Source organism: Anopheles nili, chromosome 3, assembly GCF_943737925.1.
Source record: "Anopheles nili chromosome 3, idAnoNiliSN_F5_01, whole genome shotgun sequence".
NCBI lineage: Eukaryota > Metazoa > Arthropoda > Insecta > Diptera > Culicidae > Anopheles > Anopheles nili.
This window is the reverse complement of record NC_071292.1, coordinates 42,203,780-42,275,868: the sequence shown is the minus strand read 5'-3', so window position 1 is coordinate 42,275,868 and position 72,089 is coordinate 42,203,780. Positions and strand designations below refer to the sequence as shown.

The following is a 72,089-nucleotide window of genomic DNA, read 5'->3' as shown; positions in this document are numbered from 1 at the left end:
ACTATTATCTCCTGCTATATTGAAATATCCAGATTTTGAGAAACAATTTATAATCACAACTGATGCATCAGACACTGCTTGTGGTGCAGTACTATCACAACTAACCGATGGCAATGACTTTCCAATCGCATTTGCCAGTAAAAGCTTCACTCCAGGAGAAAAGAATAAGCCAATAATTGAAAAGGAATTAACTGCAATTCACTATTTCAAACCCTACGTATACGGTCGAAAATTTAAAATCCCTACTACCACTAGTATACCTCTTTGGAATGAAGAATCCTAAGCCTAAGTTAACAAGAATAAGACTAGATCTAGAAGAATTCGACTTTGAAATCGAATTCCTAGCAGGAAAAGCAAACGTAGCAGAAGATGCATTATCTAGAGTGAGGATAAACTCAAACGAATTAAAGGCGATAATACCAACGGAAAAAGAAAACACTAAAACAGTGCTAAGAGTAAACACAAGAGCAATGACAAAAAAAAGAATTAATTCAAACATAGTACCAACTTCGCCAGCAGAAAAGGAGAGGAATGATCAACCCTCCATCTGGCAGGCAAATAACACATCAGAAGTTAAAAAACTACTAAAAATACAAACTGAGGAATCTGGAAAAATTTTAAACCTCACAGTGTACAATCACACTTATAAGAAAGCGCTAGGGAAAACTATGATACCCAAAAACACTAAGGCAACGTCAAATGGAAGTCAAGCGCTAGAGCTTGCTCTTCTGGAACTAGGCCAAATCGCGAAAAAGTTTAATGGAGAAAAGCTAGCATTGTCAGTAAACGACAATTTATTCAAATATTATTCCCTGCAAACCATAAAAGAAATAGGTAATAAAGCCATTTCAGGTTTTGAAATAATCTTGTATATACCACCCAGGTGGATATCAGAGCAGGAAGAGAGGCTGAGTATAATACACAATTATCACGTGACCCCTTCGGGAGGACATGTAGGCCAGTACAGATTATTATTGAAGATAAAAGAGAAATATATATGGAAGAATATGAAAAATGATATCAAAAAGTACGTACAAAACTGTAAAGCATGCAAGACTAACAAAACACTTAGACATACCCGACAAGAAGCTGTTGTGACGACAACACCTTCTAAACCTTTTGACGTAATAGAAATTGACACCATAGGACCTATGACGAAAACTAACAATAATAACAGATACGCTATAACAATTCAATGTGAACTAACGAAATATATTGTAATAATACCAATTCCTAACAAAGAAGCAACCTCCATAGCTAAAGCACTTGTAGAACAATTTATATTAACTTACGGAAGTTTTATGGAAATGAAATCAGATCAAGGTTTAGAATACAACAATGAAGCAGTAAAACAGATATCAGAAATTCTCAAAATCAAACAAACATTTGAAACAGCCTATCACCCTCAAACAATAGGTTCAGTGGAACGAAATCATAGATGTTCAAATGAGTACCTATGTACATATACTAATGAACACCACGGCGATTGGGATGAATGGACTAAATTTTATTCATTTGTCTACAACACCACACCACACTCAGATACTAAATTTTCACCGTATGAACTTGTCTTTGGAAGAAAAGCTAATTTACCTCAAGACATAATCAAAAACAAAATAGAACCAGTTTACAGCATAGATGAGTATTACAATGAAATGAAATATAAACTACAAAATTCAAACGCAATAGCAAAGGAAAATTTAATTAATCAAAAACAAAAAAGACAAATCTCTGCCAATAGATCAGCAAATCCAATAAATTCGAAATGACACAATAAAAAAATCTCAATAGTACACAAGAACAGGCTTATTAAATATACATCAGAATAACTTCATGCCATTGCGTTATTCTCTTAAAGGGGGGAGGTGTAGCATGCCTGCAAAACACCCTACTCTAATGAAGACTGATACACTACTGAAGCACATTAAGCTTGAACCAACTCGCGAACACACCGTTTCCCACATTCAAGCAAAGAATGCAAAAATAGATGATCAATGCACAAATGTAAAACGACATCATATATCCGCAAAAAAACCAAAGTAGCCACCCAAACCAGGCAGCCAAATAAGCATTTATTTGCGCCAAAGCAAAGGTCGGTCATCGCGCCCGTCACGGAACCATCGAATCAAAACATTTATAGTATTTTTGATACAGAGTTGACTAAGCTAAAAAATAAGCTGGATATATCAAAACATCTAACCATCAACATAAAACATTTGTATCAAACAATTCGGATATAGCAAAACTGTAATTGAGTATAAATAAAGAGAAATCTTAAGAGTGGAAAGAGACACAGTTCGATAAGCAAACCTAACGCTTCGTGTTTCTATTCAAGAGCTTTGAGTGTCCCCCTACCCAAGGTAAGGCCTCAAAGTCTCCAACACTCCAGTATGTAGGAAAACTCTTCTAGATTTCCAAAGATCGCCTGGACGATCATATCCGTGAAAGCTCCACCGATTGTAATATTACACTTACACAATACATTGAAATACCATAATGACAGAAGATATAAGAATTATAACAATAACTACACACTTACAAATCTGGGATTACAACTCCAGAGCATTTAATAGATTTGGCACCACAACTCAAAGACAACAATATCGACCTTCAAACATAAACACGAGATACATAAACAATAGACAACTCCGAGATTATGGAAGATACAATAATTAAACATCAGTCTTCTTAGCTACTCAAAATGAATTACACTTTTTAGAAGAAATGCCGACAAAGGCAATTTGCAATTCTCTCAATAAATTTGTCGGCCAACAATTTCAATGAATTAAACATATTTATTGCTAAAAATACCGTCAGCATAATGATTGTAGACACAGAAACAGACATATCACTCTTCAAAGTAGAGAATCACCACAAAAACTATACACACAAACCAGCATCAAACTAACAGGAATCACTAACCAGTCGATTCAAACTTTAGGCTACACGTTTCCAGATATGCATTTTCGAAAACAACATAGTTAACCTTAAATTTCACTTACTCCCAAAAATATAGATATTCAAGCAGATGGAATACTAGGAAGAGCAAAGTCTTGCTTTGCAGATTTTTGCGACAGTCTCGTAACTGATCGTTCAATTTCCACGATAGCACTGGAATTGATCTCAATGGCTGATCCGCAACCACATTTTCTGAATTACGCTCGGTATTTACCCATACGAAACGGCCTCGTAGAGCAAATACTCTTTCGCCCAACAAGCGCACTTGTTTTTTGTAACACACTACCGATCACAGTTTCCACTTGCATAGGAGCTGTACTGCATGCGATCAATTGGTATTTTTTTAATTCTACTAATACTTACCTCTATACCTACCACAGATTTGGCTATCCTGAGTGTTATGGCGAAGTATCGCTATCACCAGATGAAATGTCGTCAGCCCTGTTCAAGAGGGAGATTGCTCGTTAAAAAACTACGGTAGGTGATGCAGTTGTAGTTATGCTCACTTCACTTTATATTATTCAACTGCCCCATACCAACTGATTGTAGGCATGTGATCGAGGTTCCCTCAATGCCTGCTTGCTACGAGACACATGCCAACGATCTACGTTGCGGTTCCGATGCACAAAAATTATGTTTACGTTGCGATGTGACCGCCTCACATGTCTCGGCCAACACTGCCTACGTACGGTATGCATACGCTCACACAAATGCTTACTGGAAATGCATTCCATCGACAGTGCGCTGGATCATTAGGGTGCAAACGCTAGTACGCTGACGACAAAAATATGCAGCGTTTGCTGTACGCATCCTGCAGGTCGGGTAGGGTAAAGCTGTAGCTGTAATTTAAAACGCCGAGTGTTTATTTCTTCCACCTAAACTCGAATTGCTCCATCCATTCAGCCATGAACCAACATGCTCAAATTTAAACGAGAAACTGCACTCCAATAAGTGCCGCTGTCGCGGCGCACCGAATTTTGCTGACTACACATGAATTATGCTAACACATCTATTCAACTTCAAGTGGTTCTCGCAGATAGGCCTACAAAAACATAGCTCTTGCCAATAGAATCTTGGTTTTTAGTTAAATGATTAAACTGTGCGTTTTAATTTGTGCCGATCTGTAGAACTTTCAAACGAACTTTTGGTAAATGGCAATCGCAGTACACTTAATTTAAAAACAAATAATAATTGCGCTCTAGCGTTAAAATCAGACACAGTACTCCCTTGCAGAGAAGCTTCGACTCTTTGTCGTTGGTGGCGAAGCATCCGTGTTCTATATGTGAGTACCATGCGCAGAAAACCAGTCACTTAGAAACCAATTCGCAAGCGAATGTGATACGAATAGTCAAGAAAAAAAAGCAAATTTAAAGTTCTGTAAGGTTATATGCTAGTGAGTGATCGTAAGAGATATGAATAGCAGAAATATAAGTAAATGAAAAATATAATATGCAGCTATACGAAAACAGTTGGTGAAACAAGACCACAATGGCTGTGACGACCTACTGCCACTCAGCCTTCATGAAGGACCAATAAATGGCATATAATTTATTTATATACTAATGTCTGTGTACAACTTTGGTGATGACATCCCTAAAACGTGATGACATCATCTAATCTAGGTTCCTACTCTGATTCCTGAGTATCTACGCTAGGTGTGGCTACTGAGCCTTATAATTTTTCAATCCTGTCTAGTCATTGGTACTGAGCCTTATAATTTTTCAATCCTGTCTAGTCATTGGTACCGGCCCTAAGCTGTTCTGCCTAAAACTTTCCCTACCTGGCTAGATAAATCTCAGCACGCATGGCTGGAAGTTGATGGCACGCAAGGCCATCTATCGGGGACGGACCCCATTCTTCCTTAAAAATAAATCTAACTACCTTAAAACTAGATAAAAACCTACACCTATCTACACACTACTTAAAAAATTCACCTAAAAAGGTCCCGGATCAAAGCATACGGCCACTCAGCCTTCGGGAAGCGTACGAATAAATGTCGCAAGTGAAGTGAACAAGTGTTTTTATGTTGTCACCGCACTCTTCTCGGACAACTCCCTCTTCTCCACCAGGCCTGACGACGCTCCTGGCCAGACGCTGCTTCTACACGAAGGACGACAACCAGCAGAACTGATGATGATAGATAGTGAATGATAATAAATAGTGAAATAGATGATAGATAGTGAAATAAGAGAAACTGGAAACCATCATTTAAAATTACATCTATCCTAGTATATAATACTAGTATATAATACTAGTATATCCTAGTATATAGATCGAATAAAATTATATTTTTAAACAGAAATGTGAAAACTTTTGATATAGAAAAAGTATCGCCATTATCACAAACATACATTAGAACAGTATCAAATTTGGGAAACTTGATGAACTCAGCAAAACTTTTCAAAAAACTCAACTAAGGAGTCAAAAACAATATATAGTTCGAATAGTTTAGCAATAATTAGCGTTGAGAGTTTACTGAACGATTAGATGACAGGAAATAATTACGCCGACTAGTGAATTGATCACACTTGAATCGATTCATGCAAGAGCAACAAAGGCGTTATTTGACGAAATAAAACGTTTGACCGAAATATTGAAAGGCATCTACGTAGACTAGCAAAAATCCGAAAAAAAGCCAACGACATGATAAAAAATTGGTACGCTAATGGACGAAATTTACAACTAAGAAATGATAAGTTTTTGAAAAACTCAACAAATTTCAACAGCCTTATTACCCTGTGAGAAATTTCTGGGAAAAAACTCATTTGAACAAAGAGCAAAATAAAGCCCCACTAACAAATATATGTTGAGGTAACAGAGTAAAAATATAACATTAAAAGGTGCAGAAAACCCTGACACAAACTATTATATACAGTACGGTTTGATGAAATATTACTTTCGTCAATAAAATTTTAATAATTAGTCTAACTATTAAATTATGCGTTTAAATTTGGCTGATTCGAAGAACATCCACGGGAATGTTTGCTACACACCTTTAGCTTTAGCACTGAAAGAAAGGTATATCAACGAGTTGATTTAATTGAGTATTGTCTTTTTTTTCTTTATATAATTAAAAAGTTCCAGTTCCAGCGCATTCCTTACTAACCTAAAACAAGCTCTTTATCAATACGACCTGACCGTCCCTAAATAAATAATAATAAAACTACCCAGTCGACCAGTGCTCCAAAACACATGTCTCTTTTACAATTTCATTTTATTTTTATTTATTTTTTTAAGTGAGCAGAATAGTAAAAACTTATTTTAATTGTCGTTACTTTCATTGACAATTTGAAATGTTCTTTTGATAACAATTGATGGATGACAATTAGCACTCACGCGATTGTAAAAGAGTATGAAGTAAAATTTCTTCTTTCAATGAACTGTCAAAGTGACATAATAACAAATATTATACAATTTCGTGCTTTAAAAGTTGCAGTAGGCCGGCTAAAACAGAAAATTGTCCAAGGAATACCAATCTGAACTCAGCGCAGAAACATGTTTTCCTTGCGAATAAGCCTGCCGCGGCTTGTACGTGCAGTACCAAAATATAGAGTTGAACGAGCCATTTTTCAAGTGCTTGCAGAAGAACATTGTTGTTCATTGAAACCGCAGCGTGATGGATCTATCATCGTACGCTCTCTGTGCTCGAAGGCATCGGGTTCAAGCAACAATGCGAACGCCATTTCAAATTCTCAGGATTTAGATGCCACTAACAGAGTATACTACGGAAGTTTAACACCACAAATACGTGCAGTTAAGGTGTTTTCGCTGGCCACTAGCATAGGCGGCATCGTTGCGCAACCAATCTTGCTCGAACAAGCTAGCAAAGTAGGCGGTATGCCGATGATTGTGGCTGTTTGTGGATTTGCAGGATTTTTCACATTCGTCACTCCGATTTTGCTACATTTGGTAACAAAACGGTATGTCACGGAACTTTACTATGATGCTGCAAAACAGCAGTATACAGCTACAACGATCACATTTTTTCTTCGACGGGAGAAGGTAAGGAGCCGTGAAGATATTAAATATTTTATACTAAATTATATTCTTATTTTAGACTCATTTTAAAATTGAAGATGTTTCTGTCCCAGAAGTGGGTGGATTATTTACGACATTTTTGGTGAAAAACAAAGCCATGTTTGTTGATCCGCAGCTGTTCCCTGACCCCGATCACTATATTAAAATCATGGGATACGACAAACCGATAGATTTTAAATTTGAAGAGGCTCGACAATCTGCAAACAGTGAAAACAAAGCTAAAACAGACCGATAACGCTAAATAAATACCATAGAGAATAATGTTTAATGTTTTAAAATAACACAGTGCTTTTCTACTTGTACACACCATCTAGTCAGCATTGATTTCCTTTAGCACTTTGACTGCCAAACGTTTTTTTAGTGTTTCCTTGCAGGCTCTCTGCGGCTGTTGGAAGGAAATGCCCTTCAGCTCACAAATAATTATTCGAATCTAAATACGGCCAAGCCGTTCTTAAATAAATAACAATAACCAACTAAACCAATAGTATTCTGAGCCATACACAACTCGTTCCAAACACAAATTATTTAAACAAGTAAGTATATATATATATATATATATATATATATATATATATATATATATATATATATATATATATACACATATATATATATATATATATATATATATATATATATATATACATATATATATATATATATATATATATATATATATATATATATATATATATATATTTCCATAGCATTAGTTATAGAAGAATATGAAAAGGATCGGAACAAACTTGAAATAGTCCTTCAAACGAAAATTTAGGCACAGAAGATGGATTAGTATGGAAGTCATATGTTAGCAGGCGCCAACATTTCGAGTTCGTTGGCTAAAAAGGACTGCAAATGGAAATTAGTGGTATCAGCACACTCCTTGATATTTTTCGTTAATAATTGATGATGAAATTTTGACATACATTGCTGACGTAACTAACAAATATGCAATTCAATTGCATTCAATAGTGCATTTCAGGGAAAATTTTGTGAGTCAGCTTTTAAATTTCTCTCCCTATATTCCCGGAACTGGTAAAAACACATCATTTGAGAGACAAAGTAAATGATAATGGTTATATATATATATATATATATATATATATATATATATATATATATATATATATATATATATATATATATATATATATATATATATATATATACATATATATATATATATATATATATATATATATATATATATATATATATATATATATATATATATATATATATATATATATATATATATATATATATATATATATACGGTGGTGGCTATCAAAAAATTATAGCCATTGCAGCCAACATTGTTAAGCAAAATAATATTAGTTTATTTATAAATTTACTACCCACCAGAAATTAGACTACCAAGAAACAGCTGAAAACGCTGCTGTTTGTTAAAAAGAATTAAAATGCCACTTGAGAAACCTGTTCGGTGTCAGATTAACAGACAGCTAAAGTAAATACAAACAATTTCATTTTTATTAACATATGTTTCTTTAGTGTCTTGTTTTCTGATTTCTGTCCTGTTCAATTTGCAGCCCATTTGCTCCAGTATGTGTCCGTAGCTGCAATAGAATGGCTTTTCGTAATTTCATATTTTAATGTCCGTTCTTTGAATCTGAAGGTTTGCTTTCTTATTTCAATAGACAGTTGTTTTTTTTTAATTAATGACTTTTGCAGTGGATTTGTGTTGTCAATGGTTATCTACCACAGTTAATGCCTGTTAGGTGATCGATGCACACATGTTTAACAGGAATAGTTCGGCTAGTTGTCTGTTCTGCCCAAGGTTGCCCCTCGTATTATTTTATGAATTTTCTTGTAATACGTTTACTATTTACTTTTGAGTAAAAATAAACAGAGGAAAGTCTTTAAATTTTTTCTTAGCACTGCCTCCATTGTTATCTACTTTTATATCCTCTAACGCACATCTCAATAATGTTAGATCGGGTTTTGTTGACTAGCTTTGCTCATGCAGCAAATAGCTTTGCTATGCTTCTAGTATGTCTTGGCGTTACCACACATCCTACGGAAATCTGTATATTTTTCTCTCCTTTTTCATCATCGGTACGAGTTCTTAGCATCCCCCAACAGAAACATTTATTCTATCAGACACAACGATGGTTTAACCTTTGCTCCATTTTTGTTTACACGCTTGTTTCGTCGTCACACATTTATATTTATGTATATATATATATATATATATAACTATTTTTTTCCTTTATCTATTAATACCTACAATATTCCTTGAATTGTCCCTTATCAATGTCGCTAAGACTCATGGGTTGTATCCTCGTGTTATCATTGTTTCCTCGTGTATGTGCAACTTTGCAGCTGTATGGATTTGATTACAATTAAAAGTTGTTGTATCCAGAGTTCTATGTTATGTTTGAGTTCGTTTCTTTCACCGTGTATAATGAGGGCAGTTAGTTTGTTTTCTGAAGTGTTGCTCTGAGTGCATTTTGCTCCTACATTTCAGATTGCTCCTATGCTTATTTCAACCAACCCTGCTTGCATCGGTTTGTATTATTTGTTTTGTTGAGTAAAAATTTGCTTACAATTTTGATCACCTTTTTTTGTTTGTTTGTTGTTGTATTTCATGTCTTGTTTCTCATCTCTCGCGTTTCCCGTCCGTTCCTTTTTTGCTCCATTACTCTAGACATCACTTCACAAATTGGGCCGAAAAGATATGCCGAAATATTTGCTCTATGGCGTGGACAGCGCAGGGGATGCAGGCAATGCACCGGGCGAAAGTACAGTGTTCTATTGCTATGCTGCATTCATTGATCATTGAAATGCGATGTGTGTTGGGCTAACTAGACACAAACAAGTTGTTCTTTGTTTTTCGTGTTTTTATCATTTCAAAACAAACATGCATCGGTCTGGGGATAATCTGAAATGAAAACCTCAAGTTGTATCGTGACTGAACGAAACCAAAAATGGTGTGGTTTTGATTCAACTGCGTGCGTGCAACACATGCATTGAAATGCGTCGATAGTTCAATGCGAGTTTTTTCGTCTACTACGTAATGCTTGATTGTTGCGGCTCTTTTTTGTATTTTTATCGATTTTCATTTCAACGTATTTTGTTCAGTATTTCCTTGCATTAGGTTTTCCATAACGCGTGTGTGTGTGTGTGTGTGTGGGCGTGCGCTCTATCATTAGTCTGCCTTCAGTATTCATCCATTCCATTCTTTCGGTCTGGTGAGTATTTCTTAGTACCACTTTCATTTGATCCTCACGTGGCCGCTATTCCGGTAGCAGCAGGTTTCACCAGCTCAGTTGGCTCATTGATCACGTTGCTCCATTTTGGCGGTTGGCATTCTCGACTAGCCGCATTCCGATGGGCAAAAACTAACCTTCAATCAACGCCAGATCCTCTTGCATCGCTTGCTAGTGAGCACAATGTCAATGAAAGTATGTGGCATTCGTGTGGGAAATTGTATAATTTCCGTCCTGAGGACCAACGCAATGATATTAGTTGTGTCTTTGTTTTATATGTATATATGCTTTATGCTTATTTGTTTGCTTCTATTTTACGCTACATACTGAATTGCTGTGGATAGGCTTGTGTTTTTTTCTCTTTATTTTGTGTTTTGCTCATCAATAAATTCGTACAGTTCGATGTTTGGCCTTTCTAACGATAATCTACCGGGTGTATGTTTCACTTGTTGGCTATTATTGGAAGTTAAATAATTGTATTCCTAGGTAACGGTACTGTTGTGCATGAGCATTCGTTTCCCTGTGAGTTTATCGGGTTTGTCGTATGGTACAGATATATATATATATATATATATATATATATATATATATATTCCTCTAACCTAGCAATGCACCGCGGTCCGTCACCACTAACCGACACATAAATTCCGTCGACTCTCCAAAATACGTAACACGTAGCTACACGGTATCAAAAAACGCAACTCGACCAAAATGCGATAAAACAACGTGCCGTAGGCGGGTTGCAAAACGCGCACCGCCAGCGCGCCCAACTGATTGATTTGTGTAGCAAAAAAATGGTTAAGAATGCCAATTTGTGGCGGAAGCGGGTACATGATCCGTAAAAATTCAATAGCAAAATCTTACACTGAACGCCGTTGAGCTTCGGGCTCGATCATCGAGCGGATCAGCAGCCCTACGCCCTTATAGTTACAAATGATAGAAAACACGAACAGGTATCGGGTATAACAATGCGGTCTTACACAGTTTGTTTAGTTTCATGGGCTAAACGCGCAGTATCGCCATGGTACGTGTGTTGGGTTTTTAAACTAGTTACCATTGCTATTATATCGAAAGGAAACGTGAATCTTTCCACTACAACTATTGTGAGTACGTAATTTACGACGGCGCGCCGCTACGAACCGATGTGATATTAGCTGTGTATAACCATCGCTTGCATTAAAGGTTCTTCCGGGGTGGGGAGATGTGTACGTAGTCTACGGTACAGTTGTCGGCCGTTATGTAAATTTGATTCTGGTATACACCACTCTGTTACCCGCTCTATCGAACAAATCCTCAGCTGCGCATCCCGTGGCGGAGCTACCGTATGTACTTTGTGCGAAGCATTCGATGCAACATGCAACAATGCCAACCTAATCTGAATACTGGAGGTTTGGTAAAGAGAGAGAGAGAGAGATTAAAGATCTGCTCACCCGGCTGAATAAATGGCAAGGAACGCACGTTCGCACGGAAGCTCGTGCTCGAGTGAGTTTCGCGCATTTTTTGTTTTCCGTACCGTACCGGCTAAACGATCAATACGCGCCCTCGACTAACTGCTTCTTCTAAACGTTAAGAGTGTAGTAAGGAAAATTCAGTCTTTATACACAGATTACAAAATCTTTGCAATAGTAGTATTTTAGTTCACAAACTTTTCACTCGCATCTAATCCTGCCCACGGCGTCACTGCTCTTGTCTCTCCGTTTGAACCCCCCCTTCAAACCCAACGGTTGGGGAAAGACACCATAAAAAAAGGAAAGCTACTACGGACAGCAACACAAAATGTCTTCGAGAGCCGCACGCTGAATGCAATAAATTATTCGAGAAACCTTGTTGCCTTTGCCTGTTCGATGCGCCTCGAAAGCTCGAAGGCCAATTGGGTTGAGTGTGTGAGTCGTTGTTTCTAAGTCCAACAGTATGTTAAAGCTTTTCGGCTTAACGATAAAAATACAAAGGCAACCGAATAAGAGCGAAGGAAGAACGATTGGCACACGTTCGTGTTTGTGTTCAATAAATAGTATAGAAATAGGCTAGGATTGAACGACAAGGTGTTCGCGAAACAGGCTGCTTACATCCGTAAATCATGGGATCCTCGTTTTCCAGGAGTTTCTAACACGACACACACGCGATTGGCGCTAATGCTTGAGGGTATTAACTTTGTCCCTGTGCTTGTGTGCGTTCGAGTGCATAAACTTTCCTTACAGTTCGCTGTGAACGCTACTCCTCAGGAAAAAAGGTTCGATCATTCGAATCGATCCTCAGTGCGCTTCGTCCTTAGCAGCCCAACTCGTTTGCCTGACGTCGTCGTTTCGTTCGTCTTTAACGTGTATAAAAAGGTTATCTACTTTTGATTGAGAGCTCCACCTCCACACGCTGGATATCGGTGGTAGCAAACAGGATAGCGCGAAGACGATGATCTTCCAGGACCCCGTACCGGCCGTAGTGTATTTTGTTTGTTTGTTTGTTTGTCAGTGCCCCGGCTCATCCACTGGCTTCCTTTAACTTCCTGGACGATCTTGGGCAGAAATACCTCGCTTGCTGCGATTGCCTAAGCGAGCCTTTTTGGTGGATTTGGTGGATCGCTCCGTGTCCTTTGGGACGATTAAACCGCGATCGAGTAATCGGAAGGATGCCCGCTAGCGTTTCCTCCCCCAGTGCCTACTACATTCGGTCCTACACCTGTACCACCCATAATACTACCCACGAGAGAGCTGTTGTTGTTGTTGTTGTTGTTGTTGCTACCGCTACCGCCATTGTTGCCGTTGTTGTTGTTGATACCGTTGCCATTGTTGTTGGTTGGTCCTCCTGCCGCAGCTCCAATGGCGGCGCTATTGCTTTGGCTCGGGCGTGACCAAAGGGACGAGCGCATGCCAAGCTTAAGCTTCTTGATCGTGTCGATGTCACACTCCGCCTCGGACAGCTCGATGCGATCGGGAGTGGTGCCCTCTATCGGTACCTGGTGGAACAGTGGACCACCACCTGGTGCGCTGCCGTCCGGCAGGTGTAGTGGTGTCAGCAGCGAACGCATCGTGCCCCTCGGCATGTAGATGTGGTGGGTCTGACTTTGACTTTGGATTGCAGACACAAATCGAGGGGAAACAAGCGTCGGTCAGATTTGTTTTTTTTTGTTATTTCAGAGCGTTTTTTTGCGCGTAGGTTTTTGTTTGTTTTATGATTGCAAACGGTTTTGGAGATCGAGTTTTTTTTTTTGGGTGTTGGGTGGGGTTGTTTTCCATCAATGGTTCGAAGAAGCACGATATTTTTTTTTGTACAACATCATACGTGTTCATCGTTCATAGTTTGATGCATGATTTTTTGTATTTTTCGTTTCGTTTCGTTTTGATTCATATCGTTTAACATAGCCATAGCAGTGGTACAAGCATTTTACAATCATTTTCGGTTTTTGGATATTTTTTTTAGGTTTGAAGTTTTTTTGTTTTGTTTGAGAGATGGCGCAACAACAAACGAAGGTGATGAGGGGCAGTAGTAGTAGTAGTGGTAGTAGTAGTAGTAGTAGTAGTAGTAGTAGTAATGGTTGTAGTAGAAGTTGTAGTTGGTATCGAAACCGAGAAGAAGGTAGAGTCGTTTTAGTGATCAATTGCATTTTGCGGAACGATCAAATGTTGGTTTTTGGTTGGTTTGGTGATAGGAAGTGGTGATGGTGAATTCAAGTGAGCATGGTGAAGGATACTTTCTTTTTCGCTTTGATTTTTTTTGCTGCTTTAGATTTGGTTGCTTTATTATTTTGTTTTTGTTTTTGACTTTTAAGCTAGTGACACAGGTGTGTTAGTGACGATAAATGGCGCTGTTCGATCGTTCCCCGGGTTACATCTCCCGAGTCCTATCATTTTGTTCGGCAATTGTACTTTCAATTCAGTGAATTTTTTTACTCATTTTTTTACTCGTTTTTGGTGGTCGAAAAGTTTTGGCAACATAGAGTCGGTATAGGTGCTGCTTCTTTTTTTTTGGTTTTTGGTTTTTGGCTTCCATCTACACTAAACACTGGCCCCGACGATGGGGGGGGCGGGCTTAAAGAGAACTGTGTTTCGTGCCTAATTATCAGTCGACTAGCTGCAGCTGCGTCTGCGATTTAGCGAGTCCCTATCAATCAGCTATGCAAATCGATTGTGATTGGGGTTTTTTTTTCTGCGCTCTAATTTGCAACAACTTCAGCCCCGCACCGGTCCGCTGCTGTCCTGTGGGACAGGCAGCGATCGCACACATGCACACCCATTTCATCAACAGTTGGGAGACAGACGAGAGTTGGTGGAGCCGATTGTTCTACTACTGTGTATGGGACGAAACTGGGACGGCATGCGGGGAAGCTGAATCGGGACGTTATCGTTCTGGCAACTACTACGGGGTGACGCTATTGGTGACTGAGCTTTGGAGGACTTGTGTCGTGGTGTGGTGTTAGTGTTATGAAGGTGAAGATGATGGTACCTTGAACGGCCACGCCGAGGTAACGACTTTTGTTCGGACATCGGCGACAAATCGGACGATGTGCTCGATTGCGTGCCGTGATAAATTAGACCTGGAATAGAACGCATATAGTGGTTCGGGTTATAGCCGTGGTCGCCAGGTCCACCGGCCGCCACGTCCAGATCCTTACTGTGCTTCATCTTCGCGTCCAGCTGGTTGGACGACTCGGTACGGCTCGAGGTCAACTGGTCTTGGTCCGAGTCGGACTCCTCGCTTTCGGGTTCCGTTTTGCGCGAGTGTCTCCGCCGGCCCTTGGACGAGTTCTGCGGTGAAGTACACGAACGGGAAAAGAGCGTCTTGTTAACGATGTTTGCAAGTGATCGTGGAACCGTCAAAATGTGTCACGGTTGTGCAGCGTGCCAAAAACGCGCCCATTCTCCACACCTACACCACTGGCTGTGCCATGCTGAGCGCATAAGCGAAACTCAAGAGAGCTAAACTTAAAGACAAACAAATAATAAAAAAAAACGCCAACTCAATCGGGAAGGAATGCTGGAATGTGGATCGAGTGGAGGATCGAGATCGGGATCACGGGATCTTCTCTGTGGGTGAGAGCACTAGCGCAAACTCACCGCACCCGTTTGTTCATGTGTTTGCTGTAAATTTAGTTTGAAATCTTTTGGTTTTTGCTACATAGTTTTTTGAGTCATTTTTCAACAGGACATTCTATTCATGGGTCAGGAAGGAGAAGGCCGAATTAAATTAACATCGAATGCAAGCTGGCTAAAACTCAGTAAGAAGCCGTTCCAAATCAGCCAATCAGTGTGTGTGTGCGTGTCTGTGTGTGTGTGATTCGTCAAGACAGGATAAGAGAAGTAAAAAACGCACAATATTGTAGTATGGTGATTGATTGTGAAGTCTCAGTACCGCTGCAGGTGGTGGCGAAGCGCATCCCTCGGTCATGGCGCGTTCGTGGTACATGAAGGAATGCAGTAGTGTGTTGGCAGGCCCGCTATGATGAGGCTGCGCAAGTGTGCTGGCTTCCGACAGCTGGAACGTGGCGTACGGGGAGATGTCCTCGGATGTTTCTGAAACACGACAATGACACAGATGCTTAATGGTTGATGAAACAGAAACCTTATCGCACAAATGATATAATGTCGAAAACATGGTTGCTGAGTAAAGAATGGAGCGAAAATAATCAGATGACATTATGCATTAGGAATTGCATGCACTATAGTTAAAACTTAACGATCTATTATCGATATCCTGATTGGTATAGCCTTGAAGACGATTTTTACTAACGTTCTCTCGGCATCACTGCACGAAAGGATTGGAAAGCTGACCGAAGATAGCTTTCGCAATGTAAAGGATAAGCGTTTATAAAATGCTTTCTTGTTCCTCTTTACAATCGATATTTCCATGAAAATTCAAAGAAGTGATTAAAGCACGACTAGTAAAAGTGTTTAATTGCTTCTCCGTCAAGGATAACGATCCCATCGCAACAACGACCAAGAAATGCAAGTCTACTGATAGAAACATAAATGCGATCAAACTGATCTTCATTAACCAAACCAAAAATAAGTGATAAAAGGCATTGTTTTAGCATAACTTTACATACCAGGAATTTTATCGCCTGCCTGCAGTGCAACCTTGTGGATCGTGGCATAATAGCGATCACGTTGAGCGTCGGTGGTTTGTTGGCTTTCCATCGTGTCCTTGCGCTGACGACCTCGCTGACCTGTGGGACGGATGCGATATCGCAGATTAGCTAAAGCTTTCGAGCGCAAGCAAACGGTACCCGAGCACTTACGGTATTTGTAGCAGACCACTGTGAACGCGATGCAGATGATGGTGGCGGTGATCGTGATGATGATCGGTATCAGAAGCTGAATATTGTTATAAAAAATTTGAGAACGGTGTCCTCTTTGTACTAGTTCCGGCGGTGGTGGGTCTGTGAGTGAAAAAAAAAAAAGGAACACAAAAAAAAGCGCTCAGTATCACCGTACGATGTGGTATGGGTGTTCTTCGTTCACCTCCGTCTTTGGTGAGCGTCCAGAACGTGTACTCGGCGTTAGTCGATCCAGCCACGTTGTGTGCCTCCATTTTGAGACGATACATGGTCGAGGGTAGCAACCCAGACAGCGTGAATCGGCGTTGTGGTTTGAGTGCGTTCGACACCAGATGCCAATCGTCATCCAGGCCACTCGAGACGGACCGATACTGTAGCACGAAGTACATGATCGGACAACCATTGTCAGGCCATCCGTTTAAGCGCAGCACAACGGAGCTGGAGTTCGGTGCGATCAACACCGAGTCTGGAGGTACACCCGGTGGTTGGCCTTGCGTTTTCACGTTCAGTGTCGTGCTGGCGGAGGACGAACCGATCTTATTGTGTGCTACCAGGTACACCTGGTACGTGCTGCCACAGAACAGCCCTTTCAGATCGTGGCTAGAGGCGTGCCGGGAGAGTTGCATCTCTTCCAGGTTTCCGTGCACACGGCGGTAGTGTAACGAGAACGCCGTGATCGGAGCGTTCCCTGTCGAACCGATCTTCCAGTGTAGCAGAATGCTGCTAGAGGTCGCACTGGTCACGTACAACACCGGTGGACCTGGTGGAACCTGCACAAGTAGGTTGTGCGTGAGCCGATCCGTCCCAATGCCGTTGTCCACCTGACAGGTGTAGTTGCCGGTGTCACTAGTCTGCAACATCGTGACGATGATCTCGCCCGAATCGAGCAACTGGATGTTGTGTTGTGTGCCGGGTCGTAGCAAAGTGTCCCCTTTAAACCATTCTCGTCTCGGTTGTCCCACAGCCATGCAGTTCAACGAAGCCGACGACTTCCACGGTCGAATGGTGAGTCCTCCGAACGAGACGATCTTGGCTGGGACGCGATTTGACGTCAACTGAGACACAACGCGTGAGCTTTTGCCTTCACCGACTCGCGTCGATGCCGACACCCAGAACTGATACTCCGTGTGGCTTTGCAGCTGTTTCGCCTCGAAGTGATGCTGGTGTGCCTGCAGATTGCGTTTGTCGTTGTTCAGTTCTTCGCGCCCGTTGACAGCACGCATGTACAGGTTGTACTTCGTGATGATGCCGTTCGGGTCGCGTGGAGGCAACCACGACACGTACAGTGACGATGGTGAGCTGATGGCGATCTTGATGTCAGCCGGAGCCTCCGGGGCGTCTTCGTCCGTGTGACAGAACGAGGGCGGCGATATGACACCGTCTCCCATGCGCGTGTACGCCAACACCTGGATGCTGTAGTTGGAGAACTTTCGCAAGTTTGACAGGTGGATCGTAAGCGAGGTGGTCTTGCGCGTCTCCATCTCACCGCTACTGATCGCGTCTTCCGTGGCACACTCGTAGAACACCTTGTAGCCCTGCAGCAACCCATTGGTGTGATGTGCTTGGGGTGGTTGCCACGACACCTGTATCGAGGTCGAACTCTGCGCCATACAGCGGATGTCCTCGGGCGGTTTGCTCGGGACATCCTCCATCGTTTGCGCGGTAACTGGCTCGGAGAGCGGTCCTGGGCCGACTTGATTGAACGCCTGCGCGACGATGGTGTAGCGTGTGTACTTCGCCAGGTTACCGAGCAGTAGCTCACCGGTGCCATCCTCACCGTCACCGGAAATGGACGTAAAGTTGTAGCTGTTGGTGGTGGCGTGCATCGACCGGTAACCGATGTTGTAGCCCTGTATCTCACCATGCCGCAGCTCGTACGATGGCGGCATCCAGCTGATTAGGATCTCCGTCGATGAAATAGGCCGTGCGCCGAGATTGAGCGGTGGTCCAGCCGGCCTCTGGGGATCAGTCTTAATGAACAGCTCCTGACTCGGTGAGCTGCGACCTGCCGGACCCTCGGCGATGATGCGGAACATGTAGTTGGTGGCCGGTTTGAGGTTTTCGATGATCGTCGAGTACGTGGATGGTGTCGAAATGTCGATGTACTGCCACTGCCGATCGATCTCGCGGTACTCGACGATGTACTTCGAGACTTCGGCTGCATCACCACCGCGTGGTTGCCACTTTAGGTTTACCACGCGGCTCGAAACGGTGGCCGCTTCGAGTGAGGACGGTGGTTGCGGTGGTTCTTGTACCTGCAGCTGTACAAGCTGCTGATCGCGACCGTACAGGTTACTGGCTTGGCAGAAGTACGCCCCACTGTCGCTGCTATCCACGTTCGAGATCTGCACTTCGGCCGAGATCCCTTCCGGTGTGGCATCCTGCTTGATCGACACGCGATAGTTCGTGGATGGGTTGAGCTCGTGCTTGCCGTTGCGTAACCACACGACGTTGATCGGTTTGTCACCTTTCACTTCGCACTGCATGATCGCTGTGTCGCCTTTCTTCACGGTTACCATCTTGTTTTGGCCGGCAAAGTACGGCGATGCTGTCGATGGCGATGGGCAAAAAAAGGGTGTGAATAATGTAAGTTTTTACAAGTGAAAACGACAACACGGAGAGAAACGCATGATCAGACGCTTAGCGTGAATATTTTAGGCTGTTTGCAAACTGTGCTTGTAGGATTAACTGCTCACCGGACTGAGGATAGCAGTAACAGAAGTTTCATGAAAGGACAAGTCTTCTAGATGTTATATATTTTTATGTTATATGCACATGATAAATGTAGATTGCAATCATACTAAGTTTAAGTTTATGAATTTTAAACGTTGAAAAAATATGACATGGAACTGCCCATTTGAAATGAATATGCGATATCAGGAAAAGTTACTGATTTGATTCGCTCATAATAAGATCCGATCATGCTCAAACGCTCAGAAAAATAAGCTCTACATCACAGCACGTGTGCGAAAAACAATGTTTAAAAAATCTCTAACATGCCTAGTGCCATACACTGTACAGATAATACTAAAGACAGATGGTTGCCTGTTCATCAGTTTCCCATTGTCGACGCAAGATTAAACGAACCAAACACACATGGATACTCACAGTTCACTTTGAGCTGAATAACTTTTCCAATACCGGTCCCAATGCCGTTGTTTGCCTGGCAGAGGTAGAAACCCTCACGGTCCTCCTTCACGTGCTGCAGCAGTAGCGAGCCGTTGGCCAGCAGTTTGGTGTACGGACGTTCCCGTACCTCCTCGTAGTCACCAGATTTGCTTCCTGTGTGCACCGGATGCGATCGAGATGGTGTAGAATGGTACGAAATAAACACAGTGAACACGGGTGGACGGAAGAGTAAAATTGAGTTATAATGAGTTCCCGGTGTGTTTATTTGCTTGCTTTTGGGGCGATTTTTTTCTCTTCTCTTCATTCCACAATCTGCCAAAAATCTGCTCTCCCTTCGTGTGGCATTTCTTTGCAATTCTTCGAAACGAAAGGGCTGCTGATGGGAGTGATTTACGAGCGACTAAGCAAGCGCCCGGGAATCGCTTTTTTTTGTGCACCCGATAGCACCCTCATTTTGGTGCGTGTTGTGTGCCAACCGTCTAAGGTGGGCGTCAAGTCGGCAAGTCGACAAATCTCGAGCAAGGTAGCGGGAGAGCGCACAAGCTAAAGAAAAAGAATAACACATCCCCTTGATCACCCCCGAAAATCACTCACCTGTTGCTTTCTTCCACAGAATTGTCGGCACGGGGACGCCCTGAGCCTGGCAGTGAAGCATAATGTGCCGGTTCCGTTCGACACTCACGTCGGTCGGTTCGACTACCCAACGGGGTGGAACTGGAAAGCGGGTTGATTTTATCCATCCCATTGAGTTGCGGAGGTTTCGGGAAACCGTTCGAGTGATGTTTGTATTTTTTTTTTGGTTTTGCGTCCCAGAAGAACCCATCCAATCGACCGTTCCAGAACCGGCGCCCGACGGCAAGACGAACGGTCCAAAGAACACAAACCCAACATGCGAGAACGGGACGTAGACCGTACATGGGAGAGAGTGAGAAAGAGAGAGAGAGAGGTGGATCCCATCCGGTAACGGTCGGGGGTGGGGATGGAAAGAAAAGTTTATCGTTAGTGGAAGGAAAGCGAGCCAAAAGTTTTTGCCGTGGCAAAAAGTTTTTCGTGGATTTTCGATCATGTTTCTTTTTTTTTTTTTTGCTCGGTCAAATGGTGCAATTTACGATGAGTGAAAGGGGGAAGAGGGAGAGCGTGGGGAATGGTGATAGCGGGTGTGACAAAGTGCAGGCAGACAGGCTGTGCAGGCTGTGCAGGCAGGCAGGTAGGTAGGTCAGGATCGTCACAATAAGAGGGAACCGAGGATGGTGCTGGAAGCCGTTTGCTTTCACATTTGTTTATTATTGCTTCGAAAAGTGGTAGTGATATATTTCGGCGCAAAAGCGTGTTTTTATTTTCTTTGTAGATTTGCAACATAGCCGTTTGGTTGGTGCACTAATCAGAACGCGCGTGGGGAGATTTGTGCTGGATGCGACGCGAGTGCAATAAGTGGTCTATTTTGCTCCGTTTAGCGGGTTGCATTTGCGGGGAAAAGAGCACGGAACGGAAAAATCTCACTCACACACACAAATAAACACACACACAAACACACACTAAAACATTTGCATGGATGGTGCGGAACATCACGGGAGTAACAGAAATAAGCGAATCAAAACTTTCTCCCGATCAAGCATTATGACGTATTCAAAGCAAACGCGCTACAAGTGTACTTGGTTGTCGGGTTGACATCTGTATCATTTTGTTTTCCGAACGTTTGGCCCCGAAGGTGCTTGTGAAAGTTTCACGGGTGGTGAAAAGTTTTTCATTTTGGGAGTGCTTCATAAATTCGATTGTGAAGAATCGTATCCGCCTTGCGCTGGGCATCACGTCGTGGGGTATGCATGCCTAGGAATGGATGGAGTGGTGGATGATTTTGAAAACCTTTTTTGAAACTTATGTTTTAGATGCATTTTAAGTATTTCAAACGGTACAGTAATCATTGCAACCTTTGATGCAAGATTTCACATGATACTTTGATGCAACATTTCAAAAATTCTTTAAATGCCATTGGAATGCTGGTTAAAAATGTTAAAGTATCCAATTGTCAACAACAACCCTTCTATTTAAACAGCCCACGGTGCGCTTCTAACTTTGACCTCCAATGCTTGGGCACATAAACGGTGCCTGTTCAGCACCTGTTAACGACAAAACATGACGTTCAAAGTAACGCAAGCCTGAACTTGGTCTTGTTGTACTTTGAAATGGATTTGTTCAATGAAGCGTGCGGGTTTGCACAGATGGCTGGCTACAATGCAACGAGCTTACTGCCTTCGATTGAACAACACTAAGTAGCTCATTTCGGTAGCATTGGAGAGCAGTAAAGGAAGCCTTTCTACTGGCTCGATGAGGTGTTTACGAGCTACAGTTACGGTAATTTCCTACGGCAGACACACAGCTGCATGGTACGTTCGGGAGGCTGTAATCTTCCAGCTAGTTGACTTTATCGCCAAGATATTGTCGTGCAACATACTGCTCTACAGCGTAAAGGGAAAATAAATAGTAAACAAAACATTAACAATCCATCTCAATATAAGAGGGTAATTTGAAAAGGACCAGGCGCCTCCATTAAACAAGTGCAGCGTGCCAGTATTGAACTTTAAATCAGACGAAAATAATTTTTAAAGTTACAATGCTTTAAAAATTTTCGTTAATGTTTTTATCGTATAAATTTTTCATGCAAATAAAATTATATTGCGAAAAGCCAACTTAGAACTTAGCGATAGCTAGCTCACTTGGGCGTACGTACTTCGTTGACAGACCTGGAAAGGGCATCTCCGGTCGAACACAACAAGAGAGAAAATATAGTACAGACGAAAACATATGGCAATCCCATTGTAACAACAAAATTCAAGCCTATTTTTTCATGTGAAAAAATTTCAAAAACAACCAGGCGCATCCATTAGATACCAATATTTTAAACTGATAAGATACCAATATCAAAGCTCAAAACTGTACAAAATATCAAGGGTACAATTATGATTAAACAAAATGCATTGTTACAACAAAAATCAAACTGCAAAACATTATTTTAGTATAAATATTGATTATAGAACATTGTAAGAACATTGCATAGAAAAGTGAACTTTTTGCACATGGCCTGTTGTCTCATGGCTAGTTGGTGTATGGTGTTATTATTACACCATTCACACATCAGAAAATAAAATGAATACGACAACAAAAAAAAACGAACGCTGATCAACCGCTAACTGCAAACACAAAAATTTACGCTGTATATTTTCGCGGTTTGGCTGCCTGCTTTTGTCGCGCTGTACCTCGCACATGAGCATCGCGGCCCGTTCATCACGTCCGGTCAAACAAAACGAAACGAATCATGAAAGGAAGTCAAACAAACCACGCAAATGATACACCAGTGCGCTCGAGCGAGCTTGAGCACGAAAAATGAAAACCTGCAATGGTATGAATAAGAAAGTGATGGAGTGGTAGGGGGAAGAGAGAGAGAGAGAGAGAGAGATAAAAAAGAACTCCCTCCCCTCCCGTATCAATACGAAAACGCGCGTTCCCATCTCGATCAGCCGATCGATATCTTTTCATAACGCCCTTTTGTACGCTGCCGCATTCAAGTGCAGCTGGGCTGAAAAGCGACACGAGAGCAGATAACATGCGAACGTGGTTCCCGATACGGGTGTGGTATGGGAAAAAAGCCTGTCAGCTGCCGATTGAACGTTGAGAGTGCATTTTATTCGCAGTGCGTGCTTACGTGCGTGAATTTTCGATCCATTAGGTAGCCGCAATTGAAGTGGGGGGCTGTGAATAAAAAAACCTAGAAAACCCCCATAAGCCCAACCAATACCAGCACTCGCCGAGGGGCCACACGCAGCAGCAGGGATTGGCTGTGGTAATGAGAAATTATGGCAAAAGCAGCCGTAAATTGGCATGCCAGCATGCGAACCGATAGAAACGCCATGAGTTTCCCCCCTTGGGGCGGCGGTTCAGCAAAGAGCGTGAAGTTTGTTTTATTAATTTCTGACTAATAACAGCGATATTAGCCGTGATTATTGATTATTATCGTCAGTTTTTCCGACAGCTTTCCCTACGTTTTGCCGAGGTGCTGGGATTGTATGCGTCCACAAATAGGTTTGCTGGTGTTGGTGATCTGGTGGCAGGAGAACGCGACAATGCTGGCAATGCTGCGGACGTGCATGCTTGGGAAGGTATAAACGATTGGTGTGATTGACTCCACAGGGACCACATGTTCATGCGTGCAACGTTCTGCCCCGGAGGCTTAGTGGGAATTATCTAATGCTGTAATGCGATCAATAAGCCGACCCGCGTGGTCAGGGAAAAGCCATGACCGATGGTATCCCCATGCGGAAAGCGAATCAAGAGTGCGGAAATGAGCCGTGATTTATAAACATGCAATTCTGAAGGAGCCATGGCCGATTGAGGGAAACGGTAAGCGATAATCGATATGACTAGTTGGGTTCGCTATCGAGTGCGCTTCACTCTCGATGGATGATATGATTTTTGTTTGTTTCACTAGTCATTAATTAGCGCTTTCCCGAGTGAATGAATAAAGTAAAAGAACTTCACATTTGAGAGGTGAGACGAATTCACTGAAGTCACATCTCGTATGACGCCCTTTTCGCATGGAAAACATGGATGTAAAAGTGGCTTACGTGAAAACTATCGAAAAATAATGAAGAACCATTTCAAACAGTCAAAACCTTTAAGTTAACCTGCACACCACCAGTATTTTGGTTTATTGCAGCAGCTCGCGTTGCACAAATCTTCCCAGTTCGTTTGATTTTGCGATACGTTGAATAAGCGATAAGATATAGACAAACGGACTGGGGGAAGGATTAAACAGGTAGTAATTTGCTGACATCTTCCAATAGCATCTACCAAAATTGTAGAGGTGTTGAAAACTATGAAAAACATTAAATTTATGTACTACTCTATCTAGGGGTGTGATAAATGAAACGAGAAAAACGGAAGTGCTTCAATGGATTCACTGAAACGTCAATACAAGGATACGGAGGAAGTTGACCTCAAGATAAAACAAGGTAAGTGCCAGGGCGATGGAGACAAGGAAGATGATGGTTAGTCATGTGTGAGGGTTAAGGCAGATGAGTAGCGTAAGCTTTTTGATGATTTCCATTAAATACAGTGAAAGTGCTATAAGAAAAAAACAAATCAAATATATAAAGGATGGGCAGGGGTGCAAAACAGCCAACAGATAACACATTTGGTGTCAAGCTAACAGACAGTGTAGTTTTCAATTAAACTTCAATAAAAGTGCTGTATGTATGATATGACGAGTTCAGTTGAAACACGTTAGCTCAGTAACTTGTTAAAGATTACGAACATTTTATTATCCTGTATTTATGTGAGTATTTTTAAGTTTGAAAACTACACTATCGCCCATAGTACTCAAAGTATGTGAGGAGAGAGAGAGAGAGAGGAAGTCATAAAATAAGAAAAAGGTGTAAATAAATAGTTTAAATGTTATATACGAGCCCATAGCAATAGAAACAGATAGAAAGGGTGTTCGTTTTGAGTACGCATGGCAAAAATAGAGATAGCGATACAAATGCAAGGGATAGCGAGAAAGGGATGAGAAAGGGAAAACCGAAATAATACGATAAAGTGATACTAAAAATATGCGTCTGATCAAAAGCGGTTGCATCGGCTGAAGCGAACGAGTGGTAGCTATTCGGGGCAGTCATGGGATTTTAATTTTATTATTTTTTTTTCTCCCATTACTCAACTATCCACCAACAGCAGCAGCAGCAGGAAAAAAACCTTTCGCCCCTAACGGGGAACGGGATTTATGTCATGGTGTGGTTTTTCGCCTTTTTTATTTCGCTATTAATTTTAGCATGCGATTTTGAGCGAAAAACGAACCCCACCCCCCCGGTGTAACTCATTCGCGGCTAGCAAAACGAAGAAGAAAGCAAAATGCAAAGGAAGAAGAAAAATGCCTCTCCCGGCTTGAAATGGGATAGTATTTCGTCGGCATTTTTCGATTTTAAGCTCCCTCCAGGCACCGTGGCCGTGGGGGACCTTCCAATTTGGTGGAAAGCACGTCAGATGATTAAAAGCCGTCGTCAGTACTTGCTGCGTTGGTGGAATTTCATACTCGTTCATGGCTGGAGCTTAACCAAAAAACAAAAAAAAAAGCGTGTGCTCAACGTGCAGCAAAAACGAGCACGAACGAGTGCGATATGGCAAACTGGCATCCTTTCGTCGCCTTTTTTCCCATCGCAGCAGTGTGCAATTTTTTTTTTGAATTTATGCACCACGTCATCAGCAGGGGCGCGAGCACAGAGAAACACAGTGATTTTGCCGACAGGAAACCGGATAGATTCATTAGAGATTGTGCCGGTATAATGACATCGCCTGCTTTGCTTGCGCCGGCGGAAATAATGGGGCGTACATTTATTCACCGCGAATAGCTAGGTCAACCCAACCACCCGGCAATCATATGAAACGAGGTGAGCTCAACCCTCTATATAGATTTTTTCTTTTCACCTCAGCTCCATAACTCCATGATCCCTGAGAAGGCACACCTCGTTCGCTGAGAGCCGATGCTGGCCACATTCCGAAATCAGAGCGGTGGAACGTAATGCAAGCGACACGCAGTGCAGTTGAAAGCGTCTTGCTAGTTTCGTACTACGGTCTTCGGGAGTGAACACTGGGGCCGGGAATGTTTTCGCCCCCGCGAAAGGATACATCGAACGATTTAGAGCTTCTTTATTTTACATAAGCCCGTGGCTCTTTGTTTTTGGCCGTTAGCGCTGTGTCGTAGTCTTTGCTTTAACTTTGGGGACTGTTGCTTCCGGCTCCTTCTTGGACGAAACTACGTGGGCGAGGGTGCGTCAACACACACTGAGGCGTTTTTGGTGAGGGAAAGCGTGTACAGGACAAAGAGAGAGAGTGCGGGAAGCGGTGCGATGGCTGGAACGGATGCCGAACCTTTTTTTTTTTTGGTTGGAATTCGTATTTGCTGCTACATTTCTTTTTTTTTTGTGTGTGGTTTTATCCTGCAGTGAGTTATCATTTGATTGTAACTAAAACACACTAACACACGGGCGCCCGCAAGCGCATACCCATTCATACACGTACGAGAAAAATGGAAAACTAAATCGTGCGGTTGTGTTGCGGACGGATGGTGAACGTTTGAGACGTTGATAAGAAAAAAAAATATTTTTCGGTTAAAACCTGCATGTTTTCTCAAACATTTGAACAAATCCCAGCCACAACAGAAAATGACACTTACGCACACTTCTACAACATCTCGCTTTCACTCCCGTAACCACTCATACATTCACACGCACACAAACTATGTGAAAAGCTTTTAGCCTACTGCGTCTAATTTTTGTTGACAACAACGCCTGGATGCTGGGGTTGGCTAAGCTTCTTTTGCTTTCGCGCCTTTCGCTCTTACTTGCTCTTTTATAACTCAACCATGTCTCCTGTGATTGTGTGTGCTGTGTGTGTGTGTGTGTGTGTTTTCACTTTGGTGGCCATTTTTAGTAATGGCTAACGGGAGATGAAAAAAAGTGTCGCCGAAAAAGCACAACACAAAAAAAAACAAACCGGAAAACATAAAAGTACCAGCCAGCCGCGCGGCGGTTCGGGTTGTGGTTGGTGGTTTTGCGCAACATTTAATTGTACAAAAAAAAAGGTGAACTAAACAATTCCATAGTAGAAAAAAAATGTTGTTCTTTTTTCGTACGAACAATGTTGGCACATTACGAGTGCCCTTTTTTTTTTTTGCTAAAATGTTGTTGAACTCTAGAAAGCATTCTTTTGAGGCTTCAAATTGCGCTGATGCCGGGTGTGGTGTTTTTTTCGCTTTCGGTGCACAGTGGCGCACACTTGTATTACGAAATACATTGCAGAATCGTTAGACGCACAGGATTCCCACAGGGGAAATATTAGGAAACACCATCCGCGAAATTGGCAGAGAGAGAGAGAGAGCAAGATTTTTTTCTTGCAATCGCACCAAAAGAAACACACTTGAAGTTTGCGTTCCGCCGGCACAGATGGAAGGCTATTGGATTTGAAGAACGTGAACGATCTGGTGCCCCAAGAGAGCGCTCGATAACGAACTTAGCTATACAACGAGAAAACTATAATTACGCAACGTAGAAAAAAAAATGTGTGTGTGTCTTTTGTAAAAGCTGTGTTCTAATACTACGAAATAAGGAGATACTTTCGATGAATTTTTAGTTTGTTTGCTCTTACGACGCGAATGAGTAGCTTCAAATGTTTTGGGCGGTCGATTGATAAGAAAAATGTAGATTATGCATAAATATAGTTAGATCTTAGCTGAATATAAGCAAAATAAATTACGTCACAGTTTGTTGGAAATTTTGATGGATTCAAGTTTGGAAAAAACAAACCCAGACACAGTTGAGTTAAGTGGTTAGGCGTTTAGTTTCGTACTGATAGAATAGATGGTTCCATTGCAGGATACAAATTCCATCCAAGCACCATTTCCAGCCTGCTAGCGGTGGGTGAGCCCGGGATGGGTAACGATCAACACTGGTCGTGAGGTAGAGTAGTAGGTGCAGTAAGGCGTAACACATTGCATTGCAAAAGCTCGGTCACACATCGGTCGAAAAATGAAAACGTTAAGCGAAGTTACACTAGCGTGGTGCAAGGGTTGCATATGGCGCGGTGTTTTTTTGTTTTTTGCTTTTTTTTGCTGGAGGTAACAACAAACGAGTGCCAGGATAATCGTTGCAATGTGGTTAAGCCAATGTACTCAAACTTTATAATTGTGGCAAAGACGCAAACACGAGCGAGGGCAGGTTAGGGCAAACAGTTAGCTTCGGAGGGGTGCTTTTGATAATGCATATAATGGTGATCATCTAATACAGACAAACAGGTGTGTGGTAGTTGCTAGTAACGAAACAGAAAAATAGCTAAAACGATAGCGTTCGTGGGTTTGGGTTTGCGGAGGCCTTCTGTTTTTGTTTATTTTTTACAGCTAAACTAAATTGTGGTGAGGTGAAAGTAAACAATAACAGCAAACAGCAAAGAGATTCAAATTGGATGCATAATAATTTAAGTGCATAATTTGGTAGCCTTGTCCATAAGTGCTAATACATTGCTTTTCTCTGTACTGCCACACACGATATGTTCAACCAAAAGTAATTTTGAGGGATTTTCTATCCCGCTTTAACGAAACGTTATCATTCCTAGGGCAAAAATGGTTCAATTTGCAATATTTATTTTCGTGATTTGTGTTAGAACACAGCTTTTAAGTGTGTGCGTGTTTTGTTGGTGGGTTGGAACACAAAAAGCAAAAGAAAATTAACCTTTTAGTTCGGTGCCTGAACGATTATAAAAGAAACCGAAACATGAACACATAATTGGCGAGACTAATTCAAGGCAAATCATAAACAACACATAATGCTAGCGATTCTGTGACATTCTTAAGTTACGCTCGCTGTTTTGTTAATTTTTCCTCTGTTCTAACGAAAATTATAAAAAATCTTACCCATTCACAAAATAAACGAAAAGGAAAAAGTATCTCTAGAACAAAAGCAAAAAAAAAACACTCAAACATTGTTTGTAGTGCTAGCTTTTCTCCTGCAAACATTGATTCCTTTCTCTTTGCAGATTCGTTCTACGAAACGAAAAAACGATCCATTCGAAATAATGCACATCGACCAAATGCAGTTTGGTTCTATTTCACGCCAGTTCTACACACGGTTAAATAAAAGAAAAACAAAATCCAAGCCAGTCACCGAAGGAAACAAACAAATATGACAAAACAAAATGCAATCGAGGAGCGAAGCAGGGCCTGCACTCTGTTCGCTGAGGCAAATAAAGTGAAAAAAAAACGGTAGTTGATCGGTGCAGAAAACAATTACCTGGTGATCGGCCGCAAACCCACTGCGTGCTAAAGCAACTGGGGAGGGACACACAAGTGGTGATTATATAAGCACAAAATGCTCGCATTCGTACAGTATTATGCATAGTTGGGTAAGTATATTTATATAAGATATATGGGTGTCGTATGCTTTTTGCTTGCGAAAGGGCGAAACGGAAGTGTGGTAACGAAAACGGGCAAATTACTACTGCGCCGTGTGTTGTTCGCTGTCCGGAAAAAGGGGTGCCATTCAAACTTGCGGTTGCGGGCATACGACCGATCGATCGATCGATCGATCAAGTGCGCATTCAATCAGTACGCCGGTCTTGGCGGGCATCGGTGCCAGGAGACAAACGCAAGTTAAACAAACTCGTGGCAAACGCGTAATTTGCAACAAACAAACAACAAACAGCAGCAGTAGTGATCGGTACGTTTAGCGGAGGGTTATACGATTTTAGTAATATGGCACGGTTTGGCAGAATGCTCGTTTTTTTTCCTCTTTTATGTTTTCTTCAAATGCCATGTCCAATATCACTGATTTAAGGTGCAAGAGAGGCAACAACAACTGGCAAACTGGTGAGCTGTGAGTGTGGTGTGGCTATTTTTGCTTTGTTCATCGGTTTTTGCATAATAAAAACCGATGATATGTGTGTGGGTGTGTGTGTGTGTGGCACAACCTAGTGGCGAGAGTACTTTACTTTACCTTTTACCTGTAACGACGCCGTGAACTTCACCTCGGCCGCCGGATTGCTGGCCACGCACGTGTAGTCGCCGGAATGCGCCGCCGAGAGGGAAGGAATGTTAAGGAGGGACGAGTATTGGTCAAGGGTGGAAACGTTGGCACCGAGCAGCGTGGACAGCAGCGGATCGCCATCCTTGAGCCACTTGAGTGTTAGTGGCGGATCGCCCTTGGACACGCCGCATACGGTGCGAGTTCGCATGCCCTCGGCTAGGCCGTCTTGGAAGGAAAATGGCTCGATGTTCGGAGGAACTGCACGAACCGGAACCGATGTCGGTTTAGAGCCCGATCAAATCAGGCCGTTCGATGGTTAGGTAGTAGTTAAAATGGATGCCGTTCCACCGGCATGAGCAAGTAGTAGTACAACAGAAGTAGCAGTAGTGGTAGTTTGATGATGATGGTAGTAGTAGTAGTAGTAGTAGAGTGGCACAACCAATAAACGGAACATGACAACCGAAGAGCGACAGGGTGGAAAAAGGATAAGAAAAAAGAGGAAGAAGAAGAAGAAAAAGAAAAAAAAGAACGAAGAGAACGCGTGAGTCGAGACAAGGGCACGATACAGTTACCATTAACCAGCAGCGACTGGTGGCCCTCAGTTTCGGCGGCAGTGTTGCGAACCACGCACGAGTAGTTGCCGGTGTGATCAGCTGACAGGTTCTCGATCAGCAGGATGGAGTTGTACTGATCGACCTGCGTGACGGACATACGCTGGGTGGGATCGATCGGGCGGCCATCTTTGCGCCAGGTGATGGTAAGCGGAATATCGCCCTTGATGACGGAACAGGTGATCGAGGCTCGATCGCCAACGTTCAGCGAAAGGATCGACGAGTGGAACGGGTTCAACTTGGGTGGGACTGCGAACGGATGGTGGGATTTAAAGCAGAAAAATGTTATTCGATGAACGATCCCGGATGAAGGATCATTCGCAGGTGATCTTCTTTTCCTTTCGTTGATCGATGGTATGATCGCGTGACCTACGTGAGTTCCCACTTTTCGCTAAACGCTGATGGAAAGACACTAAACGGGGATATTAGCACACAGCTGCTACCCGAAAGGATACCTACCTATGACCGCGACTTCACCGCTTCGTCTCGCACTGTGGCCCTGCTTATTACGCGCCCAGCAGGTGTACACACCGGAGTCGAGCGATTTTTGCACCTCCTTAATCTCGAGCGTCCCGTCCGACTGCACCTTTTGGCGCATGTCCTCTGGTAGCTCGCGACCTCCACGTTCCCAGTGGATCTCTTCGATCGGGTAGCCTGCCACAGGACACTTCAGGTACAGCGTGTGTCCAGCGACAGCTGTCACCTTCGGGATCAGCCGGATGTACGGTAATCCTGCAAAAGTGCATTAATCAGCACGAGTTAGCAAATGTGTGGGGGAGTCGTTTTTTTTCTTCTCCTTCTCTTCAGCATACCGTAGATGTTGAGGCGAGCAGAGTGTGACGTTTTGCCGGCACGATTCTCCGCAACACACGAGTATTCGCCACCGTCCTCCACCATAACGTGGCTGATGTTGACGTGGCTGATGACGTCCCCGTGCACGGTTACGTACTGTCCGATCATGAACCTGAAGATGGAGATGGAGTGGTTTAGCAACCAGGAAGCAAAACGGAAGTGAAGTCACTGAACGGGCTTCGAGGAGCAAGAATCGTGAAATTGAGCTGCTAAGCCTGGCTTTAAGCCCAACGAACGACTTACAAAACCCTGTACGTGCAACGGGTGTAACTAAACGCGAACGTATGCACTTCTTGTCGAAGTTTCGAACTGTCTTAATGGCACTCACACACACACACACCCAGCTAAATCCAGTCACGTTCCTTTGGCGGGGGGGAGTCTTTGTGGGCGCCCATCTTTGCACCGCGTGGTAACTTATGCGGTAACTAATTAAGCGTGCAATAGACGAACGGTGAGCCAACCTGCTCCTGCTGCTCACCGAGCCAACCCCGATGGGTGAAGTTGTCGACGGAGCAAAAACACCTCACACGCGGGTCGGTGTACCGCAAACCGGGTCTGGGTCTGGTTGGAAGTTAATTTGAAAGTCGGGTATTTTTGGCGCCGCAAAAGCGCAACATTTTCACACCCTAACCTCAAACACGCTGCTCCTGCAAACCCACGCCCTTGCGAAATGTAAAGTCAACAGGACTCGCAAGGTGTGTGTGCTCGAGCCGGGAGCTGGTTTCTGGGAATGAAGCGAGCTAACCAGCAGCACCAGCACGATGAGGAACTTATGAAGCATCGCCAGCGTTGCTCCGTACGCGTGAGGATCTGTGGTTGGGTTTTCGGGGGTACCGAGTTGGTGGGATTCCACCAGCACCGTCACCTGAACCGAAGGCCCGTGTGAGGATGAAATATTTAAGCTTAATCCGTATCCCATTATAATTTGATCTTCGCATGGTTCCGTCGCTGGAGGATATTTGCGCCGGTGCGACTTGTCTGGCGAAGTGTCTCTGTGGGATGATTCAGTCTTGCAGGTGGAGCAAGCGAGCATTCCGTTGCGAGATGTAAGTGAAAATCTTGCTGTCCATTATTAGCCGTACACACGTTGTCTGTCGTTCGTTTGACAACGCTCGCCTCGCCAACGTCTGGCAACGAGCGAATTTTGCTGGCGTGCTGAGGGAATTTAAATTAGTTTCGAACTTTTCCCACCAACACCGATTTCATGTTTGACTTTGCATCTATGCTTCTCCCGGCGACCACACGCGGTGGAATTGTCGGTTTGGCGTGGAGAGAAAGGCGCGTGTCAAGCTTCGCGGGGGAAGTTTTGTCCCTTTCTTTTTGTGTGCCTTTCAATTCACCGCGTCTTGCAACAACAAGTTGAGGATGCTCTTTTTGCCCGCTGGTGGCTTCTGTGACGAGCGTCTTTGGCGCGTTTAACTGCCAACTACGAGCGTCCCGTGAGCGGCTCACAAAAATGACATCGAAAAAGGGCAGCCGTGGCCTTTTGCTTGCCGTAGGAAAAGTTTGTCTCGCACCGGCGTAAGGCGTGTGAAAATCTGGCTGTCTAACTTGCATAAAGTGAAGGGAAGTTCGCGCCTTGTTTAGCTCGCCGCCAGTTGGAGCTGATGAAGTGCCGTCTTCCGGTTCCCGGTGCATCGCGGATGAAGTGCATCACCGAACACCGGGGAAGTCGTGGCGAAAGTTTTCCCCGGGGCCGTGCCGGTCCGTATTGTGTGCGGCTGGAGCAATATGGTAAGTGGATCGATTAAGTTTCTCCCATGGTTGCGTTAGTGCTATTGCGAGCGAGAAATTAAAATTTCCCAACGGCACGCATCGGTGGACTTTGGTTTTTATTTTTTTTTAATTTTAAACAATATGCGTTGTGCTGCGCGAAGAAACTGATTGCAGTTGAAGCAAGTTTGCGGTGGCGGGGGTTTTATGTTGATTCATGTTGATTATTAGCAGGGGGAAAAGCATGTATGATGATGATTGCTGTTTTAAAGAATCTATTTTGTTTTAAGCAAGGTGCGATAAAAACAAAATGAACAAAAGCTAACTTCTGCTTGTTAAATGGCTCAAGAACCGGAGTACGGTCAAGACCTAGCCTTGCTAAGGCTTACTATGACTTGAACTTTTCACGTAGCTGAATAGTCAGTCCTGCGTACGGGGGAGGCTCAATCGAAAATTTAACCCGACACTATCGTGTGTTTTTGCCACACGCTAACGCTTCGGCTATCCATCTCCCAAAAGGAAGCTAGTTGCTGATTAAAACATTGATAATTTCAGATCATTTTCAGTACGAAAAATATTTAAAAAAAACAACAAATCGATTGATTGGAATTATGATATTACTAAACCATATAATAGTTTAGATTTTTTTTATCGATTTTTGAGCTAATAAATAAATCAACTATGCTAGGTTGTTTAGTAATTACACCGCTAAACGTTTTCCAAATTTTACTGGGTTTTCGAATCAATGAAAAATGCGCTGATAATGTTGAAGTCCCATTTAAGATTAGATAAGTGTAAAAAGCAGCTCTGTACCATAAGTTTGCTTTCAATTCTTTTAATATAATGTATTACTTACGATAAAAAAAGTCATCTCTAACAAGCACCGGCTAGATAGCTCAAACACCAAAAGCTGGCCTCCAAAAATTGCATCCATTCTCGATTAACATTGAGCAGCATTCTATCAATAGCTAAACGCTACCCAAAGCTGCAAAGCTGATAATGAACGAAACACCCCAGCTAAGCGGACTAGCCACTTGGGCCACCAACTCCCACAAAAAACACATCCGTTTTTCTCCACCCATATCGGATGTCCGCATCGTGTGTGGAACCAATGGAACAGCCTAAACATGGTCTGCTCTATGTCCTCGGTGTCGCACCAAAATGTGTCGCATATTAACAAGGCACATCCTTAGAGGGCTTCCGTCTGCGTCAGCTTCCTCAACCGCTCAGACACTTTTGGGGCAGGCAAGACGTGTACATACATGCATGTGCGCTGTTTATCAGCACGCTCCACGTGCTCTGTGTTCCGTTCGTTAAGGATCGAGCGTTTGAATGGCGCTGGATGGAGGAATATTTTTTGTGTTCATCCAAAAGAAAGGAAAAAAGAAGCAAAACCCAACCGCGTGTTTAGGTGGCCAACGGAGATCGTAGTGCGGGAATGGGTAGGGATATAAAAAAAAACACACACACACACACACAGTATCATGTACTGCCTCGGTGGACATGTTGCACATATTGGGTTGATCGATGTGAAAATATCCTCCGCGCACTTGTGCCCTTAGACGAGATCGTACGGGTTGACCCTAACGCAGAAGGTTGATGGAGGAAAAAGCCTCGTTTTTCTAACTACCGGCAACCGGCAGCGACAGCGAGCTATCGGATGTGGAAAGGATAAGATGCTCCTGCGGGCGCCAAGCTCGATGATACCGGGCAAGGATGCCGGCGGAGTAATTTCGGAATTTATGCCGCACGTTGACAGTCCATTTTTTATTTCTCGTAAAATAGTCGAAACATAGTTGCGGGATAGTTCTGATAGATGAGAAATGGTCCCACGCAATAAAAAGGCAGCAGCAAAATGGCTTTTGTTTTTATGCTCAAGCTGATGGCGAGCGGATGGGATCCTATAACGGGTTTATGGAGGGTCGCTATATAGCAGTATTGAATTGAAGCTGTTTGTTGGGGGCGTGAGATTTCGATAAGCGCCTTTTTTTTCATTTTTCAAGCACATATCTATTTATGCGAAGGTTATTAAATTATCCAATTATCCGTGAGGAAACTTTCTACCGTAATGTGAATGACTATTAGTTTGATGCATGAACCGTTAACAGAAGCTGAGTGGAAATGATCATTTAAACCATCATTTATTCTCGCAATTTTCACTCCTTCTTCCTTATCGCCTTTGGTAAGGGTTTCATTAAAGAAGCTTGGTTAGTTATAAGCAGAGAAAAACAACGCAGCCTTAACGCTCTTCCTCCCACGAGCACTCGCGTGCTGGATATTGAAATTGTATTTTTATTCCACCCATTCGGGGCACATAAATTAGGATTACACGAAAGATTGTTACACAACCCATGGTGGCCCATCGCTTGCTGCATTCAGCGGGAGCGGGAAAAACACCGCACCGAGGGAAACCCACCGGTGTGTTTATGAAAATATTTGCCTAACACCGTTTAGCGAGCCCCTCAGTGGAACCGGAAAGGTAACCCGGAACCCGGCGAGGGTGAAAGAATTGCCCCATTACAAAGGGGCTCCTAAAATTACCCTCCCCAAAAAATGGTGTTTAGCTAGGTTGAAGATGGTCCCGGGAGCGTAGTCGGCTTGCTGGATTTCCCTCGCTCCCGATGCCCACGGTTTCGGTCGCCGGTACTACCGGCATTAAATTCACCGGCAATAGCAAGGTGTTGGAATGGAACGAGTGTTTTCCTTCGGCCACGGATTATGCACCCGCGTCGAGTTGGGTGGGCGTAATTAAATTATCACGCCGAAACGTTCCGTTACATTTCATTTTACGCATCCGTCCGCGGGGCAACGCGGCGGCGTGGAATCCTAAGAAGGGCCGAAGGGCTCGAAGGCGTTTAAGCGTCATTTAGGAGTTTTCCGCGTTGGGTGTTGGAAAACAAATTGAATTTCGCCAGGCTAGATTTTAACGATTATGTGATTAAAATTTGCCACGGTAAATTGTCACAACTCGCGGAGGCGCGAATGAAAGCTTGTTTTCGCCGCTATCGGCCGTAGATTGTCCGAAAATTAACGCACGTGCTAATTGGGCGATGCTCAATGCCGCAAACCCGGTTAGAAAACCGGTTGACACCTTGAGTGCCGCATCACCCAAAAAATGGGTGACGGCAAAAACGCTTGATTTTGAAATGCAATTTTTGAATGCTTAGAACAGCTGTTATTCTTCAATATCAAATTTATAACCAAACAGAAACACGAATAAACGTAAAAAAAGCCAAAAATTCATCACAAACGTAGAACGTGGAGAATTAGAGCCGGTGCAACCGTGGCTATGACGTATGAGCAAGAAACGTTTGAATCGTGGTATTCTGTGGAATTTCCTTTAAAAAACGCTTCGCACGCAAGGTGTTAAAAGGGCATGTTCCGCTTTGTGCGAAGTGAAAATTCATCTCGCACTGTTGGGCGTTTTTCTTTGCTGCTGCCGTTTTTCTTCACCCTCACGCCGATGTGCTGACGATTTGTGTGTTTTTGTTTCCCCACGAACACCCTTCACGAATGCTTGGGTTTGTTTGTTTGTTTGTTTTTCTCAACCACACGCCAGAGCCGTGGGACGTGGAATGTTTTAATTATATTTCCGACGCAATGTTCGCCGGCGTTTTATGAAAAAAACTGGGTCGCTTAATTTCCTTGCCCCGGCTCATTAGGCTTCGGACGGATTAGATTAGAGCCAGAAGCCCATCAATCAATCAACCGCAGATCAAATGGCACTTAAATGCCCAACCCTCGTCAACAGCGTGCCTTGGTGTATGTGTGTGTGAGAGAGAAAGAGAGCACGATACAGAATAAGGTCGATGGCCTGCTTTGATGAGCACGTTTTGGGGAGAGCACTTTTTTTTTCTTGGCGCTTGTTCCACATGCTCCACTTATCAGGATATGTTTAAACCACGTAGTTTTGCGTACATTTGCTGTCCTGTTTTTGGCTCACTTTGGAGCACGTCCTTAAGCTTAGCTTTCTCGAAAAGGAAAACTTCCGCAACGGGCAAACCTGAAGCGTGGTGCAATCGATCAAAATGAAGCCTCGTGAAATGAAGCCGTCCGCTGGCCGTCGCGGTTTTCGTTCGAACTCGAACTCGAACGAAGACGTGCCGGTGAAGCTGTGCACAGCGTTTACTGTGGTCACGTTCGCCTTTCGCTACCGGACTATAGAAAAGTCATTAATTTACGGCCCCAATCCATTTGGATCGCCCGTTACTGCGGTGGTTAAGCTTCCAACCATCGGTTTCGCTGGGCTTTGGAGAAAGAGGCGTACCATTTTCCACCCGAAGTGTAGCGAAACAAAGTACTCGCACACGGACCGGACAGTGAAACTTCAATAAACGTAGCTCGTAGCGTGGGGATGGGAATGGTCGTGTTTGAACAGAAACTAATTAATCACAATCGTCCACGCGATCCCGATTCCGGTTCGGTTCGATCGCTACGAGCATGCCAGCGCGCTTGGAACGCGCACGGAGCTGGAAATTTCCGGCAGCCGGAAGTAACGCGAGGAAAAACCCCGTTCCGAAGCGAATGGTTAGCTCGAGAGCTGGGAGCAACTTATAACGGTGCCTCTAGCGTTCGGCGGTTAACGACGAGCGAGAAGATTGATTTCCATACGAGCTAATAAATTTTATTTGATTTAGAATCCATTTTCCCGATCGGCGGTATGAGCGAGCGAGTGGATTACTTTTTTTTTCTCTAGCTCTTAAACCGGTCGTTTTGATTGATTTTTGCAGGCGTTTCTTGTTAGAAAACGAAACGCAATAGATTATAATATGCCGTGAAAAGGGTGAACTAGCCGAGGAGCCGTTCTTTAGCGGTGCTTTGTTTAAGTAATCTTGAGATTAGCACGAATCATTTCCATGAACCGTTTGGATATTGAGACTCCTTCGATAAGTTATGACATGTAAGAATCGAATAGTTCTTAAAACCATTTAATTTTAGCCTGACGTTTTGTAACAACATTTTTTGAAAGCTCGCGTAATTTCTTCGCATTGTGCTCAGCAGCAGAAAATGAAGTACGGAAAGCAATTTCGAAAGAAAAACTTTCCAGCAAACTGCTCGAAAAAACACACACACACCAGCAAAGCTAATATAGACTGTACGGAACCGGAAGCAGGATATGCTCTTTGCGTGCTGGATCCGTCGAAAGTGGATCAGCGAGGTTTGCGAAGGTTCATGGAACGCACCAACCAACCAAGCGCAAGATGCCGTTAAATGACGCCTGCCGGATGTTGGTAGAGGCAAGAAGGAAATTAGGAAAAAAAAGTGCCCCAGACTGCGATGCCATAGTAAAACCGTCGCTACGGCCTGCTGGTGATGATGCCAAAGGCCATCCTTGCCACTCGGAGCGAGCGAACAGTGGACCGGATGTGGGTGGGATGTCGGGGGGGTGGAAAAAAAATTGAATCCCATCCCAACCACTCAAACCGTCCCCGTCAATGTCTGCTACAGCAAACATGAAGATAAACGAGATTATTCAAATACGGCCACGGGAAAATGAGAAAACGTGAAATAGAAATGTACCACCATCAAGCCCAAGGCAGATGGGATGGTGTTGAAATAAAAATCCTTGCCGACCAGCCCGGGAGCGGAATATTTTTAGTGGCCAAATCAAACATCCCCCGTTGGAAAGGATGTGCACAGGGTTTTTCATATTTATTTTCTTTCCACTCTCTCTGCTAGTGTGCTTCGGGCTTTTGCTATGAATATAGTTGCGATGATGACGATGATGATGATGATGATGATGATGATGGATTGAAGAAAGTGATTTTTTCTTCGCTCTAGTGTGAGCAAGACTTTCACTCCGAGCTGGTGGGATTAATTTGTACCACTGCTGTAGCTCGTAGACCTTTCGAATCCGTCAAATATCTAAACCTCGACCCAGGTTGATAACAAGCCGCGAAGCAATGCCCCATATCAACACACAGCGGGGGTGTTTTTGGACGTGAGCAGCACAACACGTAGCTTACCTGCCGTTCGTTGGCAGCGGGAATCCATCCAGCGTCCAGGCGATTTGGGGCGTCGGGTTTCCTTGTGCCGAGCACTTGAGCGACACGGCCGGGCCTGGTTGAAGCGTCTGCTCGATGAAGCTGTACACTAGCGATGGTGGCGCGTCTACAAAACAAAAAAAAAAAAGCAAAATGAAACCGAGAACGAAAAGCACAATTCCGTCCGGTGACGGTGCGCGCGATGGGACGATAATTATCATAAATAAGATGTAGTTTTTGTGTGTGTGTGTTTGTTGGTTCGGGTGGGTGTCAAAACGGAAAACCTGAAAAAATAAAATAAATAAACCATCTTCCACGCGACAGAGAGAGAGAGAGAGCTGCGTTTGCGATGGAACGCCTGCGGGCGTGGAAATGATTTGCGGTCGAGCGATTTAGCTGAAACCACCGTGGCAGGAAATTACCCGGCTCGAAGGACCTAACGGTTGTGTGCGAGAGTCCATCTATTTCGCACCGGCCTGTGGTTGTTTGTATGTGTGTGTGTGTGTGTGTGTGTGTGTTGGGTAGAAATGTATATTAAATGTTTTCCAACGCGAAAAACCCACGCACCAGAGAACGGCCCTCCAGCGGTGCGGAAGGTGTTGATAAATCCGGTTCTCCGGTTATGGTCGCAAAAGGCGCAAAAAAGTGTATTACGGTCATTAGAAAAAAAATAACAAAAACAGTGAGACCGCAGGAGAAAAACCAAAAAAAAAAAAACGCGTCAAAAAGGTCGCAGCAAAAACGCCACCAAGGGCGATGGAGACAGGGAACGAAAATGGCGGAGACTGGGAACGAAAAAGGGCGGAGACTGGGAACGAAAAAGAGCGGAGACTAGGAACGAAAATGAAAGACCCTACCAGCTGAGCGAAATCGCGTGGGTTCGTTTTAATGTTTGCCCTCGCAGCAAAAACCGGAAACGATTGCTCCTGTGTCGTTTGGGAGGCGATTTTTGTATATTTGCTTTTATTTTCATCAGCACCCGCCTTTTTTTTGGGGTGGGATGTATATTGAGAATTAAAGAAACAAAAAAATGATGCTTTAAGATCTCCGTTCGAACGGCTTTCGCGTGGGTTTTGCAGCGAAGAAACTTCGCGCGGATCGCCTGGAAATTGGCTACGAACATAAAAATAAGCATAAAGGTGTGAATGATGAAAAAAAAATTCCCGCATCCGAATTGGGGACCTCACAGAAGCGAAGCTTATTTTCCTTTCCACCATCGCCACCAGATCTCAGCCCTTTTCTAATCCAGCCGAACGGAACGAACCAGCCTCTTTTAACTCGATTACCATCTTAATAACCGTTGGCGTTTAATGGGCAATGGACCTAATTTTGAGTGGGCTCACAACACCGCACAAGATCTCACAAAACTCAATCATATCTCTGACAACTACAAGGGTTGGGGCTCTCGCAGGGTCCTCGCTTATCCGTCGCTAACTTACCGCCCAGCTGAAGTTCGGCTGAAGCCTGAAAGGAGTCGCCCTCTTGCCGTCGTACCACGCACTGGTACATGCCCTTGTCCTCGCGGGTCACTCCCGTCACCTGCAGTGTGTCTCCAACGCGCCCGGAGCTCGGTAACTGGCGGCCATCTTTGAACCAGGTGATGTGCTGCGGTCCCGCCGACATCCCGTTCGCCGTCACTAGGCACCGGAACTCGGCCGTACCGCCCATGTGTACGCTGAGCACGTTCGGTGTGATCTCGACGTGGATCGGCGTGGAAACGGTTAGCCGCAGGTCGGCACTTGCTTCACCGCCTGCGTTCGATGCGGAACACTTGTAGACGCCACCGTCCTCGCCTGTGACCGCTTCGATCGCCAGCACTGGCCCTAGCAGTCGTATCCGGGGTCCGGATGATACCGGGATCGGTTCCGGTCCGTTGTGGGTGTACCACCTGCGGTGAAAGATGTACGGGGAAAAAGAATATTAGCAGCGGCAGCAGAGCACGTCTGTCTAGTGCTTATGCTCGTGCAAAAGCTGTTCACGGCGAGTAAATTTACATAAAACTAACATTATAAGCCGTTGTGTTGCGAGTGTTTATGTTTTTAAATGAATTTCGTTTTTTAAACCGAGCTAGTTGAAATGTGCTTGTTTCTGTAGAATTGCATTACAAAACTGATCAGGAACATACGCGTTACTCCGCGGTGTATATTGAAATTGTTTCAAGTTGTTTTTTGTGGAGGCTTAATCAATTATACTTTAGCTTATCTATAACGATAAGTTGTACTACAATTGACCTGGCATTAGGAACCTCCTTACGAAGCTCTCGTATCTTGAGCAAAATACCGTTAACATGAGGTTCTTCTAGTTAATATAAAATTATGACTATTGTTTATCATCATCTCAAATTGTACTCTTATTGACGCACAATTAGTGAAAATAGGAGCTTTTAAAAATATAGACCTTTTTTTTAATTAAAATTAAATTTCTTCCACTAATATCTCAATTGATTATTCTTATCAGGCTGTAAATTGTACTTTTATTGACGTACACTTATGAAAAAAATTAAGCAACTAAAATACTAGATCGCCTTTATAAAAAGACGTATTTTCCCCCAAAAACTCTCAATGGGCTACATTCTTAATGGCTGTAGAAAAGAGGGGAAAAAGAGCAAACAGGGAAAAAAACCTGCCTAGCCAAAAGTTCTCCAAGCTGTGGGGGGATGGGCTTTTTAAAAAAAAAAACTTCTACCCCTGCCCGGCTCGATTACAACCATCAAGAAGTCGATTTTCACAGCTTGTCGTCTCGCAGTCAATCGAATGTTGAAATTAATTTCCGTTCGATTGAGCTCCGCAAACAATTCCCAGAACCCAGAACGAAGCGGCTCGAACGGAACGGGAATCGGATTTCCGTTTTTTTTTCTTCCCGCTTCGTCGATGCGCTTACTCTACAAACTCCTGGGAAAGTTTGCGCTACAAAAGATGAAAAAGATTTCCTTCCTCCGTGTGCCCGGGGAAATGGGCGACTTGGCTTCACTTGGCCCTTCCAGCCCAGCCCTTTTTTTGGAGCTCGTGGCATTTGCAATGATGGCAGACGAACACGGATAACATGCGGGTTGAAGGCTTAAAACTTGAGTGTCTGCAAGTTTGCGGTTTGTTTTTCCGAGTTTGGTTCGCATAGGGTGAAATAAAAAAAAACAGTTCTCGCTTTCACTTCCCGATAAGTACTTTTCGATTGATTCTGATCGGTTTTGTCCGGGTGCATTACTCTGCACTCTTTTCGTTTGCCGTAGAGGAGGATAGCTGAATCCAAAAAAAAAATAAAAAGAATCATGTGAATTCTCCACCCAATCTGGCCCCGACGAGAGCATAACCGGCACGTCGATTTATTTGATAAACTTTTGCGCTGCAGGCGTGCCGTTAATCCGCAAATGAGCTCACGCCAAGACACGGCAGAGCTTCACAAAAGCTTCCACACAAAGCGCAAGGATTTTAATTTCAACCGACGAAAAAATAAAAAAAAAAAATCATTTCCCAAACTCCGCAAAGCACATATTATTCATCGCAACCAGCAACAACAACAACAACAAAAAATCGAAAATAAAATAAAACAGCAGCACAATAAATGAAGCAATACTTAACGGTTGTCATAAAATGCCGGCACGTTGGAAGTTTTCGCTGTAGTTCCGCCGCCGTGCCGCACCAAACGCAACGCTTTAGCCAATAAACTTTAAAGGCCAGGAAACAAAAAAGGGCGCCATTTGCGATTTACGGAAAATGAGTGGAAACTTTTCCCATTTCCGACACGATCCGAGTTTCGGCGGGTGCGACGCCTGTGTCCTGTGTCGTGCTATGGAGCCACGATGCCTTGTTCCACCGACCACCGTAATTAGCAATCATTTACGAACGAGCGGAAATGAATATAATTGCAGTTGATGCTCGTGATTGGGCCGGCATGGTCACAGAGCATGGTACGGGCGGGCAGCATACACCCGACCGAGAAAAGTCGGATTTGGCGCCCGACGGAGACGCTTTGTGCAATCAAGGGTTAAGCACTAAGCTGATGAACTTGAGCCCCGAAAGGTGATTAGCGCCAAGCGGGCGCTGTCGCTCAGCCGACATCGTACCGTTAATCGAGCAGCAACAAAATGGTGGCCGGTGCGTGGCGTAAGATTCGTTGCTGGCTGTTCGAAAGGTAAGAAGTAGGAAAAAAAACCCCACTCTGGAACCTCTGGCTCTGGGTGGATTGTTGATGAGTGTGGGGATTAAAAATTAACAGATCGCTTGGAAATGAGCGAACACGCACGCGCATTCACGTGTTCACCGGGTGGTTTTTGTGGGGGGGCTAGGGTTGATTAAAATGTTGCACAAAATCCCCTTCGCAAAATCGTGTGATCGACAGCGAGCGCAAAATTCCGCTTTTCCATCCGGATATCGATGCTCTACGCCATCAAAGGCTTTCGAGTGTCACTAGGCGAATGGTAACTCGAGTGTCGGTGGCCAACAAAATGGGAGGAAGAAATAAAAAAAAAAGGGAACCCTCACTGATGACTTATGGGGTGTGCTTTATGATAGAGCACCGGTCAGCGCGATGGATGGTCACTGTCACTCTTCGCGTCGATCAGTTGCACTCAAACCGAATTGACGTTTGATGATTACGTGCTGTTGTTGTTGCGCTACGCTTAACGCTCGACTCGAGAGATAGAGAAAGAAAGAGAAAATCATATCGGTCACGCGAGTCGAGTGAGAGGAAATTAAAATGGAGGAAAAATTAAACAAAAACCAGGGCAAAACAACTCGACCGACTGGAAAGCACTCGTAACGATAACGAGGAAAATGTGATACACAGTGTGCGAGAGAGAGAGAGAGAAAAGGCAAAATGAAAATTGCCAAATCCAATTAATCATGTTGATGCCTAGTAGCAGACGTTGTCATTCGTTTTAAATTATCCCAAGTGGATAACTGGACAAGGCCACGCGATGCGATGGCAGATCGGAGGCTAGAAAAGGGTGTTTTCTACTAAACGCCACTTGTTTTTTGTTTTGGTTTTCGAAAAAAAGAAAAGGAAAGCAACGACTTTTATACGTGGAATACCATCGAATTTACAAGAAATGTTGGTGTTGTAAAACGGACAAAACAGCCGCGTTGTTTTCCCTTTAAATCGTTTCTGTTTTCTGTACGCATTTTACTACAGCTGGGCTGCTGTAGAGCTCCGAAAGCTCACCACCAGCCACCAGCGGCAAAGAAATAATAGACTTTTTCTTCCACGCCCCAATCACCGAACGGCATCATTCGATGGCGTCGGTAGAATAATCCCTGGCGTGATATAATTTGCAATGGAAATCAGTGCGGCGTTCGCCCAGACGCTCTGCTGAATTAATTTTTCTCGAACGTTCTTGTCAACCTAGACAAGACAAGCGTCAAGATCGAACTTGCTCGGGAAGGTGGCAGCGGCACACGTTCACCGTTCGGCGTCGAAGAAGACGGCATTGGCCGGGAATCGAGACACCCACCAAAGGCCAACGACGCGCCACGATGAAGGTGTAGGGTGGTAGGGCGATACGGAAAAGGGGAAAATGTATGCGAATTATGCTGCGGAATGTGATAATCTGGGGGGAAATTGATGGAAAACATCGATTGCTGGCGTTATTTGTAGGTTTGCTTCGGGTGTATTTTTTGTTGTCTTCTTCCTTTGCTTCTTTTTGCCGCCCCTATCTGACCGGCTTCTGGAGGGCACGTAGAAAATGTATTCCGCTGCAATAGTCCCAGCGGAGTGGTGAAAGACACCGAAGAAAGATGTGATTATTCGGCGGACTGGTGACATGAATACATTAACGATCGATTTATTTTTTGTTCATCGAGATCATATTCGAAGAATATCATTATAAAATCAAGGAATGGTAGGTACGGGAAGCAATTCGAGTTAATAAATGCTGAATGCCGTTCTAAACATGCCGTTGATTTGAATGTTCTTAAGCTTTTTATCAACCATTTTATTTGATACAAATTGTGAGTATGGTTTATGAAGTCTATTTTTTTTAACTTTTTGTCCATCATTTGTAATAGTCGTATGTTAAACAGACATTTCAGTATGTTTTTTCCACTCAATAAAATTTTTTAAGATCATAAATGATGCACTTTTCACAACTATTAGTGTTATATATATTTAATCTAACATCGTTAGATTATATGTTTTGTAACTGAGAACTTCATAAGGACGTTTGAAAATAGACAAAAAGAAACTGCAAGCAGGTTTCTGATCTGTGCGGTGAAAGCAATTACTTCTCTCGCTCGTATCATTTTCGTATAAATGAAGGTAACATTGTATTAATCGTCAATCTAACGCTGCCGCGAAACAATCCGTGTTAATTAATCGCACCGCGCACTCGCACGGGAAACATTTTTCATCGAATCATCAAAGGAGCACTGTGCGATGGAGGGCCAAAATTTTGTACAACGAGAAAGGAACAATTAAACGAAAAAAAAAGAGCTTTGTCAAATGGCTGCTTACCGATACTCCGGCGATGGGCATCCTTGGGCGACGCACAGCAACACGGCTCCTTCGTCCTGCGAGACGGCAACATGCGACGTATGCTCGACGACACTTGGCGAAACTATTCCTCGTTGGTCTGTTCGCGATGAAAGGAGAGAAAAACGTTTTCAGCTAGATCAAATGCGTCACCAAGCGTAGGTAAAAGGGCCGGTCGACTCGGTAGCACTTCACACCTGTACGTCGGTTGGCGTTCATTAAGCACTCGTCCGGTAACAGTGGTACATTTCTTTTGTAGTGTAAGGAGGTAGTTTGGTCTCGTACAATTGTCGGCAAGAGCCTGACTGTGCTGATAATTATGTTTTGTCTTATATCTTTTGGTACGTTTCCGTTTCTCATATCACGCTTACGAATGTGAAATGCAAAAGTAGCGCTTTTTATACATGTTTCACTGAAGTTTGTTGTGTTGTGTTGCGATAAAGATTTCTTTTTGATTTTTTTGTTAAATACTACGATTTAAAATTTGTGCATTGTAAAAAAGCACGACTTCCGTCTAAGGCGGTCAGAATATATAAATTGCAATCCAACAAAACAGTCGTAGATGGGGATAAAATTTGCACCGGAAATGTGTATCCATCAGCTAAGTGACGCCTGAGACAAAACGATCCCGAATGGTTCGCCTGCCAGGAAACAGTCCAAGGAAACGGTTTAAATAGGTCGCTTATGCATAAAAGTGTTACAACGGCTTCTGGTTCGTGTTTTTCTTTCTCTCACTCTCTCTCTCTCTCTCTGTCTGTCGATCATGCTCCTCCAGGACTTGCGCTTGCATCCGTCCATCTACTGCAAGCGGTGGAGCCGTCACGTTGAAGATTTAATCCCATTGTTATGATGAAGCGTGAAATAAATGTTGTGCTGCAAGCTTTTCGGCAACGAACTGCAGATTCCCGCTCCCTAGGGGGCAAAGCAGCTTAAACACGCACCAAGGTCCTACCAGAGTGGAAGAAAAGGGCCACGAGTGCCCAAAGAGAGCCCCAACACGCCACAAACCCGTCCGAGGAAGCATCGGTTGCAACTGCACGAAGCGGCAACCATTTTGTTCCGTTTCGTTTTCGCTTTCACTCCACTATCATACCGTTAAGCGGTATGGTGGTATCGTTCCTTTTTTTTTGCCCTTGGCCACGCCGGACTCGTGCTCGGGGCGGCCATCGCTTACGCAAGCAAACCATAAGCCTTAGCCTCAGCCTTCCCAATGACCAGCAGGCTTACGACCCGGGAAAGAACGAGACGAAGCAGGACCGAAACAGTGGCCGGAACTCCGGAATGGCACGGAACGGAAACGGACCTTTCTCGTCGAAACTGTCATACCGAGGAAAGTGCGCCGGACTCGATAGTGTGCCAGATGAGATGGGCACTGTCGGGTTTCCGTTTAGAGACGTCGTTTTATTTTTTTTCGCCTTCATTTTCCTTCCTTTCCACGACTGAAGATCGGACCGGGCGCACGTTGCCCACTTTGTCCATCTTTTGTTCGTTCGTTCGCTCGGCCCACTGGAAAGGGGAAGCGTTTCCATGGCTTCGATTGGACTTTACACCGACATGCTGCTGCACTTCAGGCGAACGAAACGGGTCCCACTCAAGCCACTCCATAAAACGGTTGCCATGCCGACGGGATTGGGTGTCAGATTTTTATTCTCTCGAATGAACCGAACTAAACGCTTCTGATGTGACGTGTGCATCGGAGCGAGCCGCATTCGCTTGTCACTCGTATTACACACTTCCAGCCGGCGCCATTTGCATTCGAGCTCACCGGAATGCGGTGAAGACGCCGTGCGGAGTGCGCCTTTTGGACTTGGTAGCACGTGCTCGAAGCGTGTCGAGGCGAATACGCCCGCAAACTTACTGCGCGTACTTACCGCTCATGCGTATCTTGGCCGAATTGCTCGTAACGACCTGGCGCGTGAGTTTGTGCATCGTCCGGCACCGGTAGGATGGGTAGCGATCGTTATACTCTAGATTGTGTATCAGCAGCTCTCCGGTTGGTAGCAGGTGGTACTTTCCATCTGAAAAGCGAGCGAGAGATAAAGATGAGCAACCCGAACCCGTGAAGCGCTAGAATATGAGCCGATCGAGCTTACCTCCCTGCAGCGATGGGTAAATGTAGAACGCCGGTTCCTGCACCCAGGACACGACCCTTACTAACTCCTTAACAAAATTAGGCACTACGCAACGCAGAATCGCGGTACAGCCTCGGGAAGCTGCCAGCACTTCAACATCAACTTTGTATGCTTGGGCAACCACTGAAACGATGCAAGAGAACGAAAGAAAAAAAAAACGATCGATTTAGTGAGTGAGAGTGAGACGATAGTTGCAAATTATGGGCGGCGGAGATGGTGCTGTTACTGAAGCAGAAAAAGAAGACATTTTGAACGTCAATCCGTGGATCCGTGGTTGGAAAGCATATTGCAACGGCATTATTTGACCACAAAAGCTATTCAACTAGAAGTTTTGGTTGGAAATGGGAGGATGATGTTGAATTTGACCCACAAGACTTAAATTGAATGAATTTGATGACAACATCCTTTGGAACCTAGCAAACTACATTGGAACATGCTTTTAACTTGTTTTTATTTCCACTGAGGACAAGTCATAGGAACTAAGCAAGTCAATGCTGATATTAATATAAAGATATTATGCACCTCAACGGCGTGTATTTCGTTATCTAATTGTTATCTTTGTTTCATATTGTTGCACATATCTCAAATATAAAAATAACATGAAATGATAGAGACGAATTTTGTTATTTATCCCAGCTCGGTAGCACAACATATTAGCATAATTGTTGGCTCGAATCTTAAGCTTACTCGTCAAGCATAACTCAATTTTCCCATGATTTTCAATCTCTTGGTCAAACAGTGAAGGAACACGTTTATGCATCTATCAAGCAAGAAAAAGAATTAGTTCTGTACCATGAAACCAAACGATGCCGTTCGTTCCGAAAGGGGCCAATCAACCCCTCCGGGGCACAACCCGGTGAAGGTGGCAGACCGTTTTCCTGTTTTGGGGCTATTTTGGGCGTTCTACGGTCGTAAAAAGTAAGTAAAGCTTCGACCCTACTCGTCATCGTGACAAGTTTACCAAATTTGCTTCAGCATCCCACCGTGCTATTTTTTTTCTTTTTCGCTTCATCTGTTAGACGGTTTTCCACTGGGCCAAGGAAACCCTTTCATTGTGCGCTCCCACCGGAACGGTGAACCCAATCATATTACGAAAAAAATAAAATGGATCCTTATTATTTCGTTACATTCGTCATAATCAATGTAACACCTGATACGTCTGTATTTCTGTCCGGCCCCAGTTATCATAACGGGAGGGTCCGTTGTCGGGTGTATTCGCTTCAGCCGTTTGCCTTCAGGGTGAGATGATTGGGTTGGCAAGATCTACGCTTCTTGAGCTTCTTCGATTACGAAGCTAATGTAAAAGAACCTTTTATTTCGTATTTTTATTGGTCTATCGGATGGCAGGGTAGTGTATTACCAATTCCTGGAAGCTTAAAGTTCACACTGTTCAAGAATGAAATAATCCCGCTTCAGCCATCTGTAATACAATCATCAGTACTCCGCGAGTTTTTACATGCAATGTTATTTTTTTATAAAACTATAGAAAGATGACAAAATACAAGATATTTCAAAGCTATAGATAATGCGAATTACAAAAAAGAGACAACCAAGACAATTTGGATGTAAAACATGGACAAAATGAACTCATTTCTAAAATATAGATTCCTAGGTTGTTGAGATGTATATTAAATATATCGTTACATATATATATATATATATATATATATATATATATATATATATATATATATATATATATATATATATATATATATATATATATATATATATAATGGTGTTAAAATACCATACTGTGTAATACAATTATTTTGCAATGAATTTAGGTTTGTTTTGTCGTTACTTCTCGCAAAAGGGTTAAGGCCTATTTTTAAATCGAAACATAAAAGTATAATATATGAATTACTTAACATCTTTGCCATGAAATAAATGTATTAGCTTTAATTTTAATAATTTTCTAACGTTCTTCTTGGCTAAAAAGCAAAATACACTTTAAGATCTTGTTTTGGGCTAAACTGAACGTCATCATACATATGATACGAAAGGATAATTTCAAATTTTACTTTAAAATAAATGTTGTTTAACTAATGTGAAAAGATTTTTCTTATATTTATTGATTTGGACCTATGATCAGCCAGATGATGTTTTAAGCTTGATTTAAGTTATGAATACCATTAAACAAGAATAAATTATCTTTGTCAAACTCGTGTATTTATTTAGCCAACGGGTTTTGAAGAAGAATGTCAATAGATTATGAAATTCAATAAAGCAAAATAGTTGTAAAACTGCAAGGATTTTGTAAGGCTGTTTTACAAATTCGAGCACAAACCCGTATCTCTGGAATGATCAAAAGATATCTTAATTTTACTTTGTAAAGAACTATTGAGCTTGGCTTCAGAGTTCATATTTTGTATTTAACAATAGCGAGAATTTCAGTTACAAACCCTACAACACTATTTTGATACAAATTATTCAGTTGCTTTAGCGCACACTGTGCAATGGTAATAATTCTGTTGCTCAACAGGATGTACCGCTGTTGTGAATGTTTTGAATGTGCTGCATGTTTTGGATGTGTTTCGTACTTAAGCCATCTTGAACAAAATCGAGCAAATACCCGTACAGAAGAAAAGAACTCCATTATGTGCAGAAAAGACTCGACGAAGCGCTGGCACCTACCCGAGGACGCCGGCTACCAAACCGCCCAAGTAATTACACCTGCGTGGCGCATTCCCTTCCCGAGCCTGGTTCAAAGGAACCCAAGGGACAGGACGAAAGCGAGGGCACTCGCTACATGCCTCAACCCCCTGGTAATGGTTTTAGCTCAGCTCAGCTCAACCCAACTGCGAAGTAATTAGCGAAAGCGAAGCACCAGCACAACGACGGCGCTGGTCGTTATCCATCGCACCCTACTCACCACCAAACGCGACGAAACGCGAAGGTCCGTTCCGTTGGGACGCGCCAAATAAAAGGTGACTTGTAGTCATTCACAGCCACCAGGCACCATTGCACAAAATGGCGGGAAACGAGCAAAACCAAAAAAGTGGCACCGAGAAGGCAAAAAGTTTCCCTCACAGCAATAACAACGGCTCGTGGAAGGGCCGAGACGCGTAGCGGCATGAAAAAGAAGACGAAAAAAAGACGGGGAAGAAGAAAAATGCGAGCCGTGGGTTGGAAAAACTGCGTGGGCAATAGCCTCCACTGCGTGCCAGCCAGGGTGCTACGGGTGGTGAGTGCAATAGCCTTGGCAAAACAAATTCATTCGTTTTGAACGACCGGAACCGGGCACCGACCGGTGATTCCTGTGGAGCCGAACCGGTGTTGGTTCATTAGAGGACTTCTCGACGTGTTTCCGACCGGTGGGATGCCTTCGTCCGCTTTTTTACCCGCCGTCCTCATGCCATTTTCGCGGTGAAATGAAGGTGTTTCCTTTCGTTTGCAGTACAACACGAGTGTGTGTGAGTGTATGTGTGTGGGTGAGAGCGTTTTTTTTCCATCGGCCCAGCGCTTCAGACCACGTTTGTTGGCATTCGTTTGCTGTTCGGTCGCTGGTTCGCGGTTTTCGGGTCCATTGTGCTTAAGATTTGCAACATTTTTATCCCGCTTCGTTTACCGGTTTTAATTACAAATATCCCGGCTACACCTACCACACACACACACACACACACACACATACATATTTGAAACAGCACCCATACGAAGAAGCGAACAGTTGAAGCGGTGCATTCGAAAATACCTCGGGTAGCTCGTTTGAATTTTTAGAACATGCACTACCGCGCACTGCAAGCTGTTCCGATGCAGTGTTGTGGAAAATAAAAATTCGTTTAGCATTTTTAAGAGAAGAAAACTTAGACAAACGAAGCAAACGATGAAAACGAAAATCGCTCAAAACGCGAAATTAATTTAAAGTTTCGCTTTTGCTGCACTACGTTACTGACATAGTTGGCTTTATACATTTCTGAACATATACATAGGTATGTGTAGTCAGTATGAATTAGAACAACAAGAGAGTTCGATGATTTTCAAATAGAATATTCAATTGTTCTAAAAAAATTATTTACTGTCAAACGGGACTTGTTTTCGTGGCCTACTTTCACGAGTAAAAAATAATATTCCAAGTTCTAAAAATGGTTTACAAAGCCACATAATTTTCTACGACAATTACAAACAATAACAAACGTTCTTAAACAGTTTTTGTTATTATGTATAAGCTACTAAAAAGTTGATAATTATTTCATAAAATCATTAACAATCAAATGAATTACACTTAACAACAGCCATCTAAAACTTAGTACGATATATGCAATGAAAATTGAATCTTCACATTGCTTCCCAATGTAAAAACTGAATGTAATACTAGTTATTAAAGTTGTTTTTTTTTTCAAAACATAAAACGATCTTTGGACAAAATATATAAAATGCATCGTTCGGACGAAGATACGATAATATTTCGTTAATTCAACTGAGAAGCACTCATGCAAACCGCACTGCAACCTGCAGCTTGACTTCGCTGTTTTTGGCTGCGCTCTTTTGTTTGATTCTTCGGTTGTATAGGGTTGTATTTTTGTTTTGCTGTGTTCTAGTTTGCGTTAAAAAAAACTGAAAAATTTTTCTTCCCGTCGGTTCTCTACCAAAAGCACATCGGCACCACTAAAATCCATGATCCATCGTTGGAGCATTTTGTGTGTATGTGTGTGTGTTTGCTTGTTTGCTTCTCAGCCGCTGCATGCAGTACTCGGTGCAATGGGAGCTTTAGAAATTCAATTACGCTCATACCACGGCACTGTCGAGCTTTTCGAGTCGAACATTTACACGCTCGCCTGCACGATGGTCCAGCCAACGCTGGAGTGGCTCACCGTAGCTGCTCGGAATTTCCTTCGACTTTATTTTCCTCCAAACGGTAGACATTTTTTAGCGCTTAATCCATTCAGCAGCCAACCGTTTCATCAATTTACTCCGTCCCGATTCATTATCCAATTATGCAAAATTCGTACCAGCCAGCAACCGTCCTCTGACATCCCGTACCTCAGTACCATCTGGTGACTCGTTCCCATCGAAGCCCGGAGCTCCGCTTCGACTGACATCTAGGCGTTTTGGTAGCGAAACGAGTTTACTTCGCTGGGAGAGAAGGCATCAATAAAACCTGCTCCAACTTGGAAGCTTAGGCCACCGTATGTGGTGCTACAGCGAGCTGTAATTTCGTAGCGATTCGCAAGCAAATAGCTGCTGCCATTTGGTGGAAGTTTTCCACGGGGAAAGCAATCTGGAAGCATTTTTTTTTTGTTCGAGCTGCTTAATTTACTTCTAGCTTCACGGGGTTTTTGAACCGCTTTAATGTTCCGAACTATTTTCGGTCTCTTCACGTGATGTAACGCTGGTGGATTTTACTGGTTGCATGGTTTCAAAACTAAGTTAAAAATAAAAATAATCATATGATTCTATTTTGAAATCGCACCTCTGTTTTTGGCAGTATATTCTGTCAAAATGCGTCAAACTGTTAGCAATTTATTGTCAAAATGAGACAAAAATGCTGAAATTTTATACGAAATAAGAGGTTTTTGAACCATAATAACTATAACACATAATTTATGTGTGCCAAAAACAACATATTCTCACGATAGTAGTTCTACGGGTACATGTGATAAATGTTCCTCCATGCCATCGTTAATTGGTAATTTGTTTTGCTTTCTTTTCCGAAATCAACGAAGATATTATTTTTATATCATTCGTGCACACATGCTCGCTATACACCACGGCATAATTAATTGTTAGCACCTGGTTGCTTGTTGGTGGCGCATTTTTGCACAGATTTAATTGAAATCCTACCCTATCCTGGTTCAGGAATGGTTTATCATTTTTCTTCCCGCTGATCTCTGATTGCACTCCTTTCCCCATGTGCACATGCCATTCTCACGAACTGGCTAATATTTAATGTCCACACTCCGAGTACACTGGGTGATAAAGGGATAGATGTTTCGCCACGAAATTCCTGCTAATACCATCGCGGTATCGTAGCGATAGTGAGAGTGTTTGGCAAAGATGGAAACTCCAACCCACCCGTTAGTCTGGGCAAAAGGAATCCGAGTCGTTTCAACATTCAATCGCACCGTTTCCGGTCCGTTCCGTTCCGAGACGTCCAATGCCCAAGGCTTCGCTCACGTCACGTTCGCGTCAAGTCACGCCATCCGTCACACGGCGTACGCGTCTGCGGAATTGCGATGCTCCCAGCATCACGGGACCGGCCAAAACTTCTCACGATGCTACGGCACGAACATTAAGCATCGCGGGCACGCCAGAGAGACACACGGCAGACAGGCGGACGGATAAAAAGGGACCGTAGCGAAACAACACAAACAACAGCGGCAATGCTTCGCACGGCATGTCCCTCAGTCGAGCGTTCGAGCGGCGGAAAAGTGCCGGAAAAGATTCGAAGATTAAGAGAGTAAAAATTCCGGAATTAATTCCAATCACGTAGCACGAGATTTTCTCGTTTATAATGTGATTGAGAGCGTGTTCGAGCGGAACCGGAAAAGTTGTGCCCGGTTTCGCGCCCCGTGTCCCCGCTTTCGCCTGTGGTATTGTGGCTCTCGGTTCGACCAGCGCATCCGCTGGAAATGGAATCACTCGAGTACGGTGAACTTACCTGCCCGAACCTGCACATCCCGCGAGATGACCCGTCCGACGGTGTTCGACGCCACGCATCGATAGATTGTACTATGGATGTCCTGCCGGTACGCGGCAGCGGGAAATGGCAGCAACACCAGCGTCCCGTTACGCAGGACTCGCCGTACGCCACCGACGTCACCGACGGACGTGCCATCGACCGACAGCCAATCGATCGACGGCTGCGGGCTTCCGGAGGCGGAACAGTCCAGCCAACCGCCGGAGGAGTTGGAAAACTCGAGCCGCGACGGTGGCTCCATGACGAACGATGGTCCCCGGAGATGTGAATCGAATGCTGCCGTCAGTCCTGAAACGAGTAGAAAAACACCAGCACCAACAAGGTGAGAATGAGAAACCGCAATCGTGGTATTTGTATGAGATGCGCGGTGCTTTGAATGCTTTCGAACATTCAAATTGGCCTCGTTTGGGCCGTGCTGCGAACGCTGGCAGACTATTCCCAATTTGAAAGCACTTTTTGTTTATTATAATCTGAACACGCGAAACCGAACCTTACCGCGAATGAGAAACGACCGGCGTATGACGCGACAGGGCCGTTCGCGATTTTCGTGTAAATAAGTCTGATCGGTAAAACTAATTAAAAGTCAACAATCACCGTGCTGCGAAGTGCGCGCTCCCTGCGAAGATAATTAAGCCTTGTTTGTATGCTCGAAACCGACAAGACAAGAGCAGCGGGAGATACAGCTATTGTCGCTTGCTTTCGCAAATCGGAAACGGATATTCTGTGATTTTCTCTTCGTCGCGAGATGTCACCATCTCGTGGTGTGAAGCCGAAACGGTTGTGCCGGATGGTTGACGAGAACTGTGGGTTCTTTGAGGCGCTTGCGACAACACCGCACACAAGTGCTCAAATTCAAATTGGCGAACGTTAACCGCTTGTTAATTCAATTTAAACCTTTGTGTGTGTGTGTTTGTGTGGTTTTGAGCAAATATTGACTACAGGCTTTGAATGGAGCTATTACTCTATGTTGCCGTTGAGGTTAAAAGCCGGGATAGAATAGCTGAGAGCAATGTGCTTCATTTCGAGCAAGAGTACAGCGTTTTTATATTAAAGTGTTTTATGTTTTAATAAAGGTTAATGATTCCCACTTGTACATTATTGTGTAATTAATTTCAACATTTGTAGTTTGCACTGATGATTTATTTGGAATTGTTAATTTTTTTGCATATCAACCATGTTGCGTCAACTACCAGGCGGCTCCATGAGGGTAAATATAATAGGAATGTATTGGGAGTATTTTTAAACGTGGGATTTACCATTCTATTTATTAAATTTAGTAGCATTCCGAAGCTGCTTTGCTTGTGCAATACGAACATACTGCATGACTTTCGCAAAATCAATGTTAATTCTCATACAAACTACCAGGCGTCTCCATCGAAGCAGGTGTTTAGAAACCAATCAAGCAATGTATTGGAAACAATATGTATAGAGTGCATTTAGTGAAGAATTGAGGTAATCCGGCCCCGAATCCGAATGTTTATTCAAAGCAGTGAAATATGGCTCCCTTTATTCGATTCGATCATACTGCTTCACTTTCTCCAAAGCAATGATAATTCAAGGCATAAATGCAATGCGCCTAGAAAAAGTAGCGTTCAAGAAAATGGACAAGGATTGATAAGTAATCAAATTTATCAAAAACAGTATGTGAGTGTCATTCGGTAAAATATTCCTTATAAAGACGGACACTTTCCGTATTAAATTTCAAAACTCTATGCTTCCGATTTATATGTTAACAAGCTAGATTAATCGATAAAACTATTAACAATTGGAAAGTTGTATTTACGTATTAAAGTAGGGTGATGTCATTTACTAATATATAATATCTATACAATATTTTTCAGATTTGAGGAGAGCAATACTTCTAAGCACCTTGCACAAACAAGACTATTTTTGTTGCACTCAATTCGATTAGTCATATTAACTGTAACTGAAGCTAAACTGTATTATAAATGTGACAAAATGTGTGACTTAAACAAGCAAATAAAGGACAAAAATAAACTGCGATGACCAATAATTTTATATATTGTTTCGAATCAATTTAAATGTTAAAATAATCTGCCATTGTTTGAACGATTTGATTTTAAAAGAAATGTAATGATGTACATATAAAACGTTACATTTATTTTGTACAATACAGCTTATGAATTCATTCTATATCGATTCTATAAATCAGTGGCATTTATCCAAAAATATAAGACCTATGTGTGTTTACTTTTATGTTAGAAACTAGTTGAATGTTTTTTTTTGCTCATAAAAAACCTTGAGCTGGTTACGAAACATCTTGATCCCTAGCCATCAGGAGAATTTTAACAGACTAACAACGCCTTATGGATGAGACTTCTTTGATAGGTTGAGATGATAAAAAAAATTATTTGCTGGTCTTGACTATTGATTTTTAATTGTTTTGGTTGATTCACTTTATTTTGCAGCCATTAAAAGTTGTGTAGTGATTAAATCAAACGACTTTTTTCATTAAAAAATCTATTGACACAAATATTCATATATCGCACATACTTTACTAGAACATGAAGTTGTATTTGTGTTGAGCACTAACACTTATTGAATATAAAATTTACCTACAGTGCACCATTTTGGTGCACCTCCCTTGACCAACCGCTGTTATTATTCTTTATGCTTCGTATTCAGCAATATTGGTTTTTAATTAGACCTCCATCCTGCCACTGGACTGGTTCCGTTTTCGGTCACTCTCTGGTAAGCTCTGGAATCGTATCCACTCGTTCGAGTGTGTTGTGTTTCCATTTTTCTTTCTTATGGTTTGATCCTGTTTCCATTATTTCTGATTGCCAACTCTCTTGCGCTTCGAGGCAGTGCTTAAACGACATAGGAATATTTGAACGACACACATCAACCCTACTCGTTCCAGCAGACCTTACCTTACCATACTGACCACCCCAGTTTTTCGGTAGTTTCTAAACGTTGTGCAAGCAGCATAAACGTTAATCTCAGTTACGTTCGCGATGGGCAGAAAATTTTGCAATATGGCACCGACCCTCTCATGCATGCCGAAGAGGAAATGGGAAAAGACTAGAGCCAGCTGGTCAATAGAGCAACCTGCCTGGCGTTATGGACCATTGTTGACCGGTTCGAATCTTGCCTTCCGTTCACGCAACCACTCAACCGAAAGGCACGATGGACCGCTCGACGACAACGACGATGGCGATGGTGCCGTCACGGGAGCAGGATGTGAATGGACGGCCCTGGTTTGCAGATGGATTCAATAGCTCGATTTTCCGCTCAGAAACAGGTCCCTTCGTTTGCGGGCAAATCGTTCCACTTTGCCCGCATCGACGAACTCCTGGTTTCCATTGATTCTAATAATAAAAATTACCCTCACTGTTTCTCGCTTCTCCGCAACAGCCAGACGAGTGTGACCAGGATTCTGGTTGCCCTCGATTGGTCTAGTTTCTTCTTCCCTTCGCTATCGGTCCGATAATGTACTGGTGAAGCTCACAATTTCACCCATATTTTGCAAACGTTTTGATCTGCACCACCTGCCCCATGCTCGGCAATGGATGAAATTGGCAATCGAAGCGTCACAAGCGGCCTACTTCGGTACCGATATTCCGCCCGATTGCAAACAACAGTGCGGCAATTTTGAAGCAAATTTCCATGAAGCCTGCAATGCCAGCCTCGTTCTGATGGCTGCAATGTGCACTCACTTTGTGGCACAAATGCAATAAGAAACTATCGCTTCTAAAACTTTCGCCAAGCAGCTCGTTTGCGATGGAACAGGTGCTGCTGCGTACGGGTTGTGTGCGATGTGGATTTATAATACGTGTACGCCGCTATTCAATTTTATGATACTCATTAGAGCAAACAAAATACAATGCCATCGGTTGCGTCCTGTTGGGTGAGCATTATTCGCAGCCTGGCCCGTGTCCATAACCGGTACGTTTCGGTGATAAACAAACCCCAACTGGCTTACGGACAGGGATCGATCGTTTCCGGTGGTGGCGAGTTTGTCGCAAGCGAAGGTAAATAAATAATTAGAGGGGGATTTTTGTGCGAAGGTTATTTACATTTCGTTATAAATGGCCGGCACGCCTACGGTTGATCGCATTTGTGTCGGAAAAGTTGTGCTTTTTTTTCGTTGCTTTGAATTTACGAACTGGTTATCACAACGAAACGGTAGAAAACGCATCGTAGTAGGCGCTCTTCCGGTTACTGTTTCACGGTTTGTATCTGAAAACGTGCATGCGATCCAGTTTAAATGATTTATTCACGAAGACTATGGAATTATTAACTATGACATATTTTACCGGGTTATGGAAGCTTTAACGATCGCTTTGTATATTTAATTTAACTGGATTGTTGTTTTTTCTAATTTCTTTTCAAAATAACCAAAAAGCATAGAAGAAATGTTGAAATGTCTCCAACAAATGTGAGGTTAAACAAAAGAAGAATAATATATCAAATCGAATTTGTAATGGCACAAATTACGCTTAAATATTTGCTTTCCTGGTATATTATAATTATAATACAATTTAACACCAATAATACCAACGCAAACGAAAGGATCATCACGTTTAAGATTTCTCAAATGCACCTGCCAACGTTCATTTGTTTATCGGAAATTCAACGATACGTGCCATTTGCTAAACTAATACTACAAACGACACAAATAGAAGCATTATAATTTTCAATGATGCATGTATATTAGAAACTAATTTCATGCACCACCATCTTGTTATCGGTCCTTACATGCTCATTTTTGGGCGAAAAGCTCCAAAGAATAATGAACTTTGCAAAGCTGGATGGCAGCATACTAACAAACGGTACATCATGCACGTTGCTGCCCCGCCACGCTAGCAAGGAAAAAGTTCTGATGAACCAGCTTGAACCCACACTCGCGGCCATTAATATCAAATAAATTTCCCACCCCACCACGGAAGCTGCAGGGCTGACTGGGAAACGCTGCCCAGATGGTCGATTCGCAAAATCACACCAATTTATAAATCGTCCCTTCTTCCCGTCGTCTTTCGATTCGGAGGCAAACAAATAGTCGCTAAGAAAGCCGCACAGGCGGGATATTTGATGGGATAGGATGTTCATGGAGAGGAAGAAAAATTATCTGCCCCTTGCGATCCAAGACGCGCAAAGCTGGCACATTGCCTGCAAAAGTGACCAACGAACGGTTCGAGCACAAGCCGCCATCATTCCGCAACGGATGCATCCTGCATTCACGCTTCCACGTTCCGTTCGTTTTGTGGCCCCCATTTCGCCTGCAACGTGGTGGTGCAACACGCCAAATGCAATCATACTCAAGTGCGGCCCAACGAACGGGAACACCAAAGACGGGGGCTAAGGGTGGCAAGACTGAAGCAAAAACAAAAAAAAAACGAAAAATGAAGAGTGAACTAGAAATTTTACACACCTCTCTGGGTGCCAACCTCGCCATCCACTGTGGTTGTGGAGTTGAGCGGGAACTGAGCTGATAGCGTACGGTGCCGGTCTTGAGTAAGCCACTTACGAATGGAGTTGAAAATTGAAATTGAAATGGTAAAGTTTCATGTGCGGTCTTGGGAGCCGTTTTGAGTCGTATATTTTCCACCACATGGTGGGCTTTGCCGAATCGGAGATGATGGGCTTTGCGGAAAGAAATAAGGATCTTTGATTGTGAGTAATTGTAATGTGATTAGGTGGGCTCGTTCTACCGCCCATGCTCGCTGGAACATGTGTTCTTTTTCACCCTTTCTGGTCCCTTTTTTCGGGATATTTAGGCGCTATTAAGGGAATGCTTTTTTTCACAAAGTTTTGTTATAACTACAACATATGGGTTTGTTAAGACGTATAGCAAGCTTCAAAACGGGCAGGTTTTTTTTAAATTCGATTAAGAATTATGATGAGTAAAAACATAAACGAGTGAATATTCAAATTCGTTATACGGTTCAGTAGTCAGCAGCAATTCTGTCGCATATGTAGACGAAGAAATGTTATGAATGCTCTTCTCAAGTGCAGTTTTTAGGTTAGGTTTGGTAAAGCAAATCCCATGTAATTAGAAGCACTATTCAATATTTACAGCTCGAAACTGTCCTTCGGTCGAGCGAACGCTCGTTTCTAACGATCACTTCGTTGCTTTGAAAGCAGCACCCGAATTTGGTGGAGCTCGCTTTTTACTACACGCGAACAAAGAGGTAAGAATGAATCGAAAATAAACCTGCGACCGTACGAGGTCCCACAGTTCCACAAGCTTTCTACGGGTTTCATCCACACCGAATCGCACCAGCCCTGGAGCAGCGCGTGAATGAAGTAAAACTTTTTTAATTAATATTTTCCCTTTCATTCTCACGTGCACGAACCTTTGACGAGGGACGCAAGCACACGGAAAAAGAGCATAAGGGCGTTCGTTTGGTGGGCGCAGCTTGTTTTTTTTTTGGTACAATTTTTCATCTCTTTCAAATTGTGAGACGCTTTTTTTTTGTTTGGTTGCTGCCTCTTCCCAGCAAAAACCCAAGTGTGTATTAGGGCTTTTCGGTCGGTTGAGTCGGTTGAAACGAAGCTCGCGAATGAGCCCGGTTACGGTTGGTTTGTTTTTGCCGGAGAGAAAGCCACGATGATCAGAATATTATTTTTCGATTCTCGCAGCTCGCAGCCCTCAGTCTAGCGGGCAGTATTCAGAACGAAAACACAGCGCTTTCGTTGAAGCGAATTTTATTACGGTTTTATGAAGTACTTGCTGGTACCGACCGGTGAGTATGCGGAATTTACTCGGATATGGTTGTTTTGTAACGATGTTGAGTCGGCTAGAAATGCTTAGTGGAAAACTCAGATTCGAAGCTGCTGAACGAATGTTTTTTTTTTGCCTGGCTTAATAATACCTTTTCTAGCTTGAAAGCCACCTTTTTCTCACAGGAAATGTGTGTACATTTAATTTTTTCTTCTTAAAAGGTCTTTACATCTGTCTGTATCTGAGAAAACTGTTTCCATGGGAGTCGCTGTATTATGTATTAACGAAGTAAATGTTGTGAAATATTTGCATGCCTTTACATTTAACCTCTTTTTAACTTATTAATTAATCACGAACTTTGCTGAATATTTCCCCCAAGGAACACTTTCATTATTTTTTAACTGAAAATGCCACTTAAACGCCGGAATTATGATCACGATAATTATTGAGGGTAAAGCACGTGATGGTTAAGCTCTTACGAGCTCCTATTTAGTTGTTACCCGAACGCCAAAATGCGGTGGACTATTTCATCTGTTGTGAGTGGTCTTTTGCTGCCGGATTTCATTTCACGATGGGAATTTAAAGATGAAATATTTTCTATTCTCACCGAGGTGCTCTCACAAGATGGGTTAAATAACACCACGCGAATAAAGTAACGGAAAAAGTGGGATAAAAAAAAACACGCGGCGCAAGGTGTTAAGTTTGATTGCACCTTTTATCCTGCGTTTTCTAGGTCGGAAGGTTTTGCGATGGAAGTTTCACATCTCTCTCTCTCTCTCTCTCTCTCTCTCTCTCTCTCTCTTTAGCTTCACTCCTTCGCACCCCATCGGCGTTCGCGGAAAGACACACCACTCTCATTAGAGTCGAATGGCTTTTCGATAGACTCTCGCTTTCCGCCTTGGGGCTAGCGACCGGGGTTTTCCGTAACAACCCGGGTTTTTTTGGCCCCAGCTCGGAGGACTTTCCGTGCCGCCCCCGGGGCGGATAAAGTTGCTCATTAATATTTTACGGTTCATGTAGAATCCGTCCGCCACGAGCCGGATGGCCGGGCTATGCTAGCCTCGTGTACCTGCTCAAACACCCAACCGCTATCCTTTATCTGTTACCGAGTGCGCCCTCGTTTTTTCTTTTTTTTTTTTTGCTCCCCCAGCCTATCACGTCCGGCGCAAAATAATGTCATTCTCGGTGGGAAAGGATTTTCATTCAGCGTACTTCCTCCGCCCATTTCCCACCAACCACAGCGGTGGCGGGTCTGAAATGGTCCACGGGTCTATTTCACAGGGTCGTAGTGGGTGGGATTGGAGTACGGAAAAAAATAATAAAAATAAAGGACAGCACCTTCGCGTCCTCACGCCCTAAGGGATGATGCGAGCCATTCTTGTGAGCCGTGGAATTGTGAGTAAAGCGACAACAACCCGAACGAGAAGCCGATTTCGAAACCGTAAGCGTTAGAGTGAAAACCGTGTGCCCTTATTTTGAGTGAAATGAATCCCTCCTTTACTGGGGAGGGAAAACGGATTTTTTTGTTCCTCTACCTTCCTGGTTCAATTTCGAGAGTTACGGTTTGCTAAGCTTTTCGGTGTTGTTTTCTCACAATCTTTTTTGCGTTTTCGTGCAGGATTGATCCTTGTTGTAGGATTAAATCTAGAGCATTTGGACTGCACAAATTTTTCAACCACTTTGTTTGCAGATACGGAAAATTAATGAGTATAAGTGTAATTACATCGACATATTTGACCTAGTGAAAAATATAAATGGTAGCAATATTATAAATCTACTTCAATAATGTCGTTGACATTTGTAACGCGCTCGAGCCGCCACTGTGCGAACCGGTTTAAAAGCTCTCGCCTCTAAGCTTTTGCACCAAAACGGACAATCGACTGTAAAAAGACAGCGCGAGCGTCCTGCAGGGTATCCCTGTTTTGCTAGGCGAATGTAGCAAAACGGCTCAAAGTCTCTCTAAAAATAACAATATTTGTTATCATCAATGAAAGAAAACCTCTTTGAAACGTCGTCGGTAACAACTAACTAAATACCCGTCATTCAAAATTATTCCCAAAGCGAAACGTTACATTCACAACATTCTTCAAAGAGCGGCCCGCGCACTAACGCAATTTAGATTCACCACGTTTTCACGCTTTCGTGCGTATGTTATCCAAATAAGTCACCGCGAACGTTTGTGAGACTCCCGAAGTAAAACGTAGGCTCGTCAGCTGCAAAGCGTTACGGGAAACGTGCAGTAAAAACGCGAGTGAACGAATAAGAGAAGAAAGTGAAGTGCACCAAGACGGACCTTAACCCTCTCGAAAGAAGCTCTCAGTGCAGGTGCCCGTGCAGCAAAACCAGCGAGCTAGACCGTCCCCAAATCTAGCCATATAAGTCATCGACGTTGAGGCGAACGAACCTTAAGCAAGCTTTCATTAATCCTCCGTCTCCCTGTAACAGAAGGAAACGGCCCGACCTGGAGAGGCTAGAGTTTGAAGCCGAAAAGGCACGAAGAGAGTACGAATTTGAAGTACACGAATTAGAGCTAACATGAGAAATTAGACGACATCAGTACATCAAATCAACATGCAGTCCAGAAACGCGAACATGCGGTGTGGCGATGCGCAATTGATGCATCGATTGAGAAAATGCACTTAAGTAAAACGCGGAAACACACATAACGCTCCCGTAGATGGTCGAATACCACAAACAGCCCGATCGCTAAATCACACTCAAGGTTTCACGATACTAAACCAGAGCCAGATAACGGCGCGACACGCAATCGGGAAGAATCTCCCAACCTTTTCAGGCGCTGAAGAACACTGGTCTAATTTGTGCTGCAAATCCTGCCGTAGCCACATCAACTGTTCCCGCTTGCTCGAGCATCGTACGAGCGACAGGCAAGCGTATGCGAATGAACAGCAAATATTTCTCATATGTCTACTCTGGCATAATGCAGCACTGCTTTAGAAACGAGGGGATATTCTTTCAGTACGTGCCGATAACTGCACGGCATTTGGAGAAAGTTGGAGACATTTGCCTTCATAGACAGTGGATCGCCCTCCACCTACGTAGAGCACAGGCTGATTGCAGAGCTGGACCTCACAGGGATACCTATCCATCTATGCCTAAAATGGACAGGACATACGACACGATCAGCCGGCTCAATGAACCACTAAAAAGCAGAAAAGGTAGAATTAATGAGCTAACAGAATCGAAGACGCACCTAGGGTGGATGGCCCAGGTACAAGGACATCCAGCTATCTGATTCAAAGCCTCGGCGCAAACGTTCAAGCCGCGCATGACCGCGCGGTTCCAGGCAGTGGAAGAGAAAGGCGACTCCTTCGAAGCACCAAGCTGGCGGCTATGCATCAATTTGCGCGTCCTTACCCACATCAACCTGCGCAAATCGAAAACCATGACGTGCTCCGAACCGAACCGAAAACCATCCACGAGTTGCACGAGTGGCAAAAACCACGAGGCGGATGTAATTGACAGCGGGTGTTAGAAATACTTTGTATTCTAACAGCCGCTGTCACAACAAATGCCGGCAGGACCTCCGACAAAAGTCCGACAAGGAGTACAGGGCTCTTAGGAGATGCCTATATATAGGCAGAATTGGGGGAAGATCGCGAGTCGAGCAAGAATCACTATGCGAGAATAAAGAGCGTGTTTAAAACGCATAATAACGTTAAATTAACTCTTTTTAATCGCAAATCCGATAAAGGGGGCGGACTCTCGCGCAGTTTCTCAACAGCGTGAGAGGCCAGAAGGTGCCTACTGAGGCGGGTGCAGAATGCTACAAATTACATTTGTAGCGTCCTCGGTATGACTAACTAAATAAACTTCTTTATTTATTTATTTATTTATTTATTAAATCTTCTGGCTCGAGTGGCCTACAAGACAGAACAATCAAACAAGGCTTAACAAGATAACGCATAACAGACATGACGCAGAGTAAACAGACGCAAATTAATAGATAAGCACATAAATCACAAGCCGTAAAGGGCACGTAGACGCATTTTAACACTGAACGTAGAATAGTTAAAGTCAATCACATGACACATCTCGTTAAAATCAGATCTCGTTCTTTCAGATCTTCTTTTATTAACACCTTGCGTACCAAGCGTTTTTTTTTAGGAAAGTGCACAAAATGCCGTGATTCATGCGTCTCTTGCTCATACGTCCGAGCGCCGGTTGCACCGGCTCTAATTCTTCACGTTCTACGTTTGTGATGAATATTTGGCTTTCTTTGCGTTCGTTCGTATTTCTGTTTGGTCATAAATGTGATAAGTGGGAATAATAGCTGTTCTAAATATTCAAAATTGCATTTTAAAATGAAGCGAGCTTTTGAACCGGTTCACAAAGTGGTGGCTCTAGCACGTTACAAATGTCATTTGTAACATCGCCGGTCTCACCTTAGTAGGCACCTTTTGTTCTCTAGCGCTGTCACTTACAGCCACCTCGTGGTTTTTGGCACTCCGCATCAAGTACCACGATCATAGTGGCCGGCTGTTGAAAGTGTTCACCTGTGGCCTGTATTACCGTGCAGTAGAATATCTTATATCATCGTCTTATCCTAAACTTTCTCGCAAGTGTCGCCTGCAATCATTTCGGCCTGCTGTTGTTGGGTTAGCTGTTGCTGTTGTTCCTGCTGTTTGTTGGCGGATCCCGTCTGCTTTGTCTCGAGACGCAGCTGCTGATCGTTGCTCGATCTCCCTGCGATACCTGTTAAGATGGCCGCCTCAGCGTTCTCTGTATCGACGAGCATCGTGCCGGGTATTTCGTGCTTTGAGCCAAACGCGTGGATGTAGTCTTCCGTCAGTTGGGAGAGTTTCACCGACAACCGCGGGTAGCGTTTCAGCATTTCCATTGATTGGTTGGAGGCAACCGAATCGAGCCCCCCCCCCCCCCCCGGTGCCATCTGAGTCCAGCAGATGGCGATAGTGCGATATGGCAAGGACCTGGTCCTTGTGCAGTGCGCGGAGCAGCTTTCGGAAACACTTTTCAAGACGGTGCGAGTTGGGCGGTTGGTCAGTGAGAGCCTGCGTATAGCACGTCATGGCTTCTTTTTTTGGTAGTGTAACTGATTTTATTTTTCAACGAAATTTCCATTGTTTTTTGGCACAAATGAATGTTTCCGCAACATTCGAATATAAAATAAGATTTGTAATTTATTTATTTGTAACACTGACACTTGGTATGTTGATGGGTTTCAAACAATATTTTTTTCAGCGGTACAAACCAATATTTCCAAAAGACCTGATTAACACAGATTACATGCGTAATTTGTTTGAGGTTAAGATTATAAGAAGTAATGTAAGCACGTGTTAGACGCGTTATAAAACAAAATATTAAGATTACTTGCAGGGAATGGTGCAAAGTTAACAGAACGAAGTAGAAAATTATGCATAGAAATGTAAGCACGAGAAACTAAGAAATCGTCAATTTCTTCTTATAATAAGGAACATATTCGATGATAGTTCTCCTTATTTCCGTTTTTCCGTTGCAAAATAGCAATTCTCGGATCTAAAAAATTCAATCGAAACTCGTGTCACTTTAGCAGATTCAAATTAATTATTACGTGCAGCCAAAGTGCCCCGATTTAAACCTTTGCACTGTTGCGTTAGGAACATTTTCGAATGCATATATTAAGCCATATAGCGAAATGTTGCATTCGCAACAGTTAATTTTTTTATAATAACATGTTAATACAGTTTATTCATTTGTAAGTGAAGTTGTGTAGCGTTCCAATTCTACAACATCTTCAAGAAGCTTATGTTTAGCGCTCCTACACGATATATATTATGTATTTCTGGTAAACCAAACTAATGAAACGTATTTACATGTAAAAGAAAGAAAAATACAAGCTACGAAACCTTCCCAGTAAGACAATTCCCTTAGGATACTGAACCACAAACGATAGGTTTTCTTTTCTACAACCATCCTCATTCATCTTTGTGAGCAAAGTAATTCAAACACATTCATTACGCCGCTCGAGTGCAGTAATGATGTATGGGGCATGCATAATAGCCTTGCATCCTTGCGCCAGAGAACGGCATCGGCTTTGCGTAATTCTGCTCAACATTCATCTCACCCGTTAATTACGTAGCTGCATTTTTACCGTGCACAAAAATCCCACCATTTCTTTTTCGCCTGCAATTACTTCTTGCAATCAGAGCGAGCAGATTTAAATTTACATTCACTTACAGGAACCGGCGAGAAGCGAGCGTCTAATAAGGACGATGACACGGGGATGTCTTCCCGTCAGCCTTTAGCCCCAACACCTGGCGAATCTGATCGATCTGACGAGTGCTACGTGACCGCTCAGCTCCATGGTCCCAGGCTTCATCACATTGATAACCGGTGGATTTGGATGGGACGGGCGATTGCAACGTTGCGGTATGAATCATTAAGGATCCATTTGGAAAATTAAAACCAAAACGCAGCCTCCCGGAAAGTTCTTCCCGGGATGAACATACATAGGGGATGAAAAACCACCACCGAGCAAATGCGCCTCGCTAAGCGCAACGGTGGTTCCCGTTTCCGGTCCCGCTGGTTTGCTGCAATATATATTCCCACCCGGGGATCCGCATGATGGCCCTGTCTGGACTGTTGCGCCTCGTACACCCTGAACCCGATCGAAATGTGCCGGCGCGAAGGACTGGGCAAATCGGGCGAAGGAAAAAAGTGAAGCGAGCTGGAAAAATAAGACGGAATACAGCAGCAGCGGGAGCGAGTGTAAATGAGCCGTTCGCTCGACACATCAACACCGTTTTGTGGTTTGCTTGGGATTCGCTTTTCCGGGCCGGCAAACAAACAACGGCGTAGCGCTCGGATGCTCATAGGAGTCATAGCCAAACATAATTACGGTGCGAAAGTTTTCCACCAGCACCACCGAAAGACCCCAAACTTCTTAAAAACTCATTACGGGCTTGGCGCGTGAACGCGTGGCGGCTTTGGTTGGGTGGCAGCGTTTTTCGCAGATGAAGTAGAGCATTGGTTTTTCCGCGTTGCACACTTCGCGTGTGTTTCCGAATCCTTCCGGCTCAATTCCGGACGGGATCGTGACGCCACGCCGTATGGTTGGTAGGGAAATTTTCACTCCACTCTCAGTGTGTGTGGATGGCCGGGTGCCGCCTGTTTACCAACAGCGTTTAGCTCGGAAATTAATCTTCTCACGCTAGCTCGGAAAACAGCAAAAGATCGAGAGAGAGAGTGAGGAAAAAAGCACACACACAAATCCCACCTGACGAGCGTTTTGTTCGCCGTGGAAATCGCCCAGTCGCCTCAACATTTCCGCGAATCCTTGCGATCCTGGCGTTGTTGAGTGACGTGATACGGAACACGCTAGCGGGGGTGGCATCACGTAATTCACTCCCCGACGGTGTGAAACGGTAAATGCTTTCGTCGGCAGCTCAGCACTGGGTGAACTTTTTTTTTTCTTTTTTTTTTTGGGGGCGAGCTTGGGCGAAAAGGACAACCCGGCGTCTTCGCGCGCACGTTTGGTGGGGTTGCGTTGAATTACTTTTCACCCGGTGAGGTTACTCACTTTGTGCTCCGTCAGCATGACGGCCGTGTGGCGATGTCCGGGAAGTCGCTGACAAGCTTCCGGCTCGCCACTTCCAGCTTTTGCGACGGAGCGAAGCAAAAAAAGGACCTTACCTTAGCACGTTTGCCCTTTTTTTGTGGAAACTTTTTGTGGAACCCTCCCCCCCCCCCCCCCACTAAGGGAAAAATACGGAAGACGGAAGCGGTGTCGGCAAATTGTTTGCATTACGCGAGCGCGCGGTAATGTGTGCTTCGCGCAACCCTCCCACGCTCGCCCGTCGTCGTCATCAGTCTAATGAGTTTGGTGGAATTTATGTCGAGATTGCGTGCACCAGGAGCAGAAGCGTTACGAGCCGAGGGTTTTTGGGGGTTGAGAATTTCGGCCCTAACCGGTGTGTGTGTGTGTGTGCGTAATTGATTTACGCTTGGCGCTTCGGGAATGCAACGCGCAAATTGCTGGCGCTGCCGGATGCTGTCCATAATCGAATGAAATTGAATTTTTTTTTAGTGAATCGAGCCGCAGGAGGGCGCACGAAAATTGATTCATCACATTGTACGCTATCGGGGAAATGGGGGTTTTGTTAAGTCGATAGGTTGCGGCTGCGTGAAATTACTACGCGTGTGCGTGTACTGCTTGTCGTAAATTAATAGGGAAAGGGGACACGCCGTGGAATGCAAAAAAAAATCTTAAAAATCTCATTAAAATGGAATGAACATGCTTTAATTGATTAAAACGTTTACGTTTCTTTTTCGTCACAAAAACGTAATAAAATTCTGCTATGGAAGAGCATACAAAATCTGTATCGTATTTTTTTGTGCCTAATTCTCTCCAATTCTAAATTTGTATCTAATTTTTGTTCGTTTGTATCTAAAATGGAATCATCAGTTTTGAAGCTACTTCTAAGGTTTAAAAATAAATTTCCTATTGATTGAAACATAATTCTGTTGCATTTGTGCATAATGTCGTTTCGTTTGCATTCAAATGCTTTCTGCAAATCAAATTGAAGACTTGCTACTAATCGAAAATATTTCCATTACAAACAAAGGAAGATTTGCATTTACTATTCACGCTGAAACACATCTCGGTTGCATACAATACCACTGCTCTATTAACCTAGCTTATTCTCTTGTTGGAAAACACCAACCGTATTATCAACCAGCGTGGCAAACGGTTTTCAAAAAAAAAACCTGCATGCAAATAGCTCCTTCATTGTGCTACAAAATTCTTCAACCCATCACCAATCACAAGATACAAACTCGTGCACGCCGTTGCGGTACGTTGCATTCCAAACTTTTATTACATCGCTAGAAAAAGCCCAACCACAAAAAATAAAATCTCTCCCACTAAAAGCGGCCGCCTGCATTGCTCCCACGCTAACAATGTGTGCTTTGGGTGCGTAAACTGATGATAAAATAGTTGGAAGAAGCCAACTCAAAAAAAACATGCCAACTGCATATCAGGAGAGCAGCAGCGACCGAGAAACCGATCGAATCGAAATGCATGCTTGCGTGTGGCACTGGAGAGAAGAAAAAACCACCAAAAAAAATGGGGTGGTTTCGCAGCCCAGCGTAGCGCATACATTTGCACCCTTTTTCAAACTCTTTCGATCGATTCGGTTGTGTGTGCGCATGTGTGTGTGGCTTTGCGTATTTGTCGTCCCGGTCGCAGTTTGTGAATGCGTGCGTAAATGCGTGCCAGCCTCACGGGAAGGATGGTTAGCCCGCATCCCGCCACGCCTAATTGTGAAGTGCGTAAGCCAGTGCGGAAATTGGGCCGGGAAAAAGACAAACCCCTGCAGGGAGGAGAGAACGCACACCCGAACGCTGAACACGGTTGGGGGCTAAATAAGCGCAAGGCAGGCTCCATGCGTGGTGGTCCTTTGCGTACACGCTATTTATTGCCGGTGGGGGTTTTTCAAAAGGACGATATTTATGAATTTCTGGCTCCCAACCAAACCCGAGCACATGTGCGTTCGCATTTTATAGGCCTGGGTTGCGCTGGGGGTAAAATACGCAAATCACGCCGCAGGATCAGTGCAAAAGCCAAAATCACACACACGCACACACGCACAAAGGGAGCTGCGCCATCGACACGTTCACGGCTGCTGTTGCGTACACGAGAATCGCATGTACTCGAGCCATTTCTGGTGCGTGTGCGAATGCTGATAACGCGCGCCTGTTTAGTAACGGATCTGCGGCTCGCTAGATGGCGCTCACCGTTTCCCGTTCGAATGGGCAAATGTGACCCACACACACACACACACACGGAGGCATCTCCCACGGCATGCATCTTCCGGTTCGACTCCATCCGGTGCACGCAAATGCGCGTGCTTTCTGCGGGACGAGTGCTTTCTACGCACGCACGTACGTACGCACGCGCACGCCCTCTGGTGGTGGTGGACGAAAGCTTGCTGGCTTTTGTGTGCGCGTATCGTGCGTAAATCGTGCGGCCTCATCCTCCCAATGATCAGGTGCAATGGTGTGCCTGAAATGCCGCCGGGAACGAGGAACCCATTTATCGTCAACATCAACACACCAGTGTGTGTGTGTGTGTGTGGAAAAAGCCAACCCAGCCTATCTATCGGTGGTGCAGCCATGTCCGAGCTGCGGCAAAGGTCAAATCCCAGAACGGATTTGCCCAGTGCAGCCAGAACCTGGCCCTGGCAGAAAATTCACCCTTTAGTGCGCTTTCCCCGGGGAAAACCTTCCCAGCCAGGGCGTGGTAGCTCGTACGTGCGTGTGTGTGTGGGTGGGTGGGTTGCGTGGTTGAGTTGCGTTGCAAAAAAGCTTACGGTAGGTGTGGTGTTGCGTGTGGGTGCGTTTGAATTTTTCACCCCCTCATTTTTTCTCTCTCTCTCTCTCTCTCTCTCGCCTACACTCTGTTGCTAATCCAGCCTCAGTGCTCATTCATCAGCGTACGTGAGCGTCATCGGTTGACATTTGGTGCACCATTTCGGTGCCATTTGTGCCAACTCAAACACGTGCAGAATGGGCGCTGTTCCTCTTTTTTTTTGCATTCTGCACTGCAAAATCAACTACAATCACACATACACGCAACGCAACCATCCACCCGGATACCACCGAATGTGCGTTTAACCTTCCGCTGGCCGTTCCGTGTCCCGTGCCCAACCCCTATCGGCCAATTTCCCAACCCTTCGCCATTTCCCGATCCAACGGGAGCGACGCAAAATTACGCAAACGGGCCATCGGGTTATGATGGCACAAAAACTGCACTCATCCACCCACGCACACACACGCAGCCAGCTGGTGGGTGGTTTAATTTGTG

General features: G+C 43.7%; 2 protein-coding genes across 2 annotated transcripts in view; one reads left to right on the top strand and one right to left on the bottom strand.

The window, feature by feature from the left end:
- Positions 1–7,240, top strand: part of LOC128724362 (transmembrane protein 70 homolog, mitochondrial) — a 10,444-nt gene extending 3,204 nt beyond the window's left edge. The window contains exons 2-3 of the mRNA XM_053818088.1: positions 6,571–6,960; positions 7,016–7,240. Coding sequence (XP_053674063.1) covers positions 6,571–6,960; positions 7,016–7,231 — 606 coding nt within the window. The 3' untranslated portion in view covers positions 7,232–7,240. The remainder of the gene's footprint in view (positions 1–6,570; positions 6,961–7,015) is intronic.
- A 4,821-nt stretch (positions 7,241–12,061) lies between these two features.
- Positions 12,062–54,859, bottom strand: LOC128726849 (cell adhesion molecule Dscam2). Its single transcript, XM_053820687.1, has 17 exons — positions 54,541–54,859; positions 47,901–48,062; positions 47,679–47,825; positions 45,790–45,907; positions 40,785–41,233; positions 39,328–39,472; positions 31,609–31,760; positions 31,256–31,528; positions 30,758–31,045; positions 20,218–20,337; positions 19,603–19,776; positions 16,679–19,042; positions 16,456–16,596; positions 16,264–16,383; positions 15,531–15,730; positions 14,664–14,965; positions 12,062–13,288 (listed from the first exon to the last, which is right to left on the bottom strand). The coding sequence occupies exons 1-17, from the start codon at positions 54,818–54,820 to the stop codon at positions 12,823–12,825; spliced, it is 5,901 nt and encodes a 1,966-aa protein (XP_053676662.1). The 5' UTR covers positions 54,821–54,859; the 3' UTR covers positions 12,062–12,822.
- Between the last annotated feature and the right edge of the window lie 17,230 nt (positions 54,860–72,089).

What these genes read in the sequence shown, in the direction of transcription:
- LOC128726849 (XM_053820687.1), bottom strand. Translation starts at nt 54,820, where the DNA reads ATGGAGCCACCGTCGCGGCTCGAGTTTTCCAACTCCTCCGGCGGTTGG. An exon ending in TGCCCATCGCCGGAGTATCG is followed by an intron (nt 41,234 to 45,789) that starts GTAAGCAGCCAT and finishes CTTTCACCGCAG; the next exon opens with GTGGTACACCCACAACGGAC. An exon ending in CGGTGAAGTCGCGGTCATAG is followed by an intron (nt 31,046 to 31,255) that starts GTAGGTATCCTT and finishes ATCCGTTCGCAG; the next exon opens with TCCCACCCAAGTTGAACCCG.